This window comes from Camellia sinensis, chromosome 15, assembly GCF_055761805.1.
Source record: "Camellia sinensis isolate YWXY chromosome 15, ASM5576180v1, whole genome shotgun sequence".
NCBI classification, from domain to species: Eukaryota; Viridiplantae; Streptophyta; class Magnoliopsida; order Ericales; family Theaceae; genus Camellia; species Camellia sinensis.
In genome coordinates, this window is record NC_138975.1 from 58,473,784 (window position 1) to 58,545,872 (window position 72,089).

The following is a 72,089-nucleotide window of genomic DNA, read 5'->3' on the forward strand; positions in this document are numbered from 1 at the left end:
GAATCCGTATAGGTGTTCGAGTGTTTGAACCGTAATGCGTGAGAAATGGTATGTAAACCCCGTATTTATATATCTGCCACTGTGCTGGATAATCCGTATAGGTGTTCGAGTGTTCGAACCGTAATGCGCCAGAAATGGTTCCGAAACCCCGTATTTTCATATCTGCCACTGTGCAGGAGAATCCGTATAGGTGTTCGAGAGTTCGAACCGTAATGCGCAAGAAATGGTATGGAAACCCCGTATTTACATATCTGCCACTGTGCAGGAGAATCCTTATAGGTGTTCGAGTGTTCGAATCGTAATGCGCAAGAAATGGTACCGAAACCCCGTATTTACATATCTGCCACTGTGGAGGAGAATCCGAATAGGTGTTCGAGTGTTCGAACCGTAATGCGCAAGAAATGGTATGTAAACCCCGTATTTACATATCTGCCACTGTGCAGGAGAATCCGTATAGGTGTTCGAGTGTTCGAACCGTAATGCGCAAGAAATGGTACCGAAACCCCGTATTTACATATCTGCCACTGTGCAGGAGAATCCGTATAGGTGTTCGAGTGTTCGAACCGTAATGCGCAAGAAATGGTATGGAAACCCCGTATTTACATATCTGCCACTGTGCAGGAGAATCCGTATAGGTGTTCGAGTGTTCGAACCGTAATGCGCAAGAAATGGTTCCGAAACCCCGTATTTACATATCTGCCACTGTGCAGGAGAATCCGTATAGGTGTTCGAGAGTTCGAACCGTAATGCGCAAGAAATGGTACGGAAACCCCGTATTTACATATATGCCACTTTGTAGGAGAATCCGCATAGGTGTTCGAGTGTTCGAACCGTAATGTGCAAGAAATGGTATGGAAACCCCGTATTTACATATCTGCCACTGTGCAGGAGAATCCGTATAGGTGTTCGAGTGTTCGAATCGTAATGCGCAAGAAATGGTACCGAAACCCCGTATTTACATATCTGCCACTGTGCAGGAGAATCCGAATAGGTGTTCGAGTGTTCGAACCGTAATGCGCAAGAAATGGTATGTAAACCCCGTATTTACATTTCTGCCACTGTGCAGGAGAATCCGTATAGGTGTTCGAGTGTTCGAACCGTAATGCGCAAAAATGGTATGTAAACCCCGTATTTACATATCTGCCACTGTGCAGGAGAATCCGTATAGGTGTTCGAGTGTTCGAACCGTAATGCGCAAGAAATGATACGGAAACCCCGTATTTAGATATCTGCCACTGTGCAGGAGAATCCGTATAGGTGTTCGATTGTTCGAACCGTAATGCGCAAGAAATGGTATGTAAACTCCGTATTTACATATCTACCACTGTGCAGGAGAATCCGTATAGGTGTTCGAGTGTTCGAACCGTAATGCGCAAGAAATGGTATGGAAACCCCGTATTTACATATCTGCCACTGTGCAGGAGAATCCGTATAGGTGTTCGAGTGTTCGAACCGTAATGCGCAAGAAATGGTTCCGAAACCCCGTATTTACATATCTGCCACTGTGCAGGAGAATCCGTATAGGTGTTCGAGAGTTCGAACCGTAATGCGCAAGAAATGGTACGGAAACCCCGTATTTACATATATGCCACTTTGTAGGAGAATCCGCATAGGTGTTCGAGTGTTCGAACCGTAATGTGCAAGAAATGGTATGGAAACCCCGTATTTACATATCTGCCACTGTGCAGGAGAATCCGTATAGGTGTTCGAGTGTTCGAATCGTAATGCGCAAGAAATGGTACCGAAACCCCGTATTTACATATCTGCCACTGTGCAGGAGAATCCGAATAGGTGTTCGAGTGTTCGAACCGTAATGCGCAAGAAATGGTATGTAAACCCCGTATTTACATTTCTGCCACTGTGCAGGAGAATCCGTATAGGTGTTCGAGTGTTCGAACCGTAATGCGCAAAAATGGTATGTAAACCCCGTATTTACATATCTGCCACTGTGCAGGAGAATCCGTATAGGTGTTCGAGTGTTCGAACCGTAATGCGCAAGAAATGATACGGAAACCCCGTATTTAGATATCTGCCACTGTGCAGGAGAATCCGTATAGGTGTTCGATTGTTCGAACCGTAATGCGCAAGAAATGGTATGTAAACTCCGTATTTACATATCTACCACTGTGCAGGAGAATCCGTATAGGTGTTCGAGTGTTCGAACCGTAATGCGCAAGAAATGGTATGGAAACCCCGTATTTACATATCAGCCACTGTGCAGGAGAATCCGTATAGGTGTTCGAGTGTTCGAACCGTAATGCGCAAGAAATGGTACCGAAACCCCGTATTTACATATCTGCCACTGTGTAGGAGAATCCGTATAGGTGTTCGAGTGTTTGAACCGTAATGCGTGAGAAATGGTATGTAAACCCCGTATTTATATATCTGCCACTGTGCTGGATAATCCGTATAGGTGTTCGAGTGTTCGAACCGTAATGCGCCAGAAATGGTTCCGAAACCCCGTATTTACATATCTGCCACTGTGCAGGAGAATCCGTATAGGTGTTCGAGAGTTCGAACCGTAATGCGCAAGAAATGGTACGGAAACCCCGTATTTACATATCTGCCACTTTGTAGGAGAATCCGCATAGGTGTTCGAGTGTTCGAACCGTAATGTGCAAGAAATGGTATGGAAACCCCGTATTTACATATCTGCCACTGTGCAGGAGAATCCGTATAGGTGTTCGAGTGTTCGAATCGTAATGCGCAAGAAATGGTACCGAAACCCCGTATTTACATATCTGCCACTGTGCAGGAGAATCCGAATAGGTGTTCGAGTGTTCGAACCGTAATGTGCAAGAAATGGTATGTAAACCCCGTATTTACATATCTGCCACTGTGCAGGAGAATCCGTATAGGTGTTCGAGAGTTCGAACCGTAATGCGCAAGAAATGGTACGGAAACCCCGTATTTACATATCTGCCACTTTGTAGGAGAATCCGCATAGGTGTTCGAGTGTTCGAACCGTAATGTGCAAGAAATGGTATGGAAACCCCGTATTTACATATCTGCCACTGTGCAGGAGAATCCTTATAGGTGTTCGAGTGTTCGAATCGTAATGCGCAAGAAATGGTACCGAAACCCCGTATTTACATATCTGCCACTGTGCAGGAGAATCCGAATAGGTGTTCGAGTGTTCGAACCGTAATGCGCAAGAAAAGGTATGTAAACCCCGTATTTACATATCTGCCACTGTGCAGGAGAATCCGTATAGGTGTTCGAGTGTTCGAACCGTAATGCGCAAGAAATGGTACGGAAACCCCGTATTTACATATCTGCCACTGTGCAGGAGATTCCGTATAGGTGTTCGATTGTTCGAACCGTAATGCGCAAGAAATATTATGTAAACCCCGTTTTTACATATCTGCCACTGTGCAGGAGAATCCGTATAGGTGTTCGAGTGTTCGAACCGTAATGCGCAAGAAATGGTACCGAAACCCCGTATTTACATATCTGCCACTGTGCAGGAGAATCCGTATAGGTGTTCGAGTGTTCGAACCGTAATGCGCAAGAAATGGTATGGAAACCCCGTATTTACATATCTGCCACTGTGCAGGAGAATCCGTATAGGTGTTCGAGTGTTCGAACCGTAATGCGCAAGAAATGGTTCCGAAACCCCGTATTTACATATCTGCCACTGTGCAGGAGAATCCGTATAGGTGTTCGAGAGTTCGAACCGTAATGCGCAAGAAATGGTACGGAAACCCCGTATTTACATATATGCCACTTTGTAGGAGAATCCGCATAGGTGTTCGCGTGTTCGAACCGTAATGTGCAAGAAATGGTATGGAAACCCCGTATTTACATATCTGCCACTGTGCAGGAGAATCCGTATAGGTGTTCGAGTGTTCGAATCGTAATGCGCAAGAAATGGTACCGAAACCCCGTATTTACATATCTGCCACTGTGCAGGAGAATCCGAATAGGTGTTCGAGTGTTCGAACCGTAATGCGGAAGAAATGGTATGTAAACCCCGTATTTACATTTCTGCCACTGTGCAGGAGAATCCGTATAGGTGTTCGAGTGTTCGAACCGTAATGCGCAAAAATGGTATGTAAACCCCGTATTTACATATCTGCCACTGTGCAGGAGAATCCGTATAGGTGTTCGAGTGTTCGAACCGTAATGCGCAAGAAATGATACGGAAACCCCGTATTTAGATATCTGCCACTGTGCAGGAGAATCCGTATAGGTGTTCGATTGTTCGAACCGTAATGCGCAAGAAATGGTATGTAAACTCCGTATTTACATATCTACCACTGTGCAGGAGAATCCGTATAGGTGTTCGAGTGTTCGAACCGTAATGCGCAAGAAATGGTATGGAAACCCCGTATTTACATATCAGCCACTGTGCAGGAGAATCCGTATAGGTGTTCGAGTGTTCGAACCGTAATGCGCAAGAAATGGTACCGAAACCCCGTATTTACATATCTGCCACTGTGCAGGAGAATCCGTATAGGTGTTCGAGTGTTTGAACCGTAATGCGTGAGAAATGGTATGTAAACCCCGTATTTATATATCTGCCACTGTGCTGGATAATCCGTATAGGTGTTCGAGTGTTCGAACCGTAATGCGCCAGAAATGGTTCCGAAACCCCGTATTTACATATCTGCCACTGTGCAGGAGAATCCGTATAGGTGTTCGAGAGTTCGAACCGTAATGCGCAAGAAATGGTACGGAAACCCCGTATTTACATATCTGCCACTTTGTAGGAGAATCCGCATAGGTGTTCGAGTGTTCGAACCGTAATGTGCAAGAAATGGTATGGAAACCCCGTATTTACATATCTGCCACTGTGCAGGAGAATCCGTATAGGTGTTCGAGTGTTCGAATCGTAATGCGCAAGAAATGGTACCGAAACCCCGTATTTACATATCTGCCACTGTGCAGGAGAATCCGAATAGGTGTTCGAGTGTTCGAACCGTAATGTGCAAGAAATGGTATGTAAACCCCGTATTTACATATCTGCCACTGTGCAGGAGAATCCGTATAGGTGTTCGAGAGTTCGAACCGTAATGCGCAAGAAATGGTACGGAAACCCCGTATTTACATATCTGCCACTTTGTAGGAGAATCCGCATAGGTGTTCGAGTGTTCGAACCGTAATGTGCAAGAAATGGTATGGAAACCCCGTATTTACATATCTGCCACTGTGCAGGAGAATCCTTATAGGTGTTCGAGTGTTCGAATCGTAATGCGCAAGAAATGGTACCGAAACCCCGTATTTACATATCTGCCACTGTGCAGGAGAATCCGAATAGGTGTTCGAGTGTTCGAACCGTAATGCGCAAGAAATGGTATGTAAACCCCGTATTTACATATCTGCCACTGTGCAGGAGAATCCGTATAGGTGTTCGAGTGTTCGAACCGTAATGCGCAAGAAATGGTACGGAAACCCCGTATTTACATATCTGCCACTGTGCAGGAGATTCCGTATAGGTGTTCGATTGTTCGAACCGTAATGCGCAAGAAATATTATGTAAACCCCGTTTTTACATATCTGCCACTGTGCAGGAGAATCCGTATAGGTGTTCGAGTGTTCGAACCGTAATGCGCAAGAAATGGTACCGAAACCCCGTATTTACATATCTGCCACTGTGCAGGAGAATCCGTATAGGTGTTCGAGTGTTCGAACCGTAATGCGCAAGAAATGGTATGGAAACCCCGTATTTACATATCTGCCACTGTGCAGGAGAATCCGTATAGGTGTTCGAGTGTTCGAACCGTAATGCGCAAGAAATGGTTCCGAAACCCCGTATTTACATATCTGCCACTGTGCAGGAGAATCCGTATAGGTGTTCGAGAGTTCGAACCGTAATGCGCAAGAAATGGTACGGAAACCCCGTATTTACATATATGCCACTTTGTAGGAGAATCCGCATAGGTGTTCGCGTGTTCGAACCGTAATGTGCAAGAAATGGTATGGAAACCCCGTATTTACATATCTGCCACTGTGCAGGAGAATCCGTATAGGTGTTCGAGTGTTCGAATCGTAATGCGCAAGAAATGGTACCGAAACCCCGTATTTACATATCTGCCACTGTGCAGGAGAATCCGAATAGGTGTTCGAGTGTTCGAACCGTAATGCGCAAGAAATGTTATGTAAACCCCGTATTTACATTTCTGCCACTGTGCAGGAGAATCCGTATAGGTGTTCGAGTGTTCGAACCGTAATGCGCAAAAATGGTATGTAAACCCCGTATTTACATATCTGCCACTGTGCAGGAGAATCCGTATAGGTGTTCGAGTGTTCGAACCGTAATGCGCAAGAAATGATACGGAAACCCCGTATTTAGATATCTGCCACTGTGCAGGAGAATCCGTATAGGTGTTCGATTGTTCGAACCGTAATGCGCAAGAAATGGTATGTAAACTCCGTATTTACATATCTACCACTGTGCAGGAGAATCCGTATAGGTGTTCGAGTGTTCGAACCGTAATGCGCAAGAAATGGTATGGAAACCCCGTATTTACATATCAGCCACTGTGCAGGAGAATCCGTATAGGTGTTCGAGTGTTCGAACCGTAATGCGCAAGAAATGGTACCGAAACCCCGTATTTACATATCTGCCACTGTGCAGGAGAATCCGTATAGGTGTTCGAGTGTTTGAACCGTAATGCGTGAGAAATGGTATGTAAACCCCGTATTTATATATCTGCCACTGTGCTGGATAATCCGTATAGGTGTTCGAGTGTTCGAACCGTAATGCGCCAGAAATGGTTCCGAAACCCCGTATTTACATATCTGCCACTGTGCAGGAGAATCCGTATAGGTGTTCGAGAGTTCGAACCGTAATGCGCAAGAAATGGTACGGAAACCCCGTATTTACATATCTGCCACTTTGTAGGAGAATCCGCATAGGTGTTCGAGTGTTCGAACCGTAATGTGCAAGAAATGGTATGGAAACCCCGTATTTACATATCTGCCACTGTGCAGGAGAATCCGTATAGGTGTTCGAGTGTTCGAATCGTAATGCGCAAGAAATGGTACCGAAACCCCGTATTTACATATCTGCCACTGTGCAGGAGAATCCGAATAGGTGTTCGAGTGTTCGAACCGTAATGTGCAAGAAATGGTATGTAAACCCCGTATTTACATATCTGCCACTGTGCAGGAGAATCCGTATAGGTGTTCGAGAGTTCGAACCGTAATGCGCAAGAAATGGTACGGAAACCCCGTATTTACATATCTGCCACTTTGTAGGAGAATCCGCATAGGTGTTCGAGTGTTCGAACCGTAATGTGCAAGAAATGGTATGGAAACCCCGTATTTACATATCTGCCACTGTGCAGGAGAATCCTTATAGGTGTTCGAGTGTTCGAATCGTAATGCGCAAGAAATGGTACCGAAACCCCGTATTTACATATCTGCCACTGTGCAGGAGAATCCGAATAGGTGTTCGAGTGTTCGAACCGTAATGCGCAAGAAATGGTATGTAAACCCCGTATTTACATATCTGCCACTGTGCAGGAGAATCCGTATAGGTGTTCGAGTGTTCGAACCGTAATGCGCAAGAAATGGTACGGAAACCCCGTATTTACATATCTGCCACTGTGCAGGAGATTCCGTATAGGTGTTCGATTGTTCGAACCGTAATGCGCAAGAAATATTATGTAAACCCCGTTTTTACATATCTGCCACTGTGCAGGAGAATCCGTATAGGTGTTCGAGTGTTCGAACCGTAATGCGCAAGAAATGGTACCGAAACCCCGTATTTACATATCTGCCACTGTGCAGGAGAATCCGTATAGGTGTTCGAGTGTTCGAACCGTAATGCGCAAGAAATGGTATGGAAACCCCGTATTTACATATCTGCCACTGTGCAGGAGAATCCGTATAGGTGTTCGAGTGTTCGAACCGTAATGCGCAAGAAATGGTTCCGAAACCCCGTATTTACATATCTGCCACTGTGCAGGAGAATCCGTATAGGTGTTCGAGAGTTCGAACCGTAATGCGCAAGAAATGGTACGGAAACCCCGTATTTACATATATGCCACTTTGTAGGAGAATCCGCATAGGTGTTCGCGTGTTCGAACCGTAATGTGCAAGAAATGGTATGGAAACCCCGTATTTACATATCTGCCACTGTGCAGGAGAATCCGTATAGGTGTTCGAGTGTTCGAATCGTAATGCGCAAGAAATGGTACCGAAACCCCGTATTTACATATCTGCCACTGTGCAGGAGAATCCGAATAGGTGTTCGAGTGTTCGAACCGTAATGCGCAAGAAATGTTATGTAAACCCCGTATTTACATTTCTGCCACTGTGCAGGAGAATCCGTATAGGTGTTCGAGTGTTCGAACCGTAATGCGCAAAAATGGTATGTAAACCCCGTATTTACATATCTGCCACTGTGCAGGAGAATCCGTATAGGTGTTCGAGTGTTCGAACCGTAATGCGCAAGAAATGATACGGAAACCCCGTATTTAGATATCTGCCACTGTGCAGGAGAATCCGTATAGGTGTTCGATTGTTCGAACCGTAATGCGCAAGAAATGGTATGTAAACTCCGTATTTACATATCTACCACTGTGCAGGAGAATCCGTATAGGTGTTCGAGTGTTCGAACCGTAATGCGCAAGAAATGGTATGGAAACCCCGTATTTACATATCAGCCACTGTGCAGGAGAATCCGTATAGGTGTTCGAGTGTTCGAACCGTAATGCGCAAGAAATGGTACCGAAACCCCGTATTTACATATCTGCCACTGTGCAGGAGAATCCGTATAGGTGTTCGAGTGTTTGAACCGTAATGCGTGAGAAATGGTATGTAAACCCCGTATTTATATATCTGCCACTGTGCTGGATAATCCGTATAGGTGTTCGAGTGTTCGAACCGTAATGCGCCAGAAATGGTTCCGAAACCCCGTATTTACATATCTGCCACTGTGCAGGAGAATCCGTATAGGTGTTCGAGAGTTCGAACCGTAATGCGCAAGAAATGGTACGGAAACCCCGTATTTACATATCTGCCACTTTGTAGGAGAATCCGCATAGGTGTTCGAGTGTTCGAACCGTAATGTGCAAGAAATGGTATGGAAACCCCGTATTTACATATCTGCCACTGTACAGGAGAATCCGTATAGGTGTTCGAGTGTTCGAATCGTAATGCGCAAGAAATGGTACCGAAACCCCGTATTTACATATCTGCCACTGTGCAGGAGAATCCGAATAGGTGTTCGAGTGTTCGAACCGTAATGTGCAAGAAATGGTATGTAAACCCCGTATTTACATATCTGCCACTGTGCAGGAGAATCCGTATAGGTGTTCGAGAGTTCGAACCGTAATGCGCAAGAAATGGTACGGAAACCCCGTATTTACATATCTGCCACTTTGTAGGAGAATCCGCATAGGTGTTCGAGTGTTCGAACCGTAATGTGCAAGAAATGGTATGGAAACCCCGTATTTACATATCTGCCACTGTGCAGGAGAATCCTTATAGGTGTTCGAGTGTTCGAATCGTAATGCGCAAGAAATGGTACCGAAACCCCGTATTTACATATCTGCCACTGTGCAGGAGAATCCGAATAGGTGTTCGAGTGTTCGAACCGTAATGCGCAAGAAATGGTATGTAAACCCCGTATTTACATATCTGCCACTGTGCAGGAGAATCCGTATAGGTGTTCGAGTGTTCGAACCGTAATGCGCAAGAAATGGTACGGAAACCCCGTATTTACATATCTGCCACTGTGCAGGAGATTCCGTATAGGTGTTCGATTGTTCGAACCGTAATGCGCAAGAAATATTATGTAAACCCCGTTTTTACATATCTGCCACTGTGCAGGAGAATCCGTATAGGTGTTCGAGTGTTCGAACCGTAATGCGCAAAAAATGGTACCGAAACCCCGTATTTACATATCTGCCACTGTACAGGAGAATCCGTATAGGTGTTCGACTGTTCGAACCGTAATGCGCAAGAAATGGTATGGAAACCCCGTATTTACATATCTGCCACTGTGCAGGAGAATCCGTATAGGTGTTCGAGTGTTCGAACCGTAATGCGCAAGAAATGGTTCCGAAACCCCGTATTTACATATCTGCCACTGTGCAGGAGAATCCGTATAGGTGTTCGAGAGTTCGAACCGTAATGCGCAAGAAATGGTACGGAAACCCCGTATTTACATATATGCCACTTTGTAGGAGAATCCGCATAGGTGTTCGAGTGTTCGAACCGTAATGTGCAAGAAATGGTATGGAAACCCCGTATTTACATATCTGCCACTGTGCAGGAGAATCCGTATAGGTGTTCGAGTGTTCGAATCGTAATGCGCAAGAAATGGTACCGAAACCCCGTATTTACATATCTGCCACTGTGCAGGAGAATCCGAATAGGTGTTCGAGTGTTCGAACCGTAATGCGCAAGAAATGGTATGTAAACCCCGTATTTACATTTCTGCCACTGTGCAGGAGAATCCGTATAGGTGTTCGAGTGTTCGAACCGTAATGCGCAAAAATGGTATGTAAACCCCGTATTTACATATCTGCCACTGTGCAGGAGAATCCGTATAGGTGTTCGAGTGTTCGAACCGTAATGCGCAAGAAATGATACGGAAACCCCGTATTTAGATATCTGCCACTGTGCAGGAGAATCCGTATAGGTGTTCGATTGTTCGAACCGTAATGCGCAAGAAATGGTATGTAAACTCCGTATTTACATATCTACCACTGTGGAGGACAATCCGTATAGGTGTTCGAGTGTTCGAACCGTAATGCGCAAGAAATGGTATGGAAACCCCGTATTTACATATCAGCCACTGTGCAGGAGAATCCGTATAGGTGTTCGAGTGTTCGAACCGTAATGCGCAAGAAATGGTACCGAAACCCCGTATTTACATATCTGCCACTGTGCAGGAGAATCCGTATAGGTGTTCGAGTGTTTGAACCGTAATGCGTGAGAAATGGTATGTAAACCCCGTATTTATATATCTGCCACTGTGCTGGATAATCCGTATAGGTGTTCGAGTGTTCGAACCGTAATGCGCCAGAAATGGTTCCGAAACCCCGTATTTACATATCTGCCACTGTGCAGGAGAATCCGTATAGGTGTTCGAGAGTTCGAACCGTAATGCGCAAGAAATGGTACGGAAACCCCGTATTTACATATCTGCCACTTTGTAGGAGAATCCGCATAGGTGTTCGAGTGTTCGAACCGTAATGTGCAAGAAATGGTATGGAAACCCCGTATTTACATATCTGCCACTGTGCAGGAGAATCCGTATAGGTGTTCGAGTGTTCGAATCGTAATGCGCAAGAAATGGTACCGAAACCCCGTATTTACATATCTGCCACTGTGCAGGAGAATCCGAATAGGTGTTCGAGTGTTCGAACCGTAATGCGCAAGAAATGGTATGTAAACCCCGTATTTACATGTCTGCCACTGTGCAGGAGAATCCGTATAGGTGTTCGAGAGTTCGAACCGTAATGCGCAAGAAATGGTACGGAAACCCCGTATTTACATATCTGCCACTTTGTAGGAGAATCCGCATAGGTGTTCGAGTGTTCGAACCGTAATGTGCAAGAAATGGTATGGAAACCCCGTATTTACATATCTGCCACTGTGCAGGAGAATCCTTATAGGTGTTCGAGTGTTCGAATCGTAATGCGCAAGAAATGGTACCGAAACCCCGTATTTACATATCTGCCACTGTGCAGGAGAATCCGAATAGGTGTTCGAGTGTTCGAACCGTAATGCGCAAGAAATGGTATGTAAACCCCGTATTTACATATCTGCCACTGTGCAGGAGAATCCGTATAGGTGTTCGAGTGTTCGAACCGTAATGCGCAAGAAATGGTACGGAAACCCCGTATTTACATATCTGCCACTGTGCAGGAGAATCCGTATAGGTGTTCGATTGTTCGAACCGTAATGCGCAAGAAATATTATGTAAACCCCGTTTTTACATATCTGCCACTGTGCAGGAGAATCCGTATAGGTGTTCGAGTGTTCGAACCGTAATGCGCAAAAAATGGTACCGAAACCCCGTATTTACATATCTGCCACTGTGCAGGAGAATCCGTATAGGTGTTCGACTGTTCGAACCGTAATGCGCAAGAAATGGTATGGAAACCCTGTATTTACATATCTGCCACTGTGCAGGAGAATCCGTATAGGTGTTCGAGTGTTCGAACCGTAATGCGCAAGAAATGGTTCCGAAACCCCGTATTTACATATCTGCCACTGTGCAGGAGAATCCGTATAGGTGTTCGAGAGTTCGAACCGTAATGCGCACGAAATGGTACGGAAACCCCGTATTTACATATATGCCACTTTGTAGGAGAATCCGCATAGGTGTTCGAGTGTTCGAACCGTAATGTGCAAGAAATGGTATGGAAACCCCGTATTTACATATCTGCCACTGTGCAGGAGAATCCGTATAGGTGTTCGAGTGTTCGAATCGTAATGCGCAAGAAATGGTACCGAAACCCCGTATTTACATATCTGCCACTGTGCAGGAGAATCCGAATAGGTGTTCGAGTGTTCGAACCGTAATGCGCAAGAAATGGTATGTAAACCCCGTATTTACATATCTGCCACTGTGCAGGAGAATCCGTATAGGTGTTCGAGTGTTCGAACCGTAATGCGCAAGAAATGGTATGTAAACCCCGTATTTACATATCTGCCACCGTGCAGGAGAATCCGTATAGGTGTTCGAGTGTTCGAACCGTAATGCGCAAGAAATGGTACGGAAACCCCGTATTTAGATATCTGCCACTGTGCAGGAGAATCCGTATAGGTGTTCGATTGTTCGAACCGTAATGCGCAAGAAATGGTATGTAAACTCCGTATTTACATATCTACCACTGTGCAGGAGAATCCGTATAGGTGTTCGAGTGTTCGAACCGTAATGCGCAAGAAATGGTATGGAAACCCCGTATTTACCTATCAGCCACTGTGTAGGAGAATCCGTATAGGTGTTCGAGTGTTCGAACCGTAATGCGCAAGAAATGGTACCGAAACCCCGTATTTACATATCTGCCACTGTGCAGGAGAATCCGTATAGGTGTTCGAGTGTTTGAACCGTAATGCGTGAGAAATGGTATGTAAACCCCGTATTTATATATCTGCCACTGTGCTGGATAATCCGTATAGGTGTTCGAGTGTTCGAACCGTAATGCGCCAGAAATGGTTCCGAAACCCCGTATTTACATATCTGCCACTGTGCAGGAGAATCCGTATAGGTGTTCGAGAGTTCGAACCGTAATGCGCAAGAAATGGTACGGAAACCCCGTATTTACATATCTGCCACTTTGTAGGAGAATCCGCATAGGTGTTCGAGTGTTCGAACCGTAATGTGCAAGAAATGGTATGGAAACCCCGTATTTACATATCTGCCACTGTGCAGGAGAATCCGTATAGGTGTTCGAGTGTTCGAATCGTAATGCGCAAGAAATGGTACCGAAACCCCGTATTTACATATCTGCCACTGTGCAGGAGAATCCGAATAGGTGTTCGAGTGTTCGAACCGTAATGCGCAAGAAATGGTATGTAAACCCCGTATTTACATATCTGCCACTGTGCAGGAGAATCCGTATAGGTGTTCGAGAGTTCGAACCGTAATGCGCAAGAAATGGTACGGAAACCCCGTATTTACATATCTGCCACTTTGTAGGAGAATCCGCATAGGTGTTCGAGTGTTCGAACCGTAATGTGCAAGAAATGGTATGGAAACCCCGTATTTACATATCTGCCACTGTGCAGGAGAATCCTTATAGGTGTTCGAGTGTTCGAATCGTAATGCGCAAGAAATGGTACCGAAACCCCGTATTTACATATCTGCCACTGTGCAGGAGAATCCGAATAGGTGTTCGAGTGTTCGAACCGTAATGCGCAAGAAATGGTATGTAAACCCCGTATTTACATATCTGCCACTGTGCAGGAGAATCCGTATAGGTGTTCGAGTGTTCGAACCGTAATGCGCAAGAAATGGTACGGAACCCCCGTATTTACATATCTGCCACTGTGCAGGAGATTCCGTATAGGTGTTCGAGTGTTCGAACCGTAATGCGCAAGAAATGGTATGTAAACCCCGTATTTACATATCTGCCACTGTGCAGGAGAATCCGTATAGGTGTTCGAGTGTTCGAACCGTAATGTGCAAGAAATGGTATGGAAACCCCGTATTTACATATCTGCCACTGTGCAGGAGAATCCGTATAGGTGTTCGAGTGTTCGAATCGTAATGCGCAAGAAATGGTACCGAAACCCCGTATTTACATATCTGCCACTGTGCAGGAGAATCCGAATAGGTGTTCGAGTGTTCGAACCGTAATGCGCAAGAAATGGTATGTAAACCCCGTATTTACATTTCTGCCACTGTGCAGGAGAATCCGTATAGGTGTTCGAGTGTTCGAACCGTAATGCGCAAAAATGGTATGTAAACCCCGTATTTACATATCTGCCACTGTGCAGGAGAATCCGTATAGGTGTTCGAGTGTTCGAACCGTAATGCGCAAGAAATGATACGGAAACCCCGTATTTAGATATCTGCCACTGTGCAGGAGAATCCGTATAGGTGTTCGATTGTTCGAACCGTAATGCGCAAGAAATGGTATGTAAACTCCGTATTTACATATCTACCACTGTGCAGGAGAATCCGTATAGGTGTTCGAGTGTTCGAACCGTAATGCGCAAGAAATGGTATGGAAACCCCGTATTTACATATCAGCCACTGTGCAGGAGAATCCGTATAGGTGTTCGAGTGTTCGAACCGTAATGCGCAAGAAATGGTACCGAAACCCCGTATTTACATATCTGCCACTGTGCAGGAGAATCCGTATAGGTGTTCGAGTGTTTGAACCGTAATGCGTGAGAAATGGTATGTAAACCCCGTATTTATATATCTGCCACTGTGCTGGATAATCCGTATAGGTGTTCGAGTGTTCGAACCGTAATGCGCCAGAAATGGTTCCGAAACCCCGTATTTACATATCTGCCACTGTGCAGGAGAATCCGTATAGGTGTTCGAGAGTTCGAACCGTAATGCGCAAGAAATGGTACGGAAACCCCGTATTTACATATCTGCCACTTTGTAGGAGAATCCGCATAGGTGTTCGAGTGTTCGAACCGTAATGTGCAAGAAATGGTATGGAAACCCCGTATTTACATATCTGCCACTGTGCAGGAGAATCCGTATAGGTGTTCGAGTGTTCGAATCGTAATGCGCAAGAAATGGTACCGAAACCCCGTATTTACATATCTGCCACTGTGCAGGAGAATCCGAATAGGTGTTCGAGTGTTCGAACCGTAATGCGCAAGAAATGGTATGTAAACCCCGTATTTACATATCTGCCACTGTGCAGGAGAATCCGTATAGGTGTTCGAGAGTTCGAACCGTAATGCGCAAGAAATGGTACGGAAACCCCGTATTTACATATCTGCCACTTTGTAGGAGAATCCGCATAGGTGTTCGAGTGTTCGAACCGTAATGTGCAAGAAATGGTATGGAAACCCCGTATTTACATATCTGCCACTGTGCAGGAGAATCCTTATAGGTGTTCGAGTGTTCGAATCGTAATGCGCAAGAAATGGTACCGAAACCCCGTATTTACATATCTGCCACTGTGCAGGAGAATCCGAATAGGTGTTCGAGTGTTCGAACCGTAATGCGCAAGAAATGGTATGTAAACCCCGTATTTACATATCTGCCACTGTGCAGGAGAATCCGTATAGGTGTTCGAGTGTTCGAACCGTAATGCGCAAGAAATGGTACGGAAACCCCGTATTTACATATCTGCCACTGTGCAGGAGAATCCGTATAGGTGTTCGATTGTTCGAACCGTAATGCGCAAGAAATATTATGTAAACCCCGTTTTTACATATCTGCCACTGTGCAGGAGAATCCGTATAGGTGTTCGAGTGTTCGAACCGTAATGCGCAAAAAATGGTACCGAAACCCCGTATTTACATATCTGCCACTGTGCAGGAGAATCCGTATAGGTGTTCGACTGTTCGAACCGTAATGCGCAAGAAATGGTATGGAAACCCTGTATTTACATATCTGCCACTGTGCAGGAGAATCCGTATAGGTGTTCGAGTGTTCGAACCGTAATGCGCAAGAAATGGTTCCGAAACCCCGTATTTACATATCTGCCACTGTGCAGGAGAATCCGTATAGGTGTTCGAGAGTTCGAACCGTAATGCGCACGAAATGGTACGGAAACCCCGTATTTACATATATGCCACTTTGTAGGAGAATCCGCATAGGTGTTCGAGTGTTCGAACCGTAATGTGCAAGAAATGGTATGGAAACCCCGTATTTACATATCTGCCACTGTGCAGGAGAATCCGTATAGGTGTTCGAGTGTTCGAATCGTAATGCGCAAGAAATGGTACCGAAACCCCGTATTTACATATCTGCCACTGTGCAGGAGAATCCGAATAGGTGTTCGAGTGTTCGAACCGTAATGCGCAAGAAATGGTATGTAAACCCCGTATTTACATATCTGCCACTGTGCAGGAGAATCCGTATAGGTGTTCGAGTGTTCGAACCGTAATGCGCAAGAAATGGTATGTAAACCCCGTATTTACATATCTGCCACCGTGCAGGAGAATCCGTATAGGTGTTCGAGTGTTCGAACCGTAATGCGCAAGAAATGGTATGTAAACCCCGTATTTACATATCTGCCACTATGCAGGAGAATCCGTATAGGTGTTCGAGAGTTCGAACCCTAATGCGCAAGAAATGGTGCGGAAACCCCGTATTTACATATATGCCACTTTGTAGGAGAATCCGCATAGGTGTTCGAGTGTTCGAACCGTAATGTGCAAGAAATGGTATGGAAACCCCGTATTTACATATCTGCCACTGTGCAGGAGAATCCGTATAGGTGTTCGAGTGTTCGAATCGTAATGCGCAAGAAATGGTACCGAAACCCCGTATTTACATATCTGCCACTGTGCAGGAGAATCCGTATAGGTGTTCAAGTGTTTGAACCGTAATGCGTGAGAAATGGTATGTAAACCCCGTATTTATATATCTGCCACTGTGCTGGATAATCCGTATAGGTGTTCGAGTGTTCGAACCGTAATGCGCCAGAAATGGTACCGAAACCCCGTATTTACATATCTGCCACTGTGCAGGAGAATCCGTATAGGTGTTCGAGAGTTCGAACCGTAATGCGCAAGAAATGGTACGGAAACCCCGTATTTACATATCTGCCACTTTGTAGGAGAATCCGCATAGGTGTTCGAGTGTTCGAACCGTAATGTGCAAGAAATGGTATGGAAACCCCGTATTTACATATCTGCCACTGTGCAGGAGAATCCTTATAGGTGTTCGAGTGTTCGAATCGTAATGCGCAAGAAATGGTACCGAAACCCCGTATTTACATATCTGCCACTGTGCAGGAGAATCCGAATAGGTGTTCGAGTGTTCGAACCGTAATGCGCAAGAAATGTTATGGAAACCCCGTATTTACATATCTGCCACTGTGCAGGAGAATCCGTATAGGTGTTCGAGTGTTCGAATCGTAATGCGCAAGAAATGGTACCGAAACCCCGTATTTACATATCTGCCACTTTGTAGGAGAATCCGCATAGGTGTTCGAGTGTTCGAACCGTAATGTGCAAGAAATGGTATGGAAACCCCGTATTTACATATCTGCCACTGTGCAGGAGAATCCGTATAGGTGTTCGAGTGTTCGAATCGTAATGCGCAAGAAATGGTACCGAAACCCCGTATTTACATATCTGCCACTGTGCAAGAGAATCTGAATAGGTGTTCGGGTGTTCGAACCGTAATGCGCAAGAAATGGTTCCGAAACCCCGTATTTACATATCTGCCACTGTGCAGGAGAATCCGTTTAGGTGTTCGAGAGTTCGAACCGTAATGCGCAAGAAATGGTACGGAAACCCCGTATTTACATATATGCCACTTTGTAGGAGAATCCGCATAGGTGTTCGAGTGTTCGAACCGTAATGTGCAAGAAATGGTATGGAAACCCCGTATTTACATATCTGCCACTGTGCAGGAGAATCCGTATAGGTGTTCGAGTGTTCGAATCGTAATGCGCAAGAAATGGTACCGAAACCCCGTATTTACATATCTGCCACTGTGCAGGAGAATCCGAATAGGTGTTCGAGTGTTCAAACCGTAATGCGCAAGAAATGGTATGTAAACCCCGTATTTACATATCTGCCACTGTGCAGGAGAATCCGTATAGGTGTTCGAGTGTTCGAACCGTAATGCGCAAGAAATGGTACGGAAACCCCGTATTTACATATCTGCCACTGTGCAGGAGAATCCGTATAGGTGTTCGATTGTTCGAACCGTAATGCGCAAGAAATGGTATGTAAACTCCGTATTTACATATCTACCACTGTGCAGGAGAATCCGTATAGGTGTTCGAGTGTTCGAACCGTAATGCGCAAGAAATGGTATGGAAACCCCGTATTTACCTATCAGCCACTGTGCAGGAGAATCCGTATAGGTGTTCGAGTGTTCGAACCGTAATGCGCAAGAAATGGTACCGAAACCCCGTATTTACATATCTGCCACTGTGCAGGAGAATCCGTATAGGTGTTCGAGTGTTTGAACCGTAATGCGTGAGAAATGGTATGTAAACCCCGTATTTATATATCTGCCACTGTGCTGGATAATCCGTATAGGTGTTCGAGTGTTCGAACCGTAATGCGCCAGAAATGGTACCGAAACCCCGTATTTACATATCTGCCACTTTGTAGGAGAATCCGCATAGGTGTTCGAGTGTTCGAACCGTAATGTGCAAGAAATGGTATGGAAACCCCGTATTTACATATCTGCCACTGTGCAGGAGAATCCGTATAGGTGTTCGAGAGTTCGAACCGTAATGCGCAAGAAATGGTACGGAAACCCCGTATTTACATATCTGCCACTTTGTAGGAGAATCCGCATAGGTGTTCGAGTGTTCGAACCGTAATGTGCAAGAAATGGTATGGAAACCCCGTATTTACATATCTGCCACTGTGCAGGAGAATCCTTATAGGTGTTCGAGTGTTCGAATCGTAATGCGCAAGAAATGGTACCGAAACCCCGTATTTACATATCTGCCACTGTGCAGGAGAATCCGAATAGGTGTTCGAGTGTTCGAACCGTAATGCGCAAGAAATGGTATGTAAACCCCGTATTTACATATCTGCCACTGTGCAGGAGAATCCGTATAGGTGTTCGAGTGTTCGAACCGTAATGCGCAAGAAATGGTACGGAAACCCCGTATTTACATATCTGCCACTGTGCAGGAGAATCCGAATAGGTGTTCGATTGTTCGAACCGTAATGCGCAAGAAATGTTATGTAAACCCTGTTTTTACATATCTGCCACTGTGCAGGAGAATCCGTATAGGTGTTCGAGTGTTCGAACCGTAATGCGCAAAAAATGGTACCGAAACCCCGTATTTACATATCTGCCACTGTGCAGGAGAATCCGTATAGGTGTTCGACTGTTCGAACCGTAATGCGCAAGAAATGGTATGGAAACCCCGTATTTACATATCTGCCACTGTGCAGGAGAATCCGTATAGGTGTTCGAGTGTTCGAACCGTAATGCGCAAGAAATGGTTCCGAAACCCCGTATTTACAAATCTGCCACTGTGCAGGAGAATCCGTATAGGTGTTCGAGAGTTCGAACCGTAATGCGCACGAAATGGTACGGAAACCCCGTATTTACATATCTGCCACTTTGTAGGAGAATCCGCATAGGTGTTCGAGTGTTCGAACCGTAATGTGCAAGAAATGGTATGGAAACCCCGTATTTACATATCTGCCACTATGCAGGATAATCCGTATAGGTGTTCGAGTGTTCGAATCGTAATGCGCAAGAAATGGTACCGAAACCCCGTATTTACATATCTGCCACTGTGCAGGAGAATCCGAATAGGTGTTCGAGTGTTCGAACCGTAATGCGCAAGAAATGGTACGGAAACCCCGTATTTACATATCTGCCACAGTGCAGGAGAATCCGTATAGGTGTTCGATTGTTCGAACCGTAATGCGCAAGAAATGGTACCGAAACCCCGTATTTACATATCTGCCACTGTGCAGGAGAATCCGTATAGGTGTTCGAGTGTTCGAACCGTAATGCGCAAGAAATGGTATGGAAACCCCGTATTTACATATCTGCCACTGTGCAGGAGAATCCGTATAGGTGTTCGAGTGTTTGAACCGTAATGCGTGAGAAATGGTATGTAAACCCCGTATTTATATATCTGCCACTGTGCTGGATAATCCGTATAGGTGTTCGAGTGTTCGAACCGTAATGCGCAAGAAATGGTTCCGAAACCCCGTATTTACAAATCTGCCACTGTGCAGGAGAATCCGTATAGGTGTTCGAGAGTTCGAACCGTAATGCGCACGAAATGGTACGGAAACCCCGTATTTACATATCTGCCACTTTGTAGGAGAATCCGCATAGGTGTTCGAGTGTTCGAACCGTAATGTGCAAGAAATGGTATGGAAACCCCGTATTTACATATCTGCCACTATGCAGGATAATCCGTATAGGTGTTCGAGTGTTCGAATCGTAATGCGCAAGAAATGGTACCGAAAACCCGTATTTACATATCTGCCACTGTGCAGGAGAATCCGAATAGGTGTTCGAGTGTTCGAACCGTAATGCGCAAGAAATGGTACGGAAACCCCGTATTTACATATCTGCCACAGTGCAGGAGAATCCGTATAGGTGTTCGATTGTTCGAACCGTAATGCGCAAGAAATGGTACCGAAACCCCGTATTTACATATCTGCCACTGTGCAGGAGAATCCGTATAGGTGTTCGACTGTTCGAACCGTAATGCGCAAGAAATGGTATGGAAACCCCGTATTTACATATCTGCCACTGTGCAGGAGAATCCGTATAGGTGTTCGAGTGTTCGAACCGTAATGCGCAAGAAATGGTTCCGAAACCCCGTATTTACAAATCTGCCACTGTGCAGGAGAATCCGTATAGGTGTTCGAGAGTTCGAACCGTAATGCGCACGAAATGGTACGGAAACCCCGTATTTACATATCTGCCACTTTGTAGGAGAATCCGCATAGGTGTTCGAGTGTTCGAACCGTAATGTGCAAGAAATGGTATGTAAACCCCGTATTTACATATCTGCCACTGTGCAGGAGAATCCGTATAGGTGTTCGAGTGTTCGAACCGTAATGCGCAAGAAATGGTACGGAAACCCCGTATTTACATATCTGCCACTGTGCAGGAGAATCCGAATAGGTGTTCGATTGTTCGAACCGTAATGCGCAAGAAATGTTATGTAAACCCTGTTTTTACATATCTGCCACTGTGCAGGAGAATCCGTATAGGTGTTCGAGTGTTCGAACCGTAATGCGCAAAAAATGGTACCGAAACCCCGTATTTACATATCTGCCACTGTGCAGGAGAATCCGTATAGGTGTTCGACTGTTCGAACCGTAATGCGCAAGAAATGGTATGGAAACCCCGTATTTACATATCTGCCACTGTGCAGGAGAATCCGTATAGGTGTTCGAGTGTTCGAACCGTAATGCGCAAGAAATGGTTCCGAAACCCCGTATTTACAAATCTGCCACTGTGCAGGAGAATCCGTATAGGTGTTCGAGAGTTCGAACCGTAATGCGCACGAAATGGTACGGAAACCCCGTATTTACATATCTGCCACTTTGTAGGAGAATCCGCATAGGTGTTCGAGTGTTCGAACCGTAATGTGCAAGAAATGGTATGGAAACCCCGTATTTACATATCTGCCACTATGCAGGATAATCCGTATAGGTGTTCGAGTGTTCGAATCGTAATGCGCAAGAAATGGTACCGAAACCCCGTATTTACATATCTGCCACTGTGCAGGAGAATCCGAATAGGTGTTCGAGTGTTCGAACCGTAATGCGCAAGAAATGGTACGGAAACCCCGTATTTACATATCTGCCACAGTGCAGGAGAATCCGTATAGGTGTTCGATTGTTCGAACCGTAATGCGCAAGAAATGGTACCGAAACCCCGTATTTACATATCTGCCACTGTGCAGGAGAATCCGTATAGGTGTTCGAGTGTTCGAACCGTAATGCGCAAGAAATGGTATGGAAACCCCGTATTTACATATCTGCCACTGTGCAGGAGAATCCGTATAGGTGTTCGAGTGTTTGAACCGTAATGCGTGAGAAATGGTATGTAAACCCCGTATTTATATATCTGCCACTGTGCTGGATAATCCGTATAGGTGTTCGAGTGTTCGAACCGTAATGCGCCAGAAATGGTACCGAAACCCCGTATTTACATATCTGCCACTGTGCAGGAGAATCCGTATAGGTGTTCGAGAGTTCGAACCGTAATGCGCAAGAAATGGTACGGAAACCCCGTATTTACATATCTGCCACTTTGTAGGAGAATCCGCATAGGTGTTCGAGTGTTCGAACCGTAATGTGCAAGAAATGGTATGGAAACCCCGTATTTACATATCTGCCACTGTGCAGGAGAATCCTTATAGGTGTTCGAGTGTTCGAATCGTAATGCGCAAGAAATGGTACCGAAACCCCGTATTTACATATCTGCCACTGTGCAGGAGAATCCGAATAGGTGTTCGAGTGTTCGAAACGTAATGCGCAAGAAATGGTATGTAAACCCCGTATTTACATATCTGCCACTGTGCAGGAGAATCCGTATAGGTGTTCGAGTGTTCGAACCGTAATGCGCAAGAAATGGTACGGAAACCCCGTATTTACATATCTGCCACTGTGCAGGAGAATCCGAATAGGTGTTCGATTGTTCGAACCGTAACGCGCAAGAAATGTTATGTAAACCCTGTTTTTACATATCTGCCACTGTGCAGGAGAATCCGTATAGGTGTTCGAGTGTTCGAACCGTAATGCGCAAAAAATGGTACCGAAACCCCGTATTTACATATCTGCCACTGTGCAGGAGAATCCGTATAGGTGTTCGACTGTTCGAACCGTAATGCGCAAGAAATGGTATGGAAACCCCGTATTTACATATCTGCCACTGTGCAGGAGAATCCGTATAGGTGTTCGAGTGTTCGAACCGTAATGCGCAAGAAATGGTTCCGAAACCCCGTATTTACAAATCTGCCACTGTGCAGGAGAATCCGTATAGGTGTTCGAGAGTTCGAACCGTAATGCGCACGAAATGGTACGGAAACCCCGTATTTACATATCTGCCACTTTGTAGGAGAATCCGCATAGGTGTTCGAGTGTTCGAACCGTAATGTGCAAGAAATGGTATGGAAACCCCGTATTTACATATCTGCCACTGTGCAGGATAATCCGTATAGGTGTTCGAGTGTTCGAATCGTAATGCGCAAGAAATGGTACCGAAACCCCGTATTTACATATCTGCCACTGTGCAGGAGAATCCGAATAGGTGTTCGAGTGTTCGAACCGTAATGCGCAAGAAATGGTACGGAAACCCCGTATTTACATATCTGCCACAGTGCAGGAGAATCCGTATAGGTGTTCGATTGTTCGAACCGTAATGCGCAAGAAATGGTACCGAAACCCCGTATTTACATATCTGCCACTGTGCAGGAGAATCCGTATAGGTGTTCGAGTGTTCGAACCGTAATGCGCAAGAAATGGTATGGAAACCCCGTATTTACATATCTGCCACTGTGCAGGAGAATCCGTATAGGTGTTCGAGTGTTCGAACCGTGATGCGCAAGAAATGGTTCCGAAACCCCGTATTTACATATCTGCCACTGTGCAGGAGAATCCGTATAGGTGTTCGAGAGTTCGAACCGTAATGCGCAAGAAATGGTTCGGAAACCCCGTATTTACATATATGCCACTTTGTAGGAGAATCCGCATAGGTGTTCGAGTGTTCGAACCGTAATGTGCAAGAAATGGTATGGAAACCCCGTATTTACATATCTGCCACTGTGCAGGAGAATCCGTATAGGTGTTCGAGTGTTCGAATCGTAATGCGCAAGAAATGGTACCGAAACCCCGTATTTACATATCTGCCACTGTGCAGGAGAATCCGAATAGGTGTTCGAGTGTTCGAACCGTAATGCGCAAGAAATGTTATGTAAACCCCGTATTTACATATCTGCCACTGTGCAGGAGAATCCGTATAGGTGTTCGAGTGTTCGAACCGTAATGCGCAAGAAATGGTACGGAAACCCCGTATTTACATATCTGCCACTGTGCAGGAGAATCCGTATAGGTGTTCGATTGTTCGAACCGTAATGCGCAAGAAATGGTATGTAAACTCCGTATTTACATATCTACCACTGTGCAGGAGAATCCGTATAGGTGTTCGAGTGTTCGAACCGTAATGCGCAAGAAATGGTATGGAAACCCCGTATTTACCTATCAGCCACTGTGCAGGAGAATCCGTATAGGTGTTCGAGTGTTCGAACCGTAATGCGCAAGAAATGGTACCGAAACCCCGTATTTACATATCTGCCACTGTGCAGGAGAATCCGTATAGGTGTTCGAGTGTTTGAACCGTAATGCGTGAGAAATGGTATGTAAACCCCGTATTTATATATCTGCCACTGTGCTGGATAATCCGTATAGGTGTTCGAGTGTTCGAACCGTAATGCGCCAGAAATGGTACCGAAACCCCGTATTTACATATCTGCCACTGTGCAGGAGAATCCGTATAGGTGTTCGAGAGTTCGAACCGTAATGCGCAAGAAATGGTACGGAAACCCCATATTTACATATCTGCCACTTTGTAGGAGAATCCGCATAGGTGTTCGAGTGTTCGAACCGTAATGTGCAAGAAATGGTAAGGAAACCCCGTATTTACATATCTGCCACTGTGCAGGAGAATCCTTATAGGTGTTCGAGTGTTCGAATCGTAATGCGCAAGAAATGGTACCGAAACCCCGTATTTACATATCTGCCACTGTGCAGGAGAATCCGAATAGGTGTTCGAGTGTTCGAACCGTAATGCGCAAGAAATGGTATGTAAACCCCGTATTTACATATCTGCCACTGTGCAGGAGAATCCGTATAGGTGTTCGAGTGTTCGAACCGTAATGCGCAAGAAATGGTACGGAAACCCCGTATTTACATATCTGCCACTGTGCAGGAGAATCCGAATAGGTGTTCGATTGTTCGAACCGTAATGCGCAAGAAATGTTATGTAAACCCTGTTTTTACATATCTGCCACTGTGCAGGAGAATCCGTATAGGTGTTCGAGTGTTCGAACCGTAATGCGCAAAAAATGGTACCGAAACCCCGTATTTACATATCTGCCACTGTGCAGGAGAATCCGTATAGGTGTTCGACTGTTCGAACCGTAATGCGCAAGAAATGGTATGGAAACCCCGTATTTACATATCGGCCACTGTGCAGGAGAATCCGTATAGGTGTTCGAGTGTTCGAACCGTAATGCGCAAGAAATGGTTCCGAAACCCCGTATTTACAAATCTGCCACTGTGCAGGAGAATCCGTATAGGTGTTCGAGAGTTCGAACCGTAATGCGCACGAAATGGTACGGAAACCCCGTATTTACATATCTGCCACTTTGTAGGAGAATCCGCATAGGTGTTCGAGTGTTCGAACCGTAATGTGCAAGAAATGGTATGGAAACCCCGTATTTACATATCTGCCACTGTGCAGGATAATCCGTATAGGTGTTCGAGTGTTCGAATCGTAATGCGCAAGAAATGGTACCGAAACCCCGTATTTACATATCTGCCACTGTGCAGGAGAATCCGAATAGGTGTTCGAGTGTTCGAACCGTAATGCGCAAGAAATGGTACGAAAACCCCGTATTTACATATCTGCCACTGTGCAGGAGAATCCGTATAGGTGTTCGAGTGTTCGAACCGTAATGCGCAAGAAATGGTACCGAAACCCCGTATTTACATATCTGCCACTGTGCAGGAGAATCCGTATAGGTGTTCGAGTGTTCGAACCGTAATGCGCAAGAAATGGTATGGAAACCCCGTATTTACATATCTGCCACTGTGCAGGAGAATCCGTATAGGTGTTCGAGTGTTCGAACCGTGATGCGCAAGAAATGGTTCCGAAACCCCGTATTTACATATCTGCCACTGTGCAGGAGAATCCGTATAGGTGTTCGAGAGTTCGAACCGTAATGCGCAAGAAATGGTTCGGAAACCCCGTATTTACATATATGCCACTTTGTAGGAGAATCCGCATAGGTGTTCGAGTGTTCGAACCGTAATGTGCAAGAAATGGTATGGAAACCCCATATTTACATATCTGCCACTGTGCAGGAGAATCCGTATAGGTGTTCGAGTGTTCGAATCGTAATGCGCAAGAAATGGTACCGAAACCCCGTATTTACATATCTGCCACTGTGCAGGAGAATCCGAATAGGTGTTCGAGTGTTCGAACCGTAATGCGCAAGAAATGGTATGTAAACCCCGTATTTACATATCTGCCACTGTGCAGGAGAATCCGTATAGGTGTTCGAGTGTTCGAACCGTAATGCGCAAGAAATGGTTCCGAAACCCCGTATTTACAAATCTGCCACTGTGCAGGAGAATCCGTATAGGTGTCCGAGTGTTCGAACCGTAATGCGCTAGAAATGGTACGGAAACCCCGTATTTACATATATGCCACTTTGTAGGAGAATCCGCATAGGTGTTCGAGTGTTCGAACCGTAATGTGCAAGAAATGGTATGGAAACCCCGTATTTACATATCTGCCACTGTGCAGGAGAATCCGTATAGGTGTTCGAGTGTTCGAATCGTAATGCGCAAGAAATGGTACCGAAACCCCGTATTTACATATCTGCCACTGTGCAAGAGAATCCGAATAGGTGTTCGAGTGTTCGAACCGTAATGCGCAAGAAATGGTTCCGAAACCCCGTATTTACATATCTGCCACTGTGCAGGAGAATCCGTATAGGTGTTCGAGAGTTCGAACCGTAATGCGCAAGAAATGGTACGGAAACCCCGTATTTACATATATGCCACTTTGTAGGAGAATCCGCATAGGTGTTCGAGTGTTCGAACCGTAATGTGCAAGAAATGGTATGGAAACCCCGTATTTACATATCTGCCACTGTGCAGGAGAATCCGTATAGGTGTTCGAGTGTTCGAATCGTAATGCGCAAGAAATGGTACCGAAACCCCGTATTTACATATCTGCCACTGTGCAGGAGAATCCGAATAGGTGTTCGAGTGTTCGAACCGTAATGCGCAAGAAATGGTATGTAAACCCCGTATTTACATATCTGCCACTGTGCAGGAGAATCCGTATAGGTGTTCGAGTGTTCGAACCGTAATGCGCAAGAAATGGTATGTAAACCCCGTATTTACATATCTGCCACTATGCAGGAGAATCCGTATAGGTGTTCGAGAGTTCGAACCGTAATGCGCAAGAAATGGTACGGAAACCCCGTATTTACATATATGCCACTTTGTAGGAGAATCCGCATAGGTGTTCGAGTGTTCGAACCGTAATGTGCAAGAAATGGTATGGAAACCCCGTATTTACATATCTGCCACTGTGCAGGAGAATCCGTATAGGTGTTCGAGTGTTCGAATCGTAATGCGCAAGAAATGGTACCGAAACCCCGTATTTACATATCTGCCACTGTGCAGGAGAATCCGTATAGGTGTTCGAGTGTTTGAACCGTAATGCGTGAGAAATGGTATGTAAACCCCGTATTAATATATCTGCCACTGTGCTGGATAATCCGTATAGGTGTTCGAGTGTTCGAACCGTAATGCGCCAGAAATGGTACCGAAACCCCGTATTTACATATCTGCCACTGTGCAGGAGAATCCGTATAGGTGTTCGAGAGTTCGAACCGTAATGCGCAAGAAATGGTACGGAAACCCCGTATTTACATATCTGCCACTTTGTAGGAGAATCCGCATAGGTGTTCGAGTGTTCGAACCGTAATGTGCAAGAAATGGTATGGAAACCCCGTATTTACATATCTGCCACTGTGCAGGAGAATCCTTATAGGTGTTCGAGTGTTCGAATCGTAATGCGCAAGAAATGGTACCGAAACCCCGTATTTACATATCTGCCACTGTGCAGGAGAATCCGAATAGGTGTTCGAGTGTTCGAACCGTAATGCGCAAGAAATGGTATGGAAACCCCGTATTTACATATCTGCCACTGTGCAGGAGAATCCGTATAGGTGTTCGAGTGTTCGAATCGTAATGCGCAAGAAATGGTACCGAAACCCCGTATTTACATATCTGCCACTTTGTAGGAGAATCCGCATAGGTGTTCGAGTGTTCGAACCGTAATGTGCAAGAAATGGTATGGAAACCCCGTATTTACATATCTGCCACTGTGCAGGAGAATCCGTATAGGTGTTCGAGTGTTCGAATCGTAATGCGCAAGAAATGGTACCGAAACCCCGTATTTACATATCTGCCACTGTGCAAGAGAATCCGAATAGGTGTTCGAGTGTCCGAACCGTAATGCGCAAGAAATGGTTCCGAAACCCCGTATTTACATATCTGCCACTGTGCAGGAGAATCCGTTTAGGTGTTCGAGAGTTCGAACCGTAATGCGCAAGAAATGGTACGGAAACCCCGTATTTACATATATGCCACTTTGTAGGAGAATCCGCATAGGTGTTCGAGTGTTCGAACCGTAATGTGCAAGAAATGGTATGGAAACCCCGTATTTACATATCTGCCACTGTGCAGGAGAATCCGTATAGGTGTTCGAGTGTTCGAATCGTAATGCGCAAGAAATGGTACCGAAACCCCGTATTTACATATCTGCCACTGTGTAGGAGAATCCGAATAGGTGTTCGAGTGTTCGAACCGTAATGCGCAAGAAACGGTATGTAAACCCCGTATTTATATATCTGCCACTGTGCAGGAGAATCCGTATAGGTGTTCGAGTGTTCGAACCGTAATGCGCAAGAAATGGTATGTAAACCCCGTATTTACATATCTGCCACTATGCAGGAGAATCCGTATAGGTGTTCGAGAGTTCGAACCGTAATGCGCAAGAAATGGTACGGAAACCCCGTATTTACATATATGCCACTTTGTAGGAGAATCCGCATAGGTGTTCGAGTGTTCGAACCGTAATGTGCAAGAAATGGTATGGAAACCCCGTATTTACATATCTGCCACTGTGCAGGAGAATCCGTATAGGTGTTCGAGTGTTCGAATCGTAATGCGCAAGAAATGGTACCGAAACCCCGTATTTACATATCTGCCACTGTGCAGGAGAATCCGTATAGGTGTTCGAGTGTTTGAACCGTAATGCGTGAGAAATGGTATGTAAACCCCGTATTTATATATCTGCCACTGTGCTGGATCATCCGTATAGGTGTTCGAGTGTTCGAACCGTAATGCGCCAGAAATGGTACCGAAACCCCGTATTTACATATCTGCCACTGTGCAGGAGAATCCGTATAGGTGTTCGAGAGTTCGAACCGTAATGCGCAAGAAATGGTACGGAAACCCCGTATTTACATATCTGCCACTTTGTAGGAGAATCCGCATAGGTGTTCGAGTGTTCGAACCGTAATGTGCAAGAAATGGTATGGAAACCCCGTATTTACATATCTGCCACTGTGCAGGAGAATCCTTATAGGTGTTCGAGTGTTCGAATCGTAATGCGCAAGAAATGGTACCGAAACCCCGTATTTACATATCAGCCACTGTGCAGGAGAATCCGAATAGGTGTTCGAGTGTTCGAACCGTAATGCGCAAGAAATGGTATGGAAACCCCGTATTTACATATCTGCCACTGTGCAGGGGAATCCGTATAGGTGTTCGAGTGTTCGAATCGTAATGCGCAAGAAATGGTACTGAAACCCCGTATTTACATATCTGCCACTTTGTAGGAGAATCCGCATAGGTGTTCGAGTGTTCGAACCGTAATGTGCAAGAAATGGTATGGAAACCCCGTATTTACATATCTGCCACTGTGCAGGAGAATCCGTATAGGTGTTCGAGTGTTCGAATCGTAATGCGCAAGAAATGGTACCGAAACCCCGTATTTACATATCTGCCACTGTGCAAGAGAATCCGAATAGGTGTTCGAGTGTTCGAACCGTAATGCGCAAGAAATGGTTCCGAAACCCCGTATTTACATATCTGCCACTGTGCAGGAGAATCCGTTTAGGTGTTCGAGAGTTCGAACCGTAATGCGCAAGAAATGGTACGGAAACCCCGTATTTACATATATGCCACTTTGTAGGAGAATCCGCATAGGTGTTCGAGTGTTCGAACCGTAATGTGCAAGAAATGGTATGGAAACCCCGTATTTACATATCTGCCACTGTGCAGGAGAATCCGTATAGGTGTTCGAGTGTTCGAATCGTAATGCGCAAGAAATGGTACCGAAACCCCGTATTTACATATCTGCCACTGTGCAGGAGAATCCGAATAGGTGTTCGAGTGTTCGAACCGTAATGCGCAAGAAATGGTATGTAAACCCCGTATTTACATATCTGCCACTGTGCAGGAGAATCCGTATAGGTGTTCGAGTGTTCGAACCGTAATGCGCAAGAAATGGTATGTAAACCCCGTATTTACATATCTGCCACTTTGCAGGAGAATCCGTATAGGTGTTCGAGAGTTCGAACCGTAATGCGCAAGAAATGGTACGGAAACCCCGTATTTACATATATGCCACTTTGTAGGAGAATCCGCATAGGTGTTCGAGTGTTCGAACCGTAATGTGCAAGAAATGGTATGGAAACCCCGTATTTACATATCTGTCACTGTGCAGGAGAATCCGTATAGGTGTTCGAGTGTTCGAATCGTAATGCGCAAGAAATGGTACCGAAACCCCGTATTTACATATCTGCCACTGTGCAGGAGAATCCGTATAGGTGTTCGAGTGTTTGAACCGTAATGCGTGAGAAATGGTATGTAAACCCCGTATTTATATATCTGCCACTGTGCTGGATAATCCGTATAGGTGTTCGAGTGTTCGAACCGTAATGCGCCAGAAATGGTACCGAAACCCCGTATTTACATATCTGCCACTGTGCAAGAGAATCCGTATAGGTGTTCGAGAGTTCGAACCGTAATGCGCAAGAAATGGTACGGAAACCCCGTATTTACATATCTGCCACTTTGTAGGAGAATCCGCATAGGTGTTCGAGTGTTCGAACCGTAATGTGCAAGAAATGGTATGGAAACCCCGTATTTACATATCTGCCACTGTGTAGGAGAATTCTTATAGGTGTTCGAGTGTTCGAATCGTAATGCGCAAGAAATGGTACCGAAACCCCGTATTTACATATCTGCCACTATGCAGGAGAATCCGAATAGGTGTTCGAGTGTTCGAACCGTAATGCGCAAGAAATGGTATGGAAACCCCGTATTTACATATCTGCCACTGTGCAGGAGAATCCGTATAGGTGTTCGAGTGTTCGAATCGTAATGCGCAAGAAATGGTACCGAAACCCCGTATTTACATATCTGCCACTGTGCCGGAGAGTCCGAATAGGTGTTCGAGTGTTCGAACCGTAATGCGCAAGAAATGGTATGTAAACCCCGTATTTACATATCTGCCACTGTGCAGGAGAATCCGTATAGGTGTTCGAGTGCTCGAACCGTAATGCGCAAGAAATGGTACGGAAACCCCGTATTTACATATCTGCCACTGTGCAGGAGAATCCGTATAGGTGTTCGATTGCTCGAACCGTAATGCGCAAGAAATGTTATGTAAACCCCGTTTTTACATATCTGCCACTGTGCAGCAGAATCCGTATAGGTGTTCGAGTGTTCGAACCGTAATGCGCAAAAAATGGTACCGAAACCCCGTATTTACATATCTGCCACTGTGCAGGAGAATCCGTATAGGTGTTCGAGTGTTCGAACCGTAATGCGCAAGAAATGGTATGGAAACCCCGTATTTACATATCTGCCACTGTGCAGGAGAATCCGTATAGGTGTTCGAGTGTTCGAACCGTAGTGCGCAAGAAATGGTTCCGAAACCCCGTATTTACATATCTGCCACTGTGCAGGAGAATCCGTATAGGTGTTCGAGAGTTCGAACCGTAATGCGCAAGAAATGGTACGGAAACCCCGTATTTACATATCTGCCACTTTGCAGGAGAATCCGCATAGGTGTTCGAGTGTTCGAACCGTAATGCGCAAGAAATGGTACGGAAACCCCGTATTTACATATCTGCCACTGTGCATGAGAATTCGTATAGGTGTTCGAGTGTTCGAACCGTAATGCGTGAGAAATGGTATGTAAACCCCGTACTTACATATCTGCCACTGTGCTGGATAATCCGTATAGGTGTTCGAGTGTTCGACCGTAATGCGCCAGAAATGGTACCGAAACCCCGTATTTACATATCTGCCACTGTGCAGGAGAATCCGTATAGGTGTTCGAGTGTTCGAACCGCAATGCGCAAAAAATGGTACCGAAACCCCGTATTTACATATCTGCCACTGTGCAGGAGAATCCGTATAGGTGTTCGAGTGTTCGAACCGTAATGCGCAAGAAATGGTATGGAAACCCCGTATATACATATCTCCCACTGTGCAGGAGAATCCGTATAGGTGTTCGAGTGTTTGAACCGTAATGCGTGAGAAATGGTATGTAAACCCCGTATTTATATATCTGCCACTGTGCTGGATAATCCGTATAGGTGTTCGAGTGTTCGAACCGTAATGCGCCAGAAATGGTACCGAAACCCCGTATTTACATATCTGCCACTGTGCAAGAGAATCCGTATAGGTGTTCGAGAGTTCGAACCGTAATGCGCAAGAAATGGTACGGAAACCCCGTATTTACATATCTGCCACTTTGTAGGAGAATCCGCATAGGTGTTCGAGTGTTCGAACCGTAATGTGCAAGAAATGGTATGGAAACCCCGTATTTACATATCTGCCACTGTGTAGGAGAATCCTTATAGGTGTTCGAGTGTTCGAATCGTAATGCGCAAGAAATGGTACCGAAACCCCGTATTTACATATCTGCCACTATGCAGGAGAATCCGAATAGGTGTTCGAGTGTTCGAACCGTAATGCGCAAGAAATGGTATGGAAACCCCGTATTTACATATCTGCCACTGTGCAGGAGAATCCGTATAGGTGTTCGAGTGTTCGAATCGTAATGCGCAAGAAATGGTACCGAAACCCCGTATTTACATATCTGCCACTGTGCCGGAGAGTCCGAATAGGTGTTCGAGTGTTCGAACCGTAATGCGCAAGAAATGGTATGTAAACCCCGTATTTACATATCTGCCACTGTGCAGGAGAATCCGTATAGGTGTTCGAGTGCTCGAACCGTAATGCGCAAGAAATGGTACGGAAACCCCGTATTTACATATCTGCCACTGTGCAGGAGAATCCGTATAGGTGTTCGATTGCTCGAACCGTAATGCGCAAGAAATGTTATGTAAACCCCGTTTTTACATATCTGCCACTGTGCAGCAGAATCCGTATAGGTGTTCGAGTGTTCGAACCGTAATGCGCAAAAAATGGTACCGAAACCCCGTATTTACATATCTGCCACTGTGCAGGAGAATCCGTATAGGTGTTCGAGTGTTCGAACCGTAATGCGCAAGAAATGGTATGGAAACCCCGTATTTACATATCTGCCACTGTGCAGGAGAATCCGTATAGGTGTTCGAGTGTTCGAACCGTAGTGCGCAAGAAATGGTTCCGAAACCCCGTATTTACATATCTGCCACTGTGCAGGAGAATCCGTATAGGTGTTCGAGAGTTCGAACCGTAATGCGCAAGAAATGGTACGGAAACCCCGTATTTACATATCTGCCACTTTGCAGGAGAATCCGCATAGGTGTTCGAGTGTTCGAACCGTAATGCGCAAGAAATGGTACGGAAACCCCGTATTTACATATCTGCCACTGTGCATGAGAATTCGTATAGGTGTTCGAGTGTTCGAACCGTAATGCGTGAGAAATGGTATGTAAACCCCGTACTTACATATCTGCCACTGTGCTGGATAATCCGTATAGGTGTTCGAGTGTTCGACCGTAATGCGCCAGAAATGGTACCGAAACCCCGTATTTACATATCTGCCACTGTGCAGGAGAATCCGTATAGGTGTTCGAGTGTTCGAACCGCAATGCGCAAAAAATGGTACCGAAACCCCGTATTTACATATCTGCCACTGTGCAGGAGAATCCGTATAGGTGTTCGAGTGTTCGAACCGTAATGCGCAAGAAATGGTATGGAAACCCCGTATATACATATCTCCCACTGTGCAGGAGAATCCGTATAGGTGTTCGAGTGTTCGAACCGTAAGGCGCAAGAAATGGTACCGAAACCCCGTATTTACATATCAGCCACTGTGCAGGAGAATCCGTATAGGTGTTCGAGTGTTCGAACCGTAATGCGCAAGAAATGGTACCGAAACCCCGTATTTACATATATGCCACTGTGCAGGAGAATCCGAATAGGTGTTCGAGTGTTCGAACCGTAATGCGCAAGAAATGGTATGTAAACCCCGTATTTACATATCTGCCACTGTGCAGGAGAATCCGTATAGGTGTTCGAGTGTTCGAACCGTAATGCGCAAGAAATGGTACGGAAACCCCGTATTTACATATCTGCCACTGTGCAGGAGAATCCGTATAGGTGTTCGATTGTTCGAACCGTAATGCGCAAGAAATGGTATGTAAACCCCGTTTTTACATATCTGCCACTGTGCAGGAGAATCCGTATAGGTGTTCGAGTGTTCGAACCGTAATGCGCAAAAAATGGTACCGAAACCCCGTATTTACATATCTGTCACTGTGCAGGAGAATCCGTATAGGTGTTCGAGTGTTCAACCGGTAATGCGCAAGAAATGGTATGGAAACCCCGTATTTACATATCTGCCACTGTACAGGAGAATCCGTATAGGTGTTCGAGTGTTCGAACCGTAATGCGCAAGAAATGGTTCCGAAATCCCGTATTTACATATCTGCCACTGTGTAGGAGAATCCGTATAGGTGTTCGAGAGTTCGAACCGTAATGCGCAAGAAATGGTACGGAAACCCCGTATTTACATATCTGCCACTTTGTAGGAGAATCCGCATAGGTGTTCGAGTGTTCGAACCGTAATGTGCAAGAAATGGTATGGAAACCCCGTATTTACATATCTGCCACTGTGCAGGAGAATCCGTATAGGTGTTCGAGTGTTCGAATCGTAATGCGCAAGAAATGGTACCGAAACCCCGTATTTACATATCTGCCATTGTGCAGGAGAATCCGTATAGGTGTTCGAGTGTTCGAATCGTAATGCGCAAGAAATGGTACCGAAACCCCGTATTTACATATCTGCCACTGTGCAAGAGAATCCGAATAGGTGTTCGAGTGTTCGAACCGTAATGCGCAAGAAATGGTTCCGAAACCCCGTATTTACATATCTGCCACTGTGCAGGAGAATCCGTATAGGTGTTCGAGAGTTCGAACCGTAATGCGGAAGAAATGGTACGGAAACCCCGTATTTACATATATGCCACTTTGTAGGAGAATCCGCATAGGTGTTCGAGTGTTCGAACCGTAATGTGCAAGAAATGGTATGGAAACCCCGTATTTACATATCTGCCACTGTGCAGGAGAATCCGTATAGGTGTTCGAGTGTTCGAATCGTAATGCGCAAGAAATGGTACCGAAACCCCGTATTTACATATCTGCCACGGTGCAGGAGAATCCGAATAGGTGTTCGAGTGTTCGAACCGTAATGCGCAAGAAATGGTATGTAAACCCCGTATTTACATAACTGCCACTGTGCAGGAGAATCCGTATAGGTGTTCGAGTGTTCGAACCGTAATGCGCAAGAAATGGTATGTAAACCCCGTATTTACATATCTGCCACTTTGCAGGAGAATCCGTATAGGTGTTCGAGAGTTCGAACCGTAATGCGCAAGAAATGGTACGGAAACCCCGTATTTACATATATGCCACTTTGTAGGAGAATCCGCATAGGTGTTCGAGTGTTCGAACCGTAATGTGCAAGAAATGGTATGGAAACCCCGTATTTACATATCTGCCACTGTGCAGGAGAATCCGTATAGGTGTTCGAGTGTTCGAATCGTAATGCGCAAGAAATGGTACCGAAACCCCGTATTTACATATCTGCCACTGTGCAGGAGAATCCGTATAGGTGTTCGAGTGTTTGAACCGTAATGCGTGAGAAATGGTATGTAAACCCCGTATTTATATATCTGCCACTGTGCTGGATAATCCGTATAGGTGTTCGAGTGTTCGAACCGTAATGCGCCAGAAATGGTACCGAAACCCCGTATTTACATATCTGCCACTGTGCAGGAGAATCCGTATAGGTGTTCGAGAGTTCAACCCTTAATGCGCAAGAAATGGTACGGAAACCCCGTATTTACATATCTGCCACTTTGTAGGAGAATCCGCATAGGTGTTCGAGTGTTCGAACCGTAATGTGCAAGAAATGGTATGGAAACCCCGTATTTACATATCTGCCACTGTGCAGGAGAATCCTTATAGGTGTTCGAGTGTTCGAATCGTAATGCGCAAGAAATGGTACCGAAACCCCGTATTTACATATCTGCCACTGTGCAGGAGAATCCGAATAGGTGTTCGAGTGTTCGAACCGTAATGCGCAACAAATGGTATGGAAACCCCGTATTTACATATCTGCCACTGTGCAGGAGAATCCGTATAGGTGTTCGAGTGTTCGAATCGTAATGCGCAAGAAATGGTACCGAAACCCCGTATTTACATATCTGCCACTGTGCCGGAGAGTCCGAATAGGTGTTCGAGTGTTCGAACCGTAATGCGCAAGAAATGGTATGTAAACCCCGTATTTACATATCTGCCACTGTGCAGGAGAATCCGTATAGGTGTTCGAGTGTTCGAACCGTAATGCGCAAGAAATGGTACGGAAACCCCGTATTTACATATCTGCCACTGTGTTGGAGAATCCGTATAGGTGTTCGATTGTTCGAACGTAATGCGCAAGAAATGTTATGTAAACCCCGTTTGTACATATCTGCCACTGTGCAGGAGAATCCGTATAGGTGTTCGAGTGTTCGAACCGTAATGCGCAAAAAATGGTACCGAAACCCCGTATTTACATATCTGCCACTGTGCAGGAGAATCCGTATAGGTGTTCGAGTGTTCGAACCGTAATGCGCAAGAAATGGTACGGAAACCCCGTATTTACATATCTGCCACAGTGCAGGAGAATCCGTATAGGTGTTCGAGTGTTCGAACCGTAGTGCGCAAGAAATGGTTCCGAAACCCCGTATTTACGTATCTGCCACTGTGCAGGAGAATCCGTATAGGTGTTCGAGAGTTCGAACCGTAATGCGCAAGAAATGGTACGGAAACCCCGTATTTACATATCTGCCACTTTGCAGGAGAATCCGCATAGGTGTTCGAGTGTTCGAACCGTAATGCGCAAGAAATGGTACAGAAACCCCGTATTTACATATCTGCCACTGTGCATGAGAATTCGTATAGGTGTTCGAGTGTTCGAACCGTAATGCGTGAGAAATGGTATGTAAACCCCGTATTTACAAATCTGCGACTGTGCCGGATAATCCGTATAGGTGTTTGAGTGTTCGACCGTAATGCGCCAGAAATGGTACCGAAACCCCGTATTTACATATCTGCCACTGTGCAGGAGAATCCGTATAGGTGTTCGAGTGTTCGAACCGTAATGCGCAAAAAATGGTACCGAAACCCCGTATTTACATATCTGCCACTGTGCAGGAGAATCCGTATAGGTGTTCGAGTGTTCGAACCGTAATGCGCAAGAAATGGTATGGAAACCCCGTATATACATATCTGCCACTGTGCAGGAGAATCCGTATAGGTGTTCGAGTGTTCGAACCGTAAGGCGCAAGAAATGGTACCGAAACCCCGTATTTACATATCAGCCACTGTGCAGGAGAATCCATATAGGTGTTCGAGTGTTCGAACCGTAATGCGCAAGAAATGGTACGGAAACCCCGTATTTACATATCTGCCACTGTGCAGGAGAATCCGTATAGGTGTTGGAGAGTTCGAACCGTAATGCGCAAGAAATGGTACGGAAACCCCGTATTTACATATCTGCCACTTTGTAGGAGAATCCGCATAGGTGTTGGAGAGTTCGAACCGTAATGCGCAAGAAATGGTACGGAAACCCCGTATTTACATATCTGCCACTTTGTAGGAGAATCCGCATAGGTGTTCGGGAGTTCGAACCGTAATGCGCAAGAAATGGTACCGAAACCCCGTATTTACATATCAGCCACTGTGCAGGAGAATCCGTATAGGTGTTCGAGTGTTCGAATCGTAATGCGCAAGAAATGGTACCGAAACCCCGTATTTACATATCTGCCACTGTGCAGGAGAATCCGAATAGGTGTTCGAGTGTTCGAACCGTAATGCGCAAGAAATGGTATGTAAACCCCGTATTTACATATCTGCCACTGTGCAGGAGAATCCGTATAGGTGTTCGAGTGTTCGAACCGTAATGCGCAAGAAATGGTACGGAAACCCCGTATTTACATATCTGCCACTGTGCAGGAGAATCCGTATAGGTGTTCGATTGTTCGAACCGTAATGCACAAGAAATGGTATGTAAACCCCGTTTTTACATATCTGCCACTGTGCAGGAGAATCCGTATAGGTGTTCGAGTGTTCGAACCGTAATGCGCAAAAAATGGTACCGAAACCCCGTATTTACATATCTGCCACTGTGCAGGAGAATCCGTATAGGTGTTCGAGTGTTCGAACCGTAATGCGCAAGAAATGGTATGGAAACCCCGTATTTACATATCTGCCACTGTGCAGGAGAATCCGTATAGGTGTTCGAGTGTTCGAACCGTAATGCGCAAGAAATGGTTCCGAAATCCCGTATTTACATATCTGCCACTGTGCAGGAGAATCCGTATAGGTGTTCGAGAGTTCGAACCGTAATGCGCAAGAAATGGTACGGAAACCCCGTATTTACATATCTGCACTTTGTAGGAGAATCCGCATAGGTGTTCGAGTGTTCGAACCGTAATGTGCAAGAAATGGTATGGAAACCCCGTATTTACGTATCTGCCACTGTGCAGGAGAATCCGTATAGGTGTTCGAGTGTTCGAATCGTAATGCGCAAGAAATGGTACCGAAACCCCGTATTTACATATCTGCCACTGTGCAGGAGAATCCGAATAGGTGTTCGAGTGTTCGAACCGTAATGCGCAAGAAATGGTATGTAAACCCCGTATTTACATATCTGCCACTGTGCAGGAGAATCCGTATAGGTGTTCGAGTGTTCGAACCGTAATGCGCAAGAAATGGTACGGAAACCCCGTATTTACATATCTGCCACTGTGCAGGAGAATCCGTATAGGTGTTCGATTGTTCGAACCGTAATGCGCAAGAAATGTTATGTAAACCCCGTTTTTACATATCTGCCACTGTGCAGGAGAATCCGTATAGGTGTTCGAGTGTTCGAACCGTAATGCGCAAAAAATGGTACCGAAACCCCGTATTTACATATCTGCCACTGTGCAGGAGAATCCGTATAGGTGTTCGAGTGTTCGAACCGTAATGCGCAAGAAATGGTATGGAAACTCCGTATTTACATATCTGCCACTGTGCAGGAGAATCCGTATAGGTGTTCGAGTGTTCGAACCGTAATGCGCAAGAAATGGTTCCGAAACCCCGTATCTACATATCTGCCACTGTGCAGGAGAATCCATATAAGTGTTCGAGAGTTCGAACCGTAATGCGCAAGAAATGGTACGGAAACCCCGTATTTACATATCTGCCACTTTGTAGGAGAATCCGCATAGGTGTTCGAGTGTTCGAACCGTAATGTGCAAGAAATGGTATGTAAACCCCGTATTTACATATCTGCCACTGTGCAGGAGAATCCGTAAAGGTGTTCGAGTGTTCGAACCGTAATGCGCAAGAAATGGTATGTAAACCCCGTATTTACATATCTGCCACTGTGCAGGAGAATCCGTAAAGGTGTTCGAGTGTTCGAACCGTAATGCGCAAGAAATGGTACGGAAACCCCGTATTTACATATCTGCCACTGTGTAGGAGAATCCGTATAGGTGTTCGATTGTTCGAACCGTAATGCGCAAGAAATGGTATGTAAACCCCGTATTTACATATCTACCACTGTGCAGGAGAATCCGTATAGGTGTTCGAGTGTTCGAACCGTAATGCGCAAGAAATGGTATGGAAACCCCGTATTTACATATCAGCCACTGTGTAGGAGAATCCGTATAGGTGTTCGAGTGTTCGAACCGTAATGCGCAAGAAATGGTACGGAAACCCCGTGTTTACATATCTGCCACTGTGCTGGAGAATCCGTATAGGAGTTCGAGTGTTTGAACCGTAATGCGTGAGAAATGGTATGTAAACCCCGTATTTATATATCTGCCACTGTGCTGGATAATACGTATAGGTGTTCGAGTGTTCAAACCGTAATGCGCCAGAAATGGTACCGAAACCCCGTATTTACATATCTGCCACTGTGCAGGGGAATCCGTATAGGTGTTCGAGTGTTCGAATCGTAATGCGCAAGATATGGTACCGAAACCCCGTATTTACATATCTGCCACTGTGCAGGAGAATCCGAATAGGTGTTCGAGTGTTCGAACCGTAATGCGCAAGAAATGGTATGTAAACCCCGTATTTACATATCTGCCACTGTGCAGGAGAATCCGTAAAGGTGTTCGAGTGTTCGAACCCTAATGCGCAAGAAATGGTACGGAAACCCCGTATTTACATATCTGCCACTGTGTAGGAGAATCCGTATAGGTGTTCGATTGTTCGAACCGTAATGCGCAAGAAATGGTATGTAAACCCCGTATTTACATATCTACCACTGTGCAGGAGAATCCGTATAGGTGTTCGAGTGTTCGAACCGTAATGCGCAAGAAATGGTATGGAAACCCCGTATTTACATATCAGCCACTGTGTAGGAGAATCCGTATAGGTGTTCGAGTGTTCGAACCGTAATGCGCAAGAAATGGTACGGAAACCCCGTGTTTACATATCTGCCACTGTGCTGGAGAATCCGTATAGGAGTTCGAGTGTTTGAACCGTAATGCGTGAGAAATGGTATGTAAACCCCGTATTTATATATCTGCCACTGTGCTGGATAATACGTATAGGTGTTCGAGTGTTCAAACCGTAATGCGCCAGAAATGGTACCGAAACCCCGTATTTACATATCTGCCACTGTGCAGGAGAATCCGTATAGGTGTTCGAGTGTTCGAACCGTAATGCGCAAGAAATGGTACCGAAACACCGTATTTACATATCTGCCACTGTGCAGGAGAATCCGTATAGGTGTTCGAGTGTTCGAACCGTAATGCGCAAGAAATGGTATGGAAACCCCGTATTTACATATCTGCCACTGTGCAGGAGAATCCGTATAGGTGTTCGAGTGTTCGAACCGTAATGCGCAAGAAATGGTTCCGAAACCACGTATTTACATATCTGCCACTGTGCAGGAGAATCCGTATAGGTGTTCGAGAGTTCGAACCGTAATGCGCAAGAAATTGTACGGAAACCCCGTATTTACATATATGCCACTTTGTAGGAGAATCCGCATAGGTGTTCGAGTGTTCGAACCGTAATGTGCAAGAAATGGTATGGCAACCCCGTATTTACATATCTGCCACTGTGCAGGAGAATCTGTATAGGTGTTCGAGTGTTCGAATCGTAATGCGCAAGAAATGGTACCGAAACCCCGTATTTACATATCTGCCACTGTGCAGGAGAATCCGAATAGGTGTTCGAGTGTTCGAACCGTAATGCGCAAGAAATGGTATGTAAACCCCGTATTTACATATCTGCCACTGTGCAGGAGAATCCGTATAGGTGTTCGAGTGTTCGAACCGTAATGCGCAAAAATGGTATGTAAACCCCGTATTTACATATCTGCCACTGTGCAGGAGAATCCGTATAGGTGTTCGAGTGTTCGAACCGTAATGCGCAAGAAATGATACGGAAATCCCGTATTTAGATATCTGCCACTGTGCAGGAGAATCCGTATAGGTGTTCGATTGTTCGAACCGTAATGCGCAAGAAATGGTATGTAAACTCCGTATTTACATATCTACCACTGTGCAGGAGAATCCGTATAGGTGTTCGAGTGTTCGAACCGTAATGCGCAAGAAATGGTATGGAAACCCCGTATTTACATATCAGCCACTGTGCAGGAGAATCCGTATAGGTGTTCGAGTGTTCGAACCGTAATGCGCAAGAAATGGTACCGAAACCCCGTATTTACATATCTGCCACTGTGTAGGAGAATCCGTATAGGTGTTCGAGTGTTTGAACCGTAATGCGTGAGAAATGGTATGTAAACCCCGTATTTATATATCTGCCACTGTGCTGGATAATCCGTATAGGTGTTCGAGTGTTCGAACCGTAATGCGCCAGAAATGGTTCCGAAACCCCGTATTTACATATCTGCCACTGTGCAGGAGAATCCGTATAGGTGTTCGAGAGTTCGAACCGTAATGCGCAAGAAATGGTACGGAAACCCCGTATTTACATATCTGCCACTTTGTAGGAGAATCCGCATAGGTGTTCGAGTGTTCGAACCGTAATGTGCAAGAAATGGTATGGAAACCCCGTATTTACATATCTGCCACTGTGCAGGAGAATCCGAATAGGTGTTCGAGTGTTCGAACCGTAATGCGCAAGAAATGGTATGTAAACCCCGTATTTACATATCTGCCACTGTGCAGGAGAATCCGTAAAGGTGTTCGAGTGTTCGAACCGTAATGCGCAAGAAATGGTACGAAAACCCCGTATTTACATATCTGCCACTGTGTAGGAGAATCCGTATAGGTGTTCGATTGTTCGAACCGTAATGCGCAAGAAATGGTATGTAAACCCCGTATTTACATATCTACCACTGTGCAGGAGAATCCGTATAGGTGTTCGAGTGTTCGAACCGTAATGCGCAAGAAATGGTATGGAAACCCCGTATTTACATATCAGCCACTGTGTAGGAGAATCCGTATAGGTGTTCGAGTGTTCGAACCGTAATGCGCAAGAAATGGTACGGAAACCCCGTATTTACATATCTGCCACTGTGCAGGAAAATCCGTATAGGAGTTCGAGTGTTTGAACCGTAATGCGTGAGAAATGGTATGTAAACCCCGTATTTATATATCTGCCACTGTGCTGGATAATCCGTATAGGTGTTCGAGTGTTCGAACCGTAATGCGCCAGAAATGGTACCGAAACCCCGTATTTACATATCTGCCACTGTGCAGGAGAATCCGTATAGATGTTCGAGTGTTCGAACCGTAATGCGCATGAAATGGTACCGAAACCCCGTATTTACATATCTGCCACTGTGTAGGAGAATCCGTATAGGTGTTCGAGTGTTCGAACCGTAATGCGCAAGAAATGGTATGGAAACCCCGTATTTACATATCTGCCACTGTGCAGGAGAATCCGTATAGGTGTTCGAGTGTTCGAACCGTAATGCGCAAGAAATGGTTCCGAAACCCCGTATTTACATATCTGCCACTGTGCAGGAGAATCCGTATAGGTGTTCGAGAGTTCGAACCGTAATGCGCAAGAAATGGTACGGAAACCCCGTATTTACATATATGCCACTTTGTAGGAGAATCCGCATAGGTGTTCGAGTGTTCGAACCGTAATGTGCAAGAAATGGTATGGAAACCCCGTATTTACATATCTGCCACTGTGCCGGAGAATCCGTATAGGTGTTCGAGTGTTCGAATCGTAATGCGCAAGAAATGGTATGTAAACCCCGTATTTACATATCTGCCACTGTGCAGGAGAATCCGTATAGGTGTTCGAGTGTTCGAACCGTAATGCGCAAGAAATGGTACGGAAACCCCGTATTTAGATATCTGCCACTGTGCAGGAGAATCCGTATAGGTGTTCGATTGTTCGAACCGTAATGCGCAAGAAATGGTATGTAAACTCCGTATTTACATATCTACCACTGTGCAGGATAATCCGTATAGGTGTTCGAGTGTTCGAACCGTAATGCGCAAGAAATGGTATGGAAACCCCGTATTTACATATCAGCCACTGTGCAGGAGAATCTGTATAGGTGTTCGAGTGTTCGAACCGTAATGCGCAAGAAATGGTACCGAAACCCCGTATTTACATATCTGCCACTGTGCAGGAGATTCCGTATAGGTGTTCGAGTGTTTGAACCGTAATGCGTGAGAAATGGTATGTAAACCCCGTATTTATATATCTGCCACTGTGCTGGATAATCCGTATAGGTGTTCGAGTGTTCGAACCGTAATGCGCCAGAAATGGTACCGAAACCCCGTATTTACATATCTGCCACTGTGCAGGAGAATCCGTATAGGTGTTCGAGTGTTCGAACCGTAATGCGCAAGAAATGGTACGGAAACCCCGTATTTACATATCTGCTACTGTGCAGGAGAATCCGTATAGGTGTTCGATTGTTCGAACCGTAATGCGCAAGAAATGTTATGTAAACCCCGTTTTTACATATCTGCCACTGTGCAGGAGAATCCGTATAGGTGTTCGAGTGTTCGAACCGTAACGCGCAAAAAATGGTACCGAAACCCCGTATTTACATATCTGCCACTGTGCAGGAGAATCCGTATAGGTGTTCGACTGTTCGAACCGTAATGCGCAAGAAATGGTATGGAAACCCCGTATTTACATATCTGCCACTGTGCAGGAGAATCCGTATAGGTGTTCGAGTGTTCGAACCGTAATGCGCAAGAAATGGTTCCGAAACCCCGTATTTACATATCTGCCACTGTGCAGGAGAATCCGTATAGGTGTTCGAGAGTTCGAACCGTAATGCGCACGAAATGGTACGGAAACCCCGTATTTACATATCTGCCACTTTGTAGGAGAATCCGCATAGGTGTTCGAGTGTTCGAACCGTAATGTGCAAGAAATGGTATGGAAACCCCGTATTTACATATCTGCCACTGTGCAGGATAATCCGTATAGGTGTTCGAGTGTTCGAATCGTAATGCGCAAGAAATGGTACCGAAACCCCGTATTTACATATCTGCCACTGTGCAGGAGAATCCGAATAGGTGTTCGAGTGTTCGAACCGTAATGCGCAAGAAATGGTATGTAAACCCCGTATTTACATATCTGCCACTGTGCAGGAGAATCCGTATAGGTGTTCGAGTGTTCGAACCGTAATGCGCAAGAAATGGTACGGAAACCCCGTATTTACATATCTGCCACTGTGCAGGAGAATCCGTATAGGTGTTCGATTGTTCGAACCGTAATGCGCAAGAAATGGTATGTAAACTCCGTATTTACATATCTACCACTGTGCAGGAGAATCCGTATAGGTGTTCGAGTGTTCGAACCGTAATGCGCAAGAAATGGTATGGAAACCCCGTATTTACATATGAGCCACTGTGCAGGAGAATCCGTATAGGTGTTCGAGTGTTCGAACCGTAATGCGCAAGAAATGGTACCGAAACCCCGTATTTACATATCTGCCACTGTGCAGGAGAATCCGTATAGGTGTTCGAGTGTTTGAACCGTAATGCGTGAGAAATGGTATGTAAACCCCGTATTTATATATCTGCCACTGTGCTGGATAATCCGTATAGGTGTTCGAGTGTTCGAACCGTAATGCGCCAGAAATGGTTCCGAAACCCCGTATTTACATATCTGCCACTGTGCAGGAGAATCCGAATAGGTGTTCGAGTGTTCGAACCGTAATGCGCAAGAAATGGTATGTAAACCCCGTATTTACATATCTGCCACTGTGCAGGAGAATCCGTAAAGGTGTTCGAGTGTTCGAACCGTAATGCGCAAGAAATGGTACGGAAACCCCGTATTTACATATCTACCACTGTGCAGGAGAATCCGTATAGGAGTTCGAGTGTTTGAACCGTAATGCGTGAGAAATGGTATGTAAACCCCGTATTTATATATCTGCCATTGTGCTGGATAATCCGTATAGGTGTTCGAGTGTTCGAACCGTAATGCGCCAGAAATGGTACCGAAACCCCGTATTTACATATCTGCCACTGTGCAGGAGAATCCGTATAGGTGTTCGAGTGTTCGAACCGTAATGCGCAAGAAATGGTTCCGAAACCCCGTATTTACATATCTGCCACTGTGCAGGAGAATCCGTATAGGTGTTCGAGAGTTCGAACCGTAATGCGCAAGAAATGGTACGGAAACCCCGTATTTACATATATGCCACTTTGTAGGAGAATCCGCATAGGTGTTCGAGTGTTCGAACCGTAATGTGCAAGAAATGGTATGGAAACCCCGTATTTACATATCTGCCACTGTGCAGGAGAATCCGTATAGGTGTTCGAGTGTTCGAATCGTAATGCGCAAGAAATGGTACCGAAACCCCGTATTTACATATCTGCCACTGTGCAGGAGAATCCGAATAGGTGTTCGAGTGTTCGAACCGTAATGCGCAAGAAATGGTATGTAAACCCCGTATTTACATATCTGCCACTGTGCAGGAGAATCCGTATAGGTGTTCGAGTGTTCGAACCGTAATGCGCAAGAAATGGTATGTAAACCCCGTATTTACATATCTGCCACTGTGCAGGAGAATCCGTATAGGTGTTCGAGTGTTCGAACCGTAATGCGCAAGAAATGGTACGGAAACCCCGTATTTAGATATCTGCCACTGTGCAGGAGAATCCGTATAGGTGTTCGATTGTTCGAACCGTAATGCGCAAGAAATGGTATGTAAACTCCGTATTTACATATCTACCACTGTGCAGGAGAATCCGTATAGGTGTTCGAGTGTTCGAACCGTAATGCGCAAGAAATGGTACGGAAACCCCGTATTTACATATCAGCCACTGTGCAGGAGAATCCGTAAAGGTGTTCGAGTGTTCGAACCGTAATGCGCAAGAAATGGTACGGAAACCCCGTATTTACATATCTGCCACTGTGCAGGAGAATCCGTATAGGTGTTCGATTGTTCGAAACGTAATGCGCAAGAAATGGTATGTAAACCCCGTATTTACATATCTACCACTGTGCAGGAGAATCCGTATATGTGTTCGACTGTTCGAACCGTAATGCGCAAGAAATGGTATGGAAACCCCGTATTTACATATCAGCCACTGTGTAGGAGAATCCGTATAGGTGTTCGAGTGTTCGAACCGTAATGCGCAAGAAATGGTACGGAAACCCCGTATTTACATATCTGCCACTGTGCAGGAGAATCCGTATAGGAGTTCGAGTGTTTGAACCGTAATGCGTGAGAAATGGTATGTAAACCCCGTATTTATATATCTGCCACTGTGCTGGATAATCCGTATAGGTGTTCGAGTGTTCGAACCGTAATGCGCCAGAAATGGTACCGAAACCCCGTATTTACATATCTGCCACTGTGCAGGAGAATCCGTATAGGTGTTCGAGTGTTCGAACCGTAATGCGCAAGAAATGGTTCCGAAACCCCGTATTTACATATCTGCCACTGTGCAGGAGAATCCGTATAGGTGTTCGAGAGTTCGAACCGTAATGCGCAAGAAATGGTACGGAAACACCGTATTTACATATATGCCACTTTGTAGGAGAATCCGCATAGGTGTTCGAGTGTTCGAACCGTAATGTGCAAGAAATGGTATGGAAACCCCGTATTTACATATCTGCCACTGTGCAGGAGAATCCGTATAGGTGTTCGAGTGTTCGAATCGTAATGCGCAAGAAATGGTACCGAAACCCCGTATTTACATATCTGCCACTGTGCAGGAGAATCCGAATAGGTGTTCGAGTGTTCGAACCGTAATGCGCAAGAAATGGTATGTAAACCCCGTATTTACATATCTGCCACTGTGCAGGAGAATCCGTAAAGGTGTTCGAGTGTTCGAACCGTAATGCGCAAGAAATGGTACGGAAACCCCGTATTTACATATCTGCCACTGTGCAGGAGAATCCGTATAGGTGTTCGATTGTTCGAACCGTAATGCGCAAGAAATGGTATGTAAACCCCGTATTTACATATCAACCACTGTGCAGGAGAATCCGTATATGTGTTCGAGTGTTCGAACCGTAATGCGCAAGAAATGGTAGGGAAACCCCGTATTTACATATCAGCCACTGTGTAGGAGAATCCGTATAGGTGTTCGAGTGTTCGAACCGTAATGCGCAAGAAATGGTACGGAAACCCCGTATTTACATATCTGCCACTGTGCAGGAGAATCCGTATAGGAGTTCGAGTGTTTGAACCGTAATGCGTGAGAAATGGTATGTAAACCCCGTATTTATATATCTGCCATTGTGCTGGATAATCCGTATAGGTGTTCGAGTGTTCGAACCGTAATGCGCCAGAAATTGTACCGAAACCCCGTATTTACATATCTGCCACTGTGCAGGAGAATCCGTATAGGTGTTCGAGTGTTCGAACCGTAATGCGCAAGAAATGGTTCCGAAACCCCGTATTTACATATCTGCCACTGTGCAGGAGAATCCGTATAGGTGTTCGAGAGTTCGAACCGTAATGCGCAAGAAATGGTACGGAAACCCCGTATTTACATATATGCCACTTTGTAGGAGAATCCGCATAGGTGTTCGAGTGTTCGAACCGTAATGTGCAAGAAATGGTATGGAAACCCCGTATTTACATATCTGCCACTGTGCAGGAGAATCCGTATAGGTGTTCGAGTGTTCGAACCGTAATGCGCAAGAAATGGTACCGAAACCCCGTATTTACATATCTGCCACTGTGCAGGAGAATCCGTATAGGTGTTCGAGTGTTTGAACCGTAATGCGTGAGAAATGGTATGTAAACCCCGTATTTATATATCTGCCACTGTGCTGGATAATCCGTATAGGTGTTCGAGTGTTCGAACCGTAATGCGCCAGAAATGGTTCCGAAACCCCGTATTTACATATCTGCCACTGTGCAGGAGAATCCGAATAGGTGTTCGAGTGTTCGAACCGTAATGCGCAAGAAATGGTATGTAAACCCCGTATTTACATATCTGCCACTGTGCAGGAGAATCCGTAAAGGTGTTCGAGTGTTCGAACCGTAATGCGCAAGAAATGGTACGGAAACCCCGTATTTACATATCTACCACTGTGCAGGAGAATCCGTATAGGAGTTCGAGTGTTTGAACCGTAATGCGTGAGAAATGGTATGTAAACCCCGTATTTATATATCTGCCATTGTGCTGGATAATCCGTATAGGTGTTCGAGTGTTCGAACCGTAATGCGCCAGAAATGGTACCGAAACCCCGTATTTACATATCTGCCACTGTGCAGGAGAATCCGTATAGGTGTTCGAGTGTTCGAACCGTAATGCGCAAGAAATGGTTCCGAAACCCCGTATTTACATATCTGCCACTGTGCAGGAGAATCCGTATAGGTGTTCGAGAGTTCGAACCGTAATGCGCAAGAAATGGTACGGAAACCCCGTATTTACATATATGCCACTTTGTAGGAGAATCCGCATAGGTGTTCGAGTGTTCGAACCGTAATGTGCAAGAAATGGTATGGAAACCCCGTATTTACATATCTGCCACTGTGCAGGAGAATCCGTATAGGTGTTCGAGTGTTCGAATCGTAATGCGCAAGAAATGGTACCGAAACCCCGTATTTACATATCTGCCACTGTGCAGGAGAATCCGAATAGGTGTTCGAGTGTTCGAACCGTAATGCGCAAGAAATGGTATGTAAACCCCGTATTTACATATCTGCCACTGTGCAGGAGAATCCGTATAGGTGTTCGAGTGTTCGAACCGTAATGCGCAAGAAATGGTATGTAAACCCCGTATTTACATATCTGCCACTGTGCAGGAGAATCCGTATAGGTGTTCGAGTGTTCGAACCGTAATGCGCAAGAAATGGTACGGAAACCCCGTATTTAGATATCTGCCACTGTGCAGGAGAATCCGTATAGGTGTTCGATTGTTCGAACCGTAATGCGCAAGAAATGGTATGTAAACTCCGTATTTACATATCTACCACTGTGCAGGAGAATCCGTATAGGTGTTCGAGTGTTCGAACCGTAATGCGCAAGAAATGGTACGGAAACCCCGTATTTACATATCAGCCACTGTGCAGGAGAATCCGTAAAGGTGTTCGAGTGTTCGAACCGTAATGCGCAAGAAATGGTACGGAAACCCCGTATTTACATATCTGCCACTGTGCAGGAGAATCCGTATAGGTGTTCGATTGTTCGAAACGTAATGCGCAAGAAATGGTATGTAAACCCCGTATTTACATATCTACCACTGTGCAGGAGAATCCGTATATGTGTTCGACTGTTCGAACCGTAATGCGCAAGAAATGGTATGGAAACCCCGTATTTACATATCAGCCACTGTGTAGGAGAATCCGTATAGGTGTTCGAGTGTTCGAACCGTAATGCGCAAGAAATGGTACGGAAACCCCGTATTTACATATCTGCCACTGTGCAGGAGAATCCGTATAGGAGTTCGAGTGTTTGAACCGTAATGCGTGAGAAATGGTATGTAAACCCCGTATTTATATATCTGCCACTGTGCTGGATAATCCGTATAGGTGTTCGAGTGTTCGAACCGTAATGCGCCAGAAATGGTACCGAAACCCCGTATTTACATATCTGCCACTGTGCAGGAGAATCCGTATAGGTGTTCGAGTGTTCGAACCGTAATGCGCAAGAAATGGTTCCGAAACCCCGTATTTACATATCTGCCACTGTGCAGGAGAATCCGTATAGGTGTTCGAGAGTTCGAACCGTAATGCGCAAGAAATGGTACGGAAACACCGTATTTACATATATGCCACTTTGTAGGAGAATCCGCATAGGTGTTCGAGTGTTCGAACCGTAATGTGCAAGAAATGGTATGGAAACCCCGTATTTACATATCTGCCACTGTGCAGGAGAATCCGTATAGGTGTTCGAGTGTTCGAATCGTAATGCGCAAGAAATGGTACCGAAACCCCGTATTTACATATCTGCCACTGTGCAGGAGAATCCGAATAGGTGTTCGAGTGTTCGAACCGTAATGCGCAAGAAATGGTATGTAAACCCCGTATTTACATATCTGCCACTGTGCAGGAGAATCCGTAAAGGTGTTCGAGTGTTCGAACCGTAATGCGCAAGAAATGGTACGGAAACCCCGTATTTACATATCTGCCACTGTGCAGGAGAATCCGTATAGGTGTTCGATTGTTCGAACCGTAATGCGCAAGAAATGGTATGTAAACCCCGTATTTACATATCAACCACTGTGCAGGAGAATCCGTATATGTGTTCGAGTGTTCGAACCGTAATGCGCAAGAAATGGTAGGGAAACCCCGTATTTACATATCAGCCACTGTGTAGGAGAATCCGTATAGGTGTTCGAGTGTTCGAACCGTAATGCGCAAGAAATGGTACGGAAACCCCGTATTTACATATCTGCCACTGTGCAGGAGAATCCGTATAGGAGTTCGAGTGTTTGAACCGTAATGCGTGAGAAATGGTATGTAAACCCCGTATTTATATATCTGCCATTGTGCTGGATAATCCGTATAGGTGTTCGAGTGTTCGAACCGTAATGCGCCAGAAATGGTACCGAAACCCCGTATTTACATATCTGCCACTGTGCAGGAGAATCCGTATAGGTGTTCGAGTGTTCGAACCGTAATGCGCAAGAAATGGTTCCGAAACCCCGTATTTACATATCTGCCACTGTGCAGGAGAATCCGTATAGGTGTTCGAGAGTTCGAACCGTAATGCGCAAGAAATGGTACGGAAACCCCGTATTTACATATATGCCACTTTGTAGGAGAATCCGCATAGGTGTTCGAGTGTTCGAACCGTAATGTGCAAGAAATGGTATGGAAACCCCGTATTTACATATCTGCCACTGTGCAGGAGAATCCGTATAGGTGTTCGAGTGTTCGAATCGTAATGCGCAAGAAATGGTACCGAAACCCCGTATTTACATATCTGCCACTGTGCAGGAGAATCCGAATAGGTGTTCGAGTGTTCGAACCGTAATGCGCAAGAAATGGTATGTAAACCCCGTATTTACATATCTGCCACTGTGCAGGAGAATCCGTATAGGTGTTCGAGTGTTCGAACCGTAATGCGCAAGAAATGGTATGTAAACCCCGTATTTACATATCTGCCACTGTGCAGGAGAATCCGTATAGGTGTTCGAGTGTTCGAACCGTAATGCGCAAGAAATGGTACGGAAACCCCGTATTTAGATATCTGCCACTGTGCAGGAGAATCCGTATAGGTGTTCGATTGTTCGAACCGTAATGCGCAAGAAATGGTATGTAAACTCCGTATTTACATATCTACCACTGTGCAGGAGAATCCGTATAGGTGTTCGAGTGTTCGAACCGTAATGCGCAAGAAATGGTACGGAAACCCCGTATTTACATATCAGCCACTGTGCAGGAGAATCCGTAAAGGTGTTCGAGTGTTCGAACCGTAATGCGCAAGAAATGGTACGGAAACCCCGTATTTACATATCTGCCACTGTGCAGGAGAATCCGTATAGGTGTTCGATTGTTCGAAACGTAATGCGCAAGAAATGGTATGTAAACCCCGTATTTACATATCTACCACTGTGCAGGAGAATCCGTATATGTGTTCGAGTGTTCGAACCGTAATGCGCAAGAAATGGTATGGAAACCCCGTATTTACATATCAGCCACTGTGTAGGAGAATCCGTATAGGTGTTCGAGTGTTCGAACCGTAATGCGCAAGAAATGGTACGGAAACCCCGTATTTACATATCTGCCACTGTGCAGGAGAATCCGTATAGGAGTTCGAGTGTTTGAACCGTAATGCGTGAGAAATGGTATGTAAACCCCGTATTTATATATCTGCCACTGTGCTGGATAATCCGTATAGGTGTTCGAGTGTTCGAACCGTAATGCGCCAGAAATGGTACCGAAACCCCGTATTTACATATCTGCCACTGTGCAGGAGAATCCGTATAGGTGTTCGAGTGTTCGAACCGTAATGCGCAAGAAATGGTTCCGAAACCCCGTATTTACATATCTGCCACTGTGCAGGAGAATCCGTATAGGTGTTCGAGAGTTCGAACCGTAATGCGCAAGAAATGGTACGGAAACCCCGTATTTACATATATGCCACTTTGTAGGAGAATCCGCATAGGCGTTCGAGTGTTCGAACCGTCATGTGCAAGAAATGGTATGGAAACCCCGTATTTACATATCTGCCACTGTGCAGGAGAATCCGTATAGGTGTTCGAGTGTTCGAATCGTAATGCGCAAGAAATGGTACCGAAACCCCGTATTTACATATCTGCCACTGTGCAGGAGAATCCGAATAGGTGTTCGAGTGTTCGAACCGTAATGCGCAAGAAATGGTATGTAAACCCCGTATTTACATATCTGCCACTGTGCAGGAGAATCCGTATAGGTGTTCGAGTGTTCGAACCGTAATGCGCAAGAAATGGTATGTAAACCCCGTATTTACATATCTGCCACTGTGCAGGAGAATCCGTATAGGTGTTCGAGTGTTCGAACCGTAATGCGCAAGAAATGGTACGGAAACCCCGTATTTAGATATCTGCCACTGTGCAGGAGAATCCGTATAGGTGTTCGATTGTTCGAACCGTAATGCGCAAGAAATGGTATGTAAACTCCGTATTTACATATCTACCACTGTGCAGGAGAATCCGTATAGGTGTTCGAGTGTTCGAACCGTAATGCGCAAGAAATGGTATGGAAACCCCGTATTTACATATCAGCCACTGTGCAGGAGAATCCGTATAGGTGTTCGAGTGTTCGAACCATAATGCGCAAGAAATGGTACCGAAACCCCGTATTTACATATCTGCCACTGTGCAGGAGAATCCGTATAGGTGTTCGAGTGTTCGAACCGTAATGCGCAAGAAATGGTATGTAAACCCCGTATTTATATATCTGCCACTGTGCTGGATAATCCGTATAGGTGTTCGAGTGTTCGAACCGTAATGCGCCAGAAATGATACCGAAACACCGTATTTACATATCTGCCACTGTGCAGGAGAATCCGTATAGGTGTTCGAGAGTTCGAACCGTAATGCGCAAGAAATGGTACGGAAACCCCGTATTTACATATCTGCCACTTTGTAGGAGAATCCGCATAGGTGTTCGAGTGTTCGAACCGTAATGTGCAAGAAATGGTATGGAAACCCCGTATTTACATATCTGCCACTGTGCAGGAGAATCCTTATAGGTGTTCGAGTGTTCGAATCGTAATGCGCAAGAAATGGTACCGAAACCCCGTATTTACATATCTGCCACTGTGCAGGAGAATCCGTATAGGTGTTCGAGTGTTCGAACCGTAATGCGCAAGAAATGGTACCGAAACCCCGTATTTACATATCTGCCACTGTGCAGGAGAATCCGTATAGGTGTTCGAGTGTTCGAACCGTAATGCGCAAGAAATGGTATGGAAACCCCGTATTTACATATGAGCCACTGTGCAGGAGAATCCGTATAGGTGTTCGAGTGTTCGAACCGTAATGCGCAAGAAATGGTACCGAAACCCCGTATTTACATATCTGCCACTGTGCAGGAGAATCCGTATAGGTGTTCGAGTGTTTGAACCGTAATGCGTGAGAAATGGTATGTAAACCCCGTATTTATATATCTGCCACTGTGCTGGATAATCCGTATAGGTGTTCGAGTGTTCGAACCGTAATGCGCCAGAAATGGTTCCGAAACCCCGTATTTACATATCTGCCACTGTGCAGGAGAATCCGAATAGGTGTTCGAGTGTTCGAACCGTAATGCGCAAGAAATGGTATGTAAACCCCGTATTTACATATCTGCCATTGTGCAGGAGAATCCGTAAAGGTGTTCGAGTGTTCGAACCGTAATGCGCAAGAAATGGTACGGAAACCCCGTATTTACATATCTGCCACTGTGCAGGAGAATCCGTATAGGTGTTCGATTGTTCGAACCGTAATGCGCAAGAAATGGTATGTAAACCCCGTATTTACATATCTACCACTGTGCAGGAGAATCCGTATATGTGTTCGAGTGTTCGAACCGTAATGCGCAAGAAATGGTATGGAAACCCCGTATTTACATATCAGCCACTGTGTAGGAGAATCCGTATAGGTGTTCGAGTGTTCGAACCGTAATGCGCAAGAAATGGTACGGAAACCCCGTATTTACATATCTGCCACTGTGCAGGAGAATCCGTATAGGAGTTCGAGTGTTTGAACCGTAATGCGTGAGAAATGGTATGTAAACCCCGTATTTATATATCTGCCATTGTGCTGGATAATCCGTATAGGTGTTCGAGTGTTCGAACCGTAATGCGCCAGAAATGGTACCGAAACCCCGTATTTACATATCTGCCACTGTGCAGGAGAATCCGTATAGGTGTTCGAGTGTTCGAACCGTAATGCGCAAGAAATGGTTCCGAAACCCCGTATTTACATATCTGCCACTGTGCAGGAGAATCCGTATAGGTGTTCGAGAGTTCGAACCGTAATGCGCAAGAAATGGTACGGAAACCCCGTATTTACATATATGCCACTTTGTAGGAGAATCCGCATAGGTGTTCGAGTGTTCGAACCGTAATGTGCAAGAAATGGTATGGAAACCCCGTATTTACATATCTGCCACTGTGCAGGAGAATCCGTATAGGTGTTCGAGTGTTCGAATCGTAATGCGCAAGAAATGGTACCGAAACCCCGTATTTACATATCTGCCACTGTGCAGGAGAATCCGAATAGGTGTTCGAGTGTTCGAACCGTAATGCGCAAGAAATGGTATGTAAACCCCGTATTTACATATCTGCCACTGTGCAGGAGAATCCGTATAGGTGTTCGAGTGTTCGAACCGTAATGCGCAAGAAATGGTATGTAAACCCCGTATTTACATATCTGCCACTGTGCAGGAGAATCCGTATAGGTGTTCGAGTGTTCGAACCGTAATGCGCAAGAAATGGTACGGAAACCCCGTATTTAGATATCTGCCACTGTGCAGGATAATCCGTATAGGTGTTCGATTGTTCGAACCGTAATGCGCAAGAAATGGTATGTAAACTCCGTATTTACATATCTACCACTGTGCAGGAGAATCCGTATAGGTGTTCGAGTGTTCGAACCGTAATGCGCAAGAAATGGTACGGAAACCCCGTATTTACATATCAGCCACTGTGCAGGAGAATCCGTAAAGGTGTTCGAGTGTTCGAACCGTAATGCGCAAGAAATGGTACGGAAACCCCGTATTTACATATCTGCCACTGTGCAGGAGAATCCGTATAGGTGTTCGATTGTTCGAAACGTAATGCGCAAGAAATGGTATGTAAACCCCGTATTTACATATCTACCACTGTGCAGGAGAATCCGTATATGTGTTCGAGTGTTCGAACCGTAATGCGCAAGAAATGGTATGGAAACCCCGTATTTACATATCAGCCACTGTGTAGGAGAATCCGTATAGGTGTTCGAGTGTTCGAACCGTAATGCGCAAGAAATGGTACGGAAACCCCGTATTTACATATCTGCCACTGTGCAGGAGAATCCGTATAGGAGTTCGAGTGTTTGAACCGTAATGCGTGAGAAATGGTATGTAAACCCCGTATTTATATATCTGCCATTGTGCTGGATAATCCGTATAGGTGTTCGAGTGTTCGAACCGTAATGCGCCAGAAATGGTACCGAAACCCCGTATTTACATATCTGCCACTGTGCAGGAGAATCCGTATAGGTGTTCGAGTGTTCGAACCGTAATGCGCAAGAAATGGTTCCGAAACCCCGTATATACATATCTGCCACTGTGCAGGAGAATCCGTATAGGTGTTCGAGAGTTCGAACCGTAATGCGCAAGAAATGGTACGGAAACCCCGTATTTACATATATGCCACTTTGTAGGAGAATCCGCATAGGTGTTCGAGTGTTCGAACCGTAATGTGCAAGAAATGGTATGGAAACCCCGTATTTACATATCTGCCACTGTGCAGGAGAATCCGTATAGGTGTTCGAGTGTTCGAATCGTAATGCGCAAGAAATGGTACCGAAACCCCGTATTTACATATCTGCCACTGTGCAGGAGAATCCGAATAGGTGTTCGAGTGTTCGAACCGTAATGCGCAAGAAATGGTATGTAAACCCCGTATTTACATATCTGCCACTGTGCAGGAGAATCCGTAAAGGTGTTCGAGTGTTCGAACCGTAATGCGCAAGAAATGGTACGGAAACCCCGTATTTACATATCTGCCACTGTGCAGGAGAATCCGTATAGGTGTTCGATTGTTCGAACCGTAATGCGCAAGAAATGGTATGTAAACCCCGTATTTACATATCTACCACTGTGCAGGAGAATCCGTATATGTGTTCGAGTGTTCGAACCGTAATGCGCAAGAAATGGTATGGAAACCCCGTATTTACATATCAGCCACTGTGTAGGAGAATCCGTATAGGTGTTCGAGTGTTCGAACCGTAATGCGCAAGAAATGGTACGGAAACCCCGTATTTACATATCTGCCACTGTGCAGGAGAATCCGTATAGGAGTTCGAGTGTTTGAACCGTAATGCGTGAGAAATGGTATGTAAACCCCGTATTTATATATCTGCCATTGTGCTGGATAATCCGTATAGGTGTTCGAGTGTTCGAACCGTAATGCGCCAGAAATGGTACCGAAACCCCGTATTTACATATCTGCCACTGTGCAGGAGAATCCGTATAGGTGTTCGAGTGTTCGAACCGTAATGCGCAAGAAATGGTTCCGAAACCCCGTATATACATATCTGCCACTGTGCAGGAGAATCCGTATAGGTGTTCGAGAGTTCGAACCGTAATGCGCAAGAAATGGTACGGAAACCCCGTATTTACATATATGCCACTTTGTAGGAGAATCCGCATAGGTGTTCGAGTGTTCGAACCGTAATGTGCAAGAAATGGTATGGAAACCCCGTATTTACATATCTGCCACTGTGCAGGAGAATCCGTATAGGTGTTCGAGTGTTCGAATCGTAATGCGCAAGAAATGGTACCGAAACCCCGTATTTACATATCTGCCACTGTGCAGGAGAATCCGAATAGGTGTTCGAGTGTTCGAACCGTAATGCGCAAGAAATGGTATGTAAACCCCGTATTTACATATCTGCCACTGTGCAGGAGAATCCGTATAGGTGTTCGAGTGTTCGAACCGTAATGCGCAAGAAATGGTATGTAAACCCCGTATTTACATATCTGCCACTGTGCAGGAGAATCCGTATAGGTGTTCGAGTGTTCGAACCGTAATGCGCAAGAAATGGTACGGAAACCCCGTATTTAGATATCTGCCACTGTGCAGGAGAATCCGTATAGGTGTTCGATTGTTCGAACCGTAATGCGCAAGAAATGGTATGTAAACTCCGTATTTACATATCTACCACTGTGCAGGAGAATCCGTATAGGTGTTCGAGTGTTCGAACCGTAATGCGCAAGAAATGGTACGGAAACCCCGTATTTACATATCAGCCACTGTGCAGGAGAATCCGTAAAGGTGTTCGAGTGTTCGAACCGTAATGCGCAAGAAATGGTACGGAAACCCCGTATTTACATATCTGCCACTGTGCAGAAGAATCCGTATAGGTGTTCGATTGTTCGAAACGTAATGCGCAAGAAATGGTATGTAAACCCCGTATTTACATATCTACCACTGTGCAGGAGAATCCGTATATGTGTTCGAGTGTTCGAACCGTAATGCGCAAGAAATGGTATGGAAACCCCGTATTTACATATCAGCCACTGTGTAGGAGAATCCGTATAGGTGTTCGAGTGTTCGAACCGTAATGCGCAAGAAATGGTACGGAAACCCCGTATTTACATATCTGCCACTGTGCAGGAGAATCCGTATAGGAGTTCGAGTGTTTGAACCGTAATGCGTGAGAAATGGTATGTAAACCCCGTATTTATATATCTGCCACTGTGCTGGATAATCCGTATAGGTGTTCGAGTGTTCGAACCGTAATGCGCCAGAAATGGTACCGAAACCCCGTATTTACATATCTGCCACTGTGCAGGAGAATCCGTATAGGTGTTCGAGTGTTCGAACCGTAATGCGCAAGAAATGGTTCCGAAACCCCGTATTTACATATCTGCCACTGTGCAGGAGAATCCGTATAGGTGTTCGAGAGTTCGAACCGTAATGCGCAAGAAATGGTACGGAAACCCCGTATTTACATATATGCCACTTTGTAGGAGAATCCGCATAGGCGTTCGAGTGTTCGAACCGTAATGTGCAAGAAATGGTATGGAAACCCCGTATTTACATATCTGCCACTGTGCAGGAGAATCCGTATAGGTGTTCGAGTGTTCGAATCGTAATGCGCAAGAAATGGTACCGAAACCCCGTATTTACATATCTGCCACTGTGCAGGAGAATCCGAATAGGTGTTCGAGTGTTCCTACCGTAATGCGCAAGAAATGGTATGTAAACCCCGTATTTACATATCTGCCACTGTGCAGGAGAATCCGTATAGGTGTTCGAGTGTTCGAACCGTAATGCGCAAGAAATGGTATGTAAACCCCGTATTTACATATCTGCCACTGTGCAGGAGAATCCGTATAGGTGTTCGAGTGTTCGAACCGTAATGCGCAAGAAATGGTACGGAAACCCCGTATTTAGATATCTGCCACTGTGCAGGAGAATCCGTATAGGTGTTCGATTGTTCGAACCGTAATGCGCAAGAAATGGTATGTAAACTCCGTATTTACATATCTACCACTGTGCAGGAGAATCCGTATAGGTGTTCGAGTGTTCGAACCGTAATGCGCAAGAAATGGTATGGAAACCCCGCATTTACATATCAGCCACTGTGCAGGAGAATCCGTATAGGTGTTCGAGTGTTCGAACCATAATGCGCAAGAAATGGTACCGAAACCCCGTATTTACATATCTGCCACTGTGCAGGAGAATCCGTATAGGTGTTCGAGTGTTCGAACCGTAATGCGCAAGAAATGGTATGTGAACCCCGTATTTATATATCTGCCACTGTGCTGGATAATCCGTATAGGTGTTCGAGTGTTCGAACCGTAATGCGCCAGAAATGATACCGAAACACCGTATTTACATATCTGCCACTGTGCAGGAGAATCCGTATAGGTGTTCGAGAGTTCGAACCGTAATGCGCAAGAAATGGTACGGAAACCCCGTATTTACATATCTGCCACTTTGTAGGAGAATCCGCATAGGTGTTCGAGTGTTCGAACCGTAATGTGCAAGAAATGGTATGGAAACCCCGTATTTACATATCTGCCACTGTGCAGGAGAATCCTTATAGGTGTTCGAGTGTTCGAATCGTAATGCGCAAGAAATGGTACCGAAACCCCGTATTTACATATCTACCACTGTGCAGGAGAATCCGAATAGGTGTTCGACTGTTCGAACCGTAATGCGCAAGAAATGGTATGTAAACCCCGTATTTACATATCTGCCACTGTGCAGGAGAATCCGTATAGGTGTTCGAGTGTTCGAACCGTAATGCGCAAGAAATGGTACGGAAACCCCGTATTTACATATCTGCCACTGTGCAGGAGAATCCGTATAGGTGTTCGATTGTTCGAACCGTAATGCGCAAGAAATGTTATGTAAACCCCGTTTTTACATATCTGCCACTGTGCAGGAGAATCCGTATAGGTGTTCGAGTGTTCGAACCGTAATGCGCAAAAAATGGTACCGAAACCCCGTATTTACATATCTGCCACTGTGCAGGAGAATCCGTATAGGTGTTCGACTGTTCGAACCGTAATGCGCAAGAAATGGTATGGAAACCCCGTATTTACATATCTGCCACTGTGCAGGAGAATCCGTATAGGTGTTCGAGTGTTCGAACCGTAATGCGCAAGAAATGGTTCCGAAACCCCGTATTTACATATCTGCCACTGTGCAGGAGAATCCGTATAGGTGTTCGAGAGTTCGAACCGTAATGCGCACGAAATGGTACGGAAACCCCGTATTTACATATCTGCCACTTTGTAGGAGAATCCGCATAGGTGTTCGAGTGTTCGAACCGTAATGTGCAAGAAATGGTATGGAAACCCCGTATTTACATATCTGCCACTGTGCAGGATAATCCGTATAGGTGTTCGAGTGTTCGAATCGTAATGCGCAAGAAATGGTACCGAAACCCCGTATTTACATATCTGCCACTGTGCAGGAGAATCCGAATAGGTGTTCGAGTGTTCGAACCGTAATGCGCAAGAAATGGTATGTAAACCCTGTATTTACATATCTGCCACTGTGCAGGAGAATCCGTATAGTTGTTCGAGTGTTCGAACCGTAATGCGCAAGAAATGGTACGGAAACCCCGTATTTAGATATCTGCCACTGTGCAGGAGAATCCGTATAGGTGTTCGATTGTACGAACCGTAATGCGCAAGAAATGGTATGTAAACTCCGTATTTACATATCTACCACTGTGCAGGAGAATCCGTATAGGTGTTCGAGTGTTCGAACCGTAATGCGCAAGAAATGGTATGGAAACCCCGTATTTACATATCAGCCACTGTGCAGGAGAATCCGTATAGGTGTTCGAGTGTTCGAACCGTAATGCGCAAGAAATGGTACCGAAACCCCGTATTTACATATCTGCCACTGTGCAGGAGAATCCGTATAGGTGTTCGAGTGTTCGAACCGTAATGCGCAAGAAATGGTATGTAAACCCCGTATTTATATATCTGCCACTGTGCTGGATAATCCGTATAGGTGTTCGAGTGTTCGAACCGTAATGCGCCAGAAATGATACCGAAACACCGTATTTACATATCTGCCACTGTGCAGGAGAATCCGTATAGGTGTTCGAGAGTTCGAACCGTAATGCGCAAGAAATGGTACGGAAACCCCGTATTTACATATCTGCCACTTTGTAGGAGAATCCGCATAGGTGTTCGAGTGTTCGAACCGTAATGTGCAAGAAATGGTATGGAAACCCCGTATTTACATATCTGCCACTGTGCAGGAGAATCCTTATAGGTGTTCGAGTGTTCGAATCGTAATGCGCAAGAAATGGTACCGAAACCCCGTATTTACATATCTACCACTGTGCAGGAGAATCCGAATAGGTGTTCGACTGTTCGAACCGTAATGCGCAAGAAATGGTATGTAAACCCCGTATTTACATATCTGCCACTGTGCAGGAGAATCCGTATAGGTGTTCGAGTGTTCGAACCGTAATGCGCAAGAAATGGTACGGAAACCCCGTATTTACATATCTGCCACTGTGCAGGAGAATCCGTATAGGTGTTCGATTGTTCGAACCGTAATGCGCAAGAAATGTTATGTAAACCCCGTTTTTACATATCTGCCACTGTGCAGGAGAATCCGTATAGGTGTTCGAGTGTTCGAACCGTAATGCGCAAAAAATGGTACCGAAACCCCGTATTTACATATCTGCCACTGTGCAGGAGAATCCGTATAGGTGTTCGACTGTTCGAACCGTAATGCGCAAGAAATGGTATGGAAACCCCGTATTTACATATCTGCCACTGTGCAGGAGAATCCGTATAGGTGTTCGAGTGTTCGAACCGTAATGCGCAAGAAATGGTTCCGAAACCCCGTATTTACATATCTGCCACTGTGCAGGAGAATCCGTATAGGTGTTCGAGAGTTCGAACCGTAATGCGCACGAAATGGTACGGAAACCCCGTATTTACATATCTGCCACTTTGTAGGAGAATCCGCATAGGTGTTCGAGTGTTCGAACCGTAATGTGCAAGAAATGGTATGGAAACCCCGTATTTACATATCTGCCACTGTGCAGGATAATCCGTATAGGTGTTCGAGTGTTCGAATCGTAATGCGCAAGAAATGGTACCGAAACCCCGTATTTACATATCTGCCACTGTGCAGGAGAATCCGAATAGGTGTTCGAGTGTTCGAACCGTAATGCGCAAGAAATGGTATGTAAACCCTGTATTTACATATCTGCCACTGTGCAGGAGAATCCGTATAGTTGTTCGAGTGTTCGAACCGTAATGCGCAAGAAATGGTACGGAAACCCCGTATTTAGATATCTGCCACTGTGCAGGAGAATCCGTATAGGTGTTCGATTGTACGAACCGTAATGCGCAAGAAATGGTATGTAAACTCCGTATTTACATATCTACCACTGTGCAGGAGAATCCGTATAGGTGTTCGAGTGTTCGAACCGTAATGCGCAAGAAATGGTATGGAAACCCCGTATTTACATATCAGCCACTGTGCAGGAGAATCCGTATAGGTGTTCGAGTGTTCGAACCGTAATGCGCAAGAAATGGTACCGAAACCCCGTATTTACATATCTGCCACTGTGCAGGAGAATCCGTATAGGTGTTCGAGTGTTCGAACCGTAATGCGCAAGAAATGGTATGTAAACCCCGTATTTATATATCTGCCACTGTGCTGGATAATCCGTATAGGTGTTCGAGTGTTCGAACCGTAATGCGCCAGAAATGGTACCGAAACCCCGTATTTACATATCTGCCACTGTGCAGGAGAATCCGTATAGGTGTTCGAGAGTTCGAACCGTAATGCGCAAGAAATGGTACGGAAACCCCGTATTTACATATCTGCCACTTTGTAGGAGAATCCGCATAGGTGTTCGAGTGTTCGAACCGTAATGTGCAAGAAATGGTATGGAAACCCCGTATTTACATATCTGCCACTGTGCAGGAGAATCCTTATAGGTGTTCGAGTGTTCGAATCGTAATGCGCAAGAAATGGTACCGAAACCCCGTATTTACATATCTGCCACTGTGCAGGAGAATCCGAATAGGTGTTCGACTGTTCGGACCGTAATGCGCAAGAAATGGTATGTAAACCCCGTATTTACATATCTGCCACTGTGCAGGAGAATCCGTATAGGTGTTCGAGTGTTCGAACCGTAATGCGCAAGAAATGGTACGGAAACCCCGTATTTACATATCTGCCACTGTGCAGGAGAATCCGTATAGGTGTTCGATTGTTCGAACCGTAATGCGCAAGAAATGTTACGTAAACCCCGTTTTTACATATCTGCCACTGTGCAGGAGAATCCGTATAGGTGTTCGAGTGTTCGAACCGTAATGCGCAAAAAATGGTACCGAAACCCCGTATTTACATATCTGCCACTGTGCAGGAGAATCCGTATAGGTGTTCGACTGTTCGAACCGTAATGCGCAAGAAATGGTATGGAAACCCCGTATTTACATATCTGCCACTGTGCAGGAGAATCCGTATAGGTGTTCGAGTGTTCGAACCGTAATGCGCAAGAAATGGTTCCGAAACCCCGTATTTACATATCTGCCACTGTGCAGGAGAATCCGTATAGGTGTTCGAGAGTTCGAACCGTAATGCGCACGAAATGGTACGGAAACCCCGTATTTACATATCTGCCACTTTGTAGGAGAATCCGCATAGGTGTTCGAGTGTTCGAACCGTAATGTGCAAGAAATGGTATGGAAACCCCGTATTTACATATCTGCCACTGTGCAGGATAATCCGTATAGGTGTTCGAGTGTTCGAATCGTAATGCGCAAGAAATGGTACCGAAACCCCGTATTTACATATCTGCCACTGTGCAGGAGAATCCGAATAGGTGTTCGAGTGTTCGAACCGTAATGCGCAAGAAATGGTATGTAAACCCTGTATTTACATATCTGCCACTGTGCAGGAGAATCCGTATAGTTGTTCGAGTGTTCGAACCGTAATGCGCAAGAAATGGTACGGAAACCCCGTATTTAGATATCTGCCACTGTGCAGGAGAATCCGTATAGGTGTTCGATTGTACGAACCGTAATGCGCAAGAAATGGTATGTAAACTCCGTATTTACATATCTACCACTGTGCAGGAGAATCCGTATAGGTGTTCGAGTGTTCGAACCGTAATGCGCAAGAAATGGTATGGAAACCCCGTATTTACATATCAGCCACTGTGCAGGAGAATCCGTATAGGTGTTCGAGTGTTCGAACCGTAATGCGCAAGAAATGGTACCGAAACCCCGTATTTACATATCTGCCACTGTGCAGGAGAATCCGTATAGGTGTTCGAGTGTTCGAACCGTAATGCGCAAGAAATGGTATGTAAACCCCGTATTTATATATCTGCCACTGTGCTGGATAATCCGTATAGGTGTTCGAGTGTTCGAACCGTAATGCGCCAGAAATGGTACCGAAACCCCGTATTTACATATCTGCCACTGTGCAGGAGAATCCGTATAGGTGTTCGAGAGTTCGAACCGTAATGCGCAAGAAATGGTACGGAAACCCCGTATTTACATATCTGCCACTTTGTAGGAGAATCCGCATAGGTGTTCGAGTGTTCGAACCGTAATGTGCAAGAAATGGTATGGAAACCCCGTATTTACATATCTGCCACTGTGCAGGAGAATCCTTATAGGTGTTCGAGCGTTCGAATCGTAATGCGCAAGAAATGGTACCGAAACCCCGTATTTACATATCTGCCACTGTGCAGGAGAATCCGAATAGGTGTTCGACTGTTTGAACCGTAATGCGCAAGAAATGGTATGTAAACCCCGTATTTACATATCTGCCACTGTGCAGGAGAATCCGTATAGGTGTTCGAGTGTTCGAACCGTAATGCGCAAGAAATGGTACGGAAACCCCGTATTTACATATCTGCCACTGTGCAGGAGAATCCGTATAGGTGTTCGATTGTTCGAACCGTAATGCGCAAGAAATGTTATGTAAACCCCGTTTTTACATATCTGCCACTGTGCAGGAGAATCTGTATAGGTGTTCGAGTGTTCGAACCGTAATGCGCAAGAAATGGTACGGAAACCCCGTATTTACATATCTGCCACTGTGCAGGAGAATCCGTATAGGTGTTCGATTGTTCGAACCGTAATGCGCAAGAAATGTTATGTAAACCCCGTTTTTACATATCTGCCACTGTGCAGGAGAATCCGTATAGGTGTTCGAGTGTTCGAACCGTAATGCGCAAAAAATGGTACCGAAACCCTGTATTTACATATCTGCCACTGTGCAGGAGAATCCGTATAGGTGTTCGAGTGTTCGAACCGTAATGCGCAAGAAATGGTACGGAAACCCCGTATTTAGATATCTGCCACTGTGCAGGAGAATCCGTATAGGTGTTCGATTGTTCGAACCGTAATGCGCAAGAAATGGTATGTAAACTCCGTATTTACATATCTACCACTGTGCAGGAGAATCCGTATAGGTGTTCGAGTGTTCGAACCGTAATGCGCAAGAAATGGTATGGAAACCCCGTATTTACATATCAGCCACTGTGCAGGAGAATCCGTATAGGTGTTCGAGTGTTCGAACCGTAATGCGCAAGAAATGGTACCGAAACCCCGTATTTACATATCTGCCACTATGCAGGAGAATCCGTATAGGTGTTCGAGTGTTCGAACCGTAATGCGCAAGAAATGGTATGTAAACCCCGTATTTATATATCTGCCACTGTGCTGGATAATCCGTATAGGTGTTCGAGTGTTCGAACCGTAATGCGCCAGAAATGGTACCGAAACCCCGTATTTACATATCTGCCACTGTGCAGGAGAATCCGTATAGGTGTTCGAGAGTTCGAACCGTAATGCGCAAGAAATGGTACGGAAACCCCGTATTTACATATCTGCCACTTTGTAGGAGAATCCGCATAGGTGTTCGAGTGTTCGAACCGTAATGTGCAAGAAATGGTATGGAAACCCCGTATTTACATATCTGCCACTGTGCAGGAGAATCCTTATAGGTGTTCGAGTGTTCGAATCGTAATGCGCAAGAAATGGTACCGAAACCCCGTATTTACATATCTGCCACTGTGCAGGAGAATCCGAATAGGTGTTCGACTGTTTGAACCGTAATGCGCAAGAAATGGTATGTAAACCCCGTATTTACATATCTGCCACTGTGCAGGAGAATCCGTATAGGTGTTCGAGTGTTCGAACCGTAATGCGCAAGAAATGGTACGGAAACCCCGTATTTACATATCTGCCACTGTGCAGGAGAATCCGTATAGGTGTTCGATTGTTCGAACCGTAATGCGCAAGAAATGTTATGTAAACCCCGTTTTTACATATCTGCCACTGTGCAGGAGAATCCGTATAGGTGTTCGAGTGTTCGAACCGTAATGCGCAAAAAATGGTACCGAAACCCCGTATTTACATATCTGCCACTGTGCAGGAGAATCCGTATAGGTGTTCGACTGTTCGAACCGTAATGCGCAAGAAATGGTATGGAAACCCCGTATTTACATATCTGCCACTGTGCAGGAGAATCCGTATAGGTGTTCGAGTGTTCGAACCGTAATGCGCAAGAAATGGTTCCGAAACCCCGTATTTACATATCTGCCACTGTGCAGGAGAATCCGTATAGGTGTTCGAGAGTTCGAACCGTAATGCGCACGAAATGGTACGGAAACCCCGTATTTACATATCTGCCACTTTGTAGGAGAATCCGCATAGGTGTTCGAGTGTTCGAACCGTAATGTGCAAGAAATGGTATGGAAACCCCGTATTTACATATCTGCCACTGTGCAGGATAATCCGTATAGGTGTTCGAGTGTTCGAATCGTAATGCGCAAGAAATGGTACCGAAACCCCGTATTTACATATCTGCCACTGTGCAGGAGAATCCGAATAGGTGTTCGAGTGTTCGAACCGTAATGCGCAAGAAATGGTATGTAAACCCCGTATTTACATATCTGCCACTGTGCAGGAGAATCTGTATAGGTGTTCGAGTGTTCGAACCGTAATGCGCAAGAAATGGTACGGAAACCCCGTATTTACATATCTGCCACTGTGCAGGAGAATCCGTATAGGTGTTCGATTGTTCGAACCGTAATGCGCAAGAAATGTTATGTAAACCCCGTTTTTACATATCTGCCACTGTGCAGGAGAATCCGTATAGGTGTTCGAGTGTTCGAACCGTAATGCGCAAAAAATGGTACCGAAACCCTGTATTTACATATCTGCCACTGTGCAGGAGAATCCGTATAGGTGTTCGAGTGTTCGAACCGTAATGCGCAAGAAATGGTACGGAAACCCCGTATTTAGATATCTGCCACTGTGCAGGAGAATCCGTATAGGTGTTCGATTGTTCGAACCGTAATGCGCAAGAAATGGTATGTAAACTCCGTATTTACATATCTATCACTGTGCAGGAGAATCCGTATAGGTGTTCGAGTGTTCGAACCGTAATGCGCAAGAAATGGTATGGAAACCCCGTATTTACATATCAGCCACTGTGCAGGAGAATCCGTATAGGTGTTCGAGTGTTCGAACCGTAATGCGCAAGAAATGGTACCGAAACCCCGTATTTACATATCTGCCACTGTGCAGGAGAATCCGTATAGGTGTTCGAGTGTTCGAACCGTAATGCGCAAGAAATGGTATGTAAACCCCGTATTTATATATCTGCCACTGTGCTGGATAATCCGTATAGGTGTTCGAGTGTTCGAACCGTAATGCGCCAGAAATGGTACCGAAACCCCGTATTTACATATCTGCCACTGTGCAGGAGAATCCGTATAGGTGTTCGAGAGTTCGAACCGTAATGCGCAAGAAATGGTACGGAAACCCCGTATTTACATATCTGCCACTTTGTAGGAGAATCCGCATAGGTGTTCGAGTGTTCGAACCGTAATGTGCAAGAAATGGTATGGAAACCCCGTATTTACATATCTGCCACTGTGCAGGAGAATCCTTATAGGTGTTCGAGTGTTCGAATCGTAATGCGCAAGAAATGGTACCGAAACCCCGTATTTACATATCTGCCACTGTGCAGGAGAATCCGAATACGTGTTCGACTGTTTGAACCGTAATGCGCAAGAAATGGTATGTAAACCCCGTATTTACATATCTGCCACTGTGCAGGAGAATCCGTATAGGTGTTCGAGTGTTCGAACCGTAATGCGCAAGAAATGGTACGGAAACCCCGTATTTACATATCTGCCACTGTGCAGGAGAATCCGTATAGGTGTTCGATTGTTCGAACCGTAATGCGCAAGAAATGTTATGTAAACCCCGTTTTTACATATCTGCCACTGTGCAGGAGAATCCGTATAGGTGTTCGAGTGTTCGAACCGTAATGCGCAAAAAATGGTACCAAAACCCCGTATTTACATATCTGCCACTGTGCAGGAGAATCCGTATAGGTGTTCGACTGTTCGAACCGTAATGCGCAAGAAATGGTATGGAAACCCCGTATTTACATATCTGCCACTGTGCAGGAGAATCCGTATAGGTGTTCGAGTGTTCGAACCGTAATGCGCAAGAAATGGTTCCGAAACCCCGTATTTACATATCTGCCACTGTGCAGGAGAATCCGTATAGGTGTTCGATAGTTCGAACCGTAATGCGCACGAAATGGTACGGAAACCCCGTATTTACATATCTGCCACTTTGTAGGAGAATCCGCATAGGTGTTCGAGTGTTCGAACCGTAATGTACAAGAAATGGTATGGAAACCCCGTATTTACATATCTGCCACTGTGCAGGATAATCCGTATAGGTGTTCGAGTGTTCGAATCGTAATGCGCAAGAAATGGTACCGAAACCCCGTATTTACATATCTGCCACTGTGCAGGAGAATCCGAATAGGTGTTCGAGTGTTCGAACCGTAATGCGCAAGAAATGGTATGTAAACCCCGTATTTACATATCTGCCACTGTGCAGGAGAATCTGTATAGGTGTTCGAGTGTTCGAACCGTAATGCGCAAGAAATGGTACGGAAACCCCGTATTTACATATCTTCCACTATGCAGGAGAATCCGTATAGGTGTTCGATTGTTCGAACCGTAATGCGCAAGAAATGGTACCGAAACCCCGTATTTACATATCTGCCACTGTGCAGGAGAATCCGTATAGGTGTTCGAGTGTTCGAACCGTAATGCGCAAGAAATGGTATGGAAACCCCGTATTTACATATCTGCCACTGTGCAGGAGAATCCGTATAGGTGTTCGAGTGTTCGAACCGTAATGCGCAAGAAATGGTTCCGAAACCCCGTATTTACATATCTGCCACTGTGCAGGAGAATCCGTATAGGTGTTCGAGAGTTCGAACCGTAATGCGCAAGAAATGGTTCGGAAACCCCGTATTTACATATATGCCACTTTGTAGGAGAATCCGCATAGGTGTTCGAGTGTTCGAACCGTAATGTGCAAGAAATGGTATGGAAATCCCGTATTTACATATCTGCCACTGTGCAGGAGAATCCGTATAGGTGTTCGAGTGTTCGAATCGTAATGCGCAAGAAATGGTACCGAAACCCCGTATTTACATATCTGCCACTGTGCAGGAGAATCCGAATAGGTGTTCGAGTGTTCGAACCGTAATGCGCAAGAAATGGTATGTAAACCCCGTATTTACATATCTGCCACTGTGCAGGAGAATCCGTATAGGTGTTCGAGTGTTCGAACCGTAATGCGCAAGAAATGGTATGTAAACCCCGTATTTACATATCTGCCACTGTGCAGGAGAATCCGTATAGGTGTCCGAGTGTTCGAACCGTAATGCGCAAGAAATGGTACGGAAACCCCGTATTTACATATATGCCACTTCGTTGGAGAATCCGCATAGGTGTTCGAGTGTTGGAACCGTAATGTGCAAGAAATGGTATGGAAACCCCGTATTTACATATCTGCCACTGTGCAGGAGAATCCGTATAGGTGTTCGAGTGTTCGAATCGTAATGCGCAAGAAATGGTACCGAAACCCCGTATTTACATATCTGCCACTGTGCAAGAGAATCCGAATAGGTGTTCGAGTGTTCGAACCGTAATGCGCAAGAAATGGTTCCGAAACCCCGTATTTACATATCTGTCACTGTGCAGGAGAATCCGTATAGGTGTTCGAGAGTTCGAACCGTAATGCGCAAGAAATGGTACGGAAACCCCGTATTTACATATATGCCACTTTGTAGGAGAATCTGCATAGGTGTTCGAGTGTTCGAACCGTAATGTGCAAGAAATGGTATGGAAACCCCGTATTTACATATCTGCCACTGTGCAGGAGAATCCGTATAGGTGCTCGAGTGTTCGAATCGTAATGCGCAAGAAATGGTACCGAAACCCCGTATTTACATATCTGCCACTGTGCAGGAGAATCCGAATAGGTGTTCGAGTGTTCGAACCGTAATGCGCAAGAAATGGTATGTAAACCCCGTATTTACATATCTGCCACTGTGCAGGAGAATCCGTATAGGTGTTCGAGTGTTCGAACCGTAATGCGAAAGAAATGGTATGGAAACCCCGTATTTACATATCTGCCACTGTGCAGGAGAATCCTTATAGGTGTTCGAGTGTTCGAATCGTAATGCGCAAGAAATGGTACCGAAACCCCGTATTTACATATCTGCCACTGTGCAGGAGAATCCGAATAGGTGTTCGAGTGTTCGAACCGTAATGCGCAAGAAATGGTATGTAAACCCCGTATTTACATATCTGCCACTGTGCAGGAGAATCCGTATAGGTGTTCGAGTGTTCGAACCGTAATGCGAAAGAAATGGTATGGAAACCCCGTATTTACATATCTGCCACTGTGCAGGAGAATCCTTATAGGTGTTCGAGTGTTCGAATCGTAATGCGCAAGAAATGGTACCGAAACCCCGTATTTACATATCTGCCACTGTGCAGGAGAATCCGAATAGGTGTTCGAGTGTTCGAACCGTAATGCGCAAGAAATGGTATGTAAACCCCGTATTTACATATCTGCCACTGTGCAGGAGAATCCGTATAGGTGTTCGAGTGTTCGAACCGTAATGCGCAAGAAATGGTACGGAAACCTCGTATTTACATATCTGCCACTGTGCAGGAGAATCCGTATAGGTGTTCGATTGTTCGAACCGTAATGCGCAAGAAATGTTATGTAAACCCCGTTTTTACATATCTGCCACTGTGCAGGAGAATCCGTATAGGTGTTCGAGTGTTCGAACCGTAATGCGCAAAAAATGGTACCGAAACCCCGTATTTACATATCTGCCACTGTGCAGGAGAATTCGTATAGGTGTTCGACTGTTCGAACCGTAATGCGCAAGAAATGGTATGGAAACCCCGTATTTACATATCTGCCACTGTGCAGGAGAATCCGTATAGGTGTTCGAGTGTTCGAACCGTAATGCGCAAGAAATGGTTCCGAAACCCCGTATTTACATATCTGCCACTATGCAGGAGAATCCGTATAGGTGTTCGAGAGTTCGAACCGTAATGCGCACGAAATGGTACGGAAACCCCGTATTTACATATCTGCCACTTTGTAGGAGAATCCGCATAGGTGTTCGAGTGTTCGAACCGTAATGTGCAAGAAATGGTATGGAAACCCCGTATTTACATATCTGCCACTGTGCAGGATAATCCGTATAGGTGTTCGAGTGTTCGAATCGTAATGCGCAAGAAATGGTACCGAAACCCCGTATTTACATATCTGCCACTGTGCAGGAGAATCCGAATAG